Here is a 72,089-nt window from a genome sequence, read left to right on the forward strand (position 1 = left end):
AAAGAGGCTTCCATCCTGATGGAGTGAACCACGGCCGCAACAAGAGAATGTTTAAAAGTGTTAGAAATTCTGTGGGAAAAAGCTCAAAGAAAGGAAAAATGTATCAGCATCGTCCCACATCCAGAGGTTACTTGATAATTTAAAGCAGAGAATATGATACAAGCTTTGAGCTGAATAAACCAGGTTTCTAATGGAACATCATGTTGATATAATTGTGGCACAAACTGGTTCACTTCTCCTTCAATACTTCTCCTGTCTATTGAAGGACAAATGTGGCCATTCATTTTGATAAAGTTTGCCATCCAAATTCAGTCTGGACATCTTGCTTAAGCATTGTCAATATAAATGGCCATGTTGGGGAAAAATTCAGCTTTGTGCACAATGTTGTCAGAATACTGAAGGAGCAACCAAGAAGCAATAACAGTGCCAATCAGAACTGTCTAAGTACTGATAAGAAACAAGGGTGCTGGACAAGATGCAGTCAGTCAGGCTCCTTTTCTATTGGCCTCCAAGGTTATGAACTCCTTGGGCTGCATCAACAGCTGCTTTGTTCAAGCAGTTGGTCTCATTACTGCTCACATCGTATTGCTTCCTGGAACAGCATTAATTCACAACCACACACTGTGTGCCCACATTAGTCAGCAAAATCAACCACATATCCCATGGTCTAGTCTCACAAGTGTAACTTGTGTCTGCTATTGGTTAACTGTCAGTGACGAACTAAGGTGCGTTGGTCTAGCTCTCAATAGGTACAACTTTGGCTTTTCTGCTTGAATGCATCTGTGTGCTGCAGAGTGTTGTGTTGTGGACAGAAGAGGAGAGGCAAAGAGCGCCATCGGTCATTGCGATTGCATGCACTTTACTAATTTGATCACGGCCCGAGTAAGGCAATACTGAGATTATTGCGACTGTCATACAAACATTTTATCAAACTTATCTTAGTTGCATTAAGGTCGTAATCGCACTAAGCACAACTCGATTTACAGAGATGGATTACTCATCGATCTTTCAAGTGGCTCTAGAGTCTAGCTGCAAAGCGAGTGTCTTTGAAAAAGAGAGCTGGGGAAAAATATATCGTGAATTTTGGGAGCAAGAGCAAACACATTTCTAATTGCAACTACCACTGCATGTAACAGAGGTTGAATTTATGTGTATATGAATCTAAACAAAAGCCTTGGTATTTGTGTTGTGGAATTACGTGTAAAAACACTCTTTGGACAACAGAAAGTGTCTTTGGAAGGAATACTCAAATGTAAATCATGCAATTTTCTCCCTTTGGTTGAGTGGCAGAAAAGGAAACCACCTCCAACTTCCTGAAGCAGTCATATCCTGCCTGCTTTCTGAGTTTCTGTTTTCATCCTGAATGGCACCTCTGTCATTCAGATGGCAGCAGCAGGCTAGCAACTAATAAATCACTTCTACTAAGTGAGCTTTTCCTTTCACTGCTTGCAAACAACCGTGCTAATTTATAACCAGAGGAGGCATGAGGGAGAGGCTAAAATTGGCTGTTGAGGTCAGGCAGGTTATCTCTGACGACATGCATTCACCTAGCATACAGAACAACAGATAACTGAGATCATCTATAGACATGCACAACATTCACAAAAACATGACATGCCTCCTAGATTCAAATAATGGAGGCCTTTTGGTGAGAGGATTAACTTAAATACCAACGCACTTAAATGAAAACTCTGTAGCCATTGTCTCTTCAAGCACCTGTTCAATGAATTCAGAACCGTTTTAACTTGGTTTAATTATGGCTCATATATGACTATCAGTTAAAAATTGTACTGAATTAACAAAATACAGAACAGAAAATTCTGATTCTCCAAAAACGTAAAAAAAAAAAAAACATAATTCAAAAATCTCCCTAAAACCTCAAATTTCCCCTGGAGAGACGGATAAAGTATTTGAGCTTGATAAACAATGGTATCCACTAACAGAGATCTTTGGGATGGCAGCTCCTCTGAAATCTGTAGATTCAATTTGTTCTAACTATGGGAGAACATATTTGAAACTTTATGAAAAAGCTCTATGTATATCAACGGGAAAAGGACTGAGCAAGGCAAGTTACGTTTCAACCAAGAATACAACTTTGGAAATGAACTTCACGTCCTCATTAAGAAGCTATGCACTGCTGCTTCATTAGACTGTGACCCATATGCCAAAAATAGAGAACTAGATTGTGCACCAGACACAGTTTATGTGTATTTATAAAAGATGTGCAGATGTGACTAAACTCAAACAAGGCTTCCCAGCATACTTTGGGGTAAATAGACACTCTGCAGAGAGAGCAATAAAATATTCATACAGATACAACTAACTGTCTCAACTTTTTTTTCATGTCTTTAAACTCTTGCTTTTACAGCACCTTTCGCAGGTGGTGGTGGAGGCACTTGTGTTCCCATATTACTAGACATGACTAATGAACGGAGGGAGCCAGGGAGGCACAGAGTGAGGGAAGCGCAGAGGCAGGTTCTGATTTCCCCAAGCAGAAGAGGGAGTGAGGTCAAAACCCCCAAACTGCCAATGAATCATCAAGGTGAGACACATAAATCATAGCTTTCAAGTTCAATCGCTTCCTAAAAGGAGTTCACTCACTAAATCACTCACTCACTCATTCAACTCAGCTTGTTTACCAGATTTACACATTCGTATTTCTTTTGTTTATAAATGTCTCTGCAACAACAAACTTTTTAAATTTTTTTTAAACCTATTTTTATTGATTTTTTAAATGTACAATCATACAAAGTAAGATACAACATCAGCATGAGTAGAAAGAAGGAGGAAACCCTTCCTATTTCCCCTACCACTAATCTACCTCAAGCATGTAAATAACTTTGATTTATTAAAAAAAGTAAAAGAGTATTGTATTTAAGATCTTTGTCAGATTTATTAAAGGACAGGTTTGTTAGGGAATAGACGGATCGATTACTTGGGCACATTGTTTTCTACGGTCAAGTTTTATCTCTGTCAATGATCTTTGTTAAAACTTCTGTGGTTTAAAATGAAATGTGTTTGCAATAATTGCTCATTGCAGACAATGTGTAAAATCAAGAAATGTCAAGGCACAGCTTTAAAAGCTATATTAAAGCCAGTGCTCGAGAAGTATCCATTACATTTAATACATAATGGAGTTATTCAGACCGCCTGAAGTGATGCATAGTTTGCACTGGCAGCAATATCTACAATGACCCGTTTCAAAATGCTACGGAGTGTCTACTAAATCTGGATTCTTTCTTTGAATTTGAAAAATAGGCAAGCAATGCATTTCTCGTATTTGAATATCATTGTATTCCTTTATGGTATAATTTCTGTAAATGTAATAAGTTTACAATATAAAAGTCATTAAAAGTTAATAAGACTGTTTGGTAAGATGTCGAGGGTTTATCAAAACTTTGATGCTCAATGACTCAGAACTGTACTCAAGGCAGACTTTAAAACTCTCGGCTCACCAAAAAAAATTAAACACTGAGCAACTGATCAAAAACATCAGATAAATGAACGGCCTCCACGACAGACACATGTTTCGCTGTGACAATGTCAATGTCAAAAGTTTTCAGAGCCATTGTGCTGCTTGGGCTAAGTGTCGTTCTCTTTGACCCGTACAAATTCCCTTCCCCCAGACGGCCTCCATTCCACCTCCCTCCTTGCTCTACCTTGACCCTCAAAACTTGGTACTAATTCAAATGCACAAAGCCCCTCTGATCACTAGAGCTAAAAAATATACTTATATTTGACAATGAAACATGAACTTGGACACATTGGAGGAAAGTTGTGGCGGGGGGAGGGAGAGACAAGGCTTCATTTTAGAACTACAATGCAAGTCCACAAGAGTAAAACAACTCAAAGTAGATAACCGTTGGCAACATATGAATCAAAGGCAATTAAACAAAACCACTGAGAAATTAGGCTTATGATGCTTCTTTGGGAGTATAGAACTTCCAAAAAGTGCTAAAAGAAAGGAGGAAAAGCACTTACCATATAGATGCCGACATCCGAGCCAAAGAATGACAGATTCCTCCCTTGTCTATCTCTGATCCATTTCTATTTTCCTGAGCTCCCATATGGCACCAAACCCCCCCACCGCACGGCGAGAGAGCCACAGTCAAACACACAGGGAGAGAGAGAGAGAGAGAGAGAGAGAGAGGTGGGGGGATTAGTCCTGGTGTGGAGATGGAGGGGACTGTTGCAGCTGTGCAACCCCGTCAGTATCTCCTCAAATCCAATCCTGTCTCCTCCATGTGTGTCTGCAGCACCGCGGAAAAAGGCAACGGAAACAAAGTGATCCTCTTACACACAGCCCAGAGAGAGAGAGAGAGAGAGACGGACAGAAGGAAAGGCAGGGAAAAAAACAAGTGAGCTAGTTAGAAGGCCGAGGCAGCTGGAGAATAGCAGGTTCAAGTTTTTGAGCATTTCCTTTGCTGCGCCGTAGAACTCTGCAGGCAGAATGGGAGGGAGCAAGCTCGGACCGACTGGGAAGCCAAGGAAACAGTGCATAATACCTTCCAGCTTCTTTCAACCCCCTTCTCCCTCCCTCCCTCTCTCCTTTCTCTCACTCGCTATCACTCTTTCCCTCTCTTTGGTAATAAGCCGGGCTGCAACAACCCCCTCCTATGGGCCCTGGAATGCAAGGCAAGAGTTTCAAGAGGCCCAGTTAGACAAGCCTCAGAGTCACTGCACCTTGACCCCCCCCGGGTCAGCCGCAGTGTGTGTGTGTGTGTGTGTGTGTGTGTGTCTGTGTGTGTGTGGGGGGGGGGGGGGGGGGCTTTAGTTGTGTCTGTGTATGCTTACATTTTGTGGGGCCAACTTTGCCTCACGAGATCACATAACCGTATCATGGGCAGCCACTTGACAAAGATAATACTGTGGGACATTTACGCCGCTGCAGTGAGACACAAGCAATGTAATACTGACCGTTGGTACATGCACACAAACGCTGCATGCACTCCCAGAGAGTAATTGTATTTAGCAGTTTTTTACTTGGAATGGATATGATACTACTGACCCTTAATCTTCCTGTTTTTTAAGTGGTTTCAATCATTTGATATACAACCACAATTCAAAAAAATTTGGGACGTAATGTGAAACGTATATTAAACAGAATGTGATCATTTGTTAAACCTTTTTCAGATACTATCAAGTTGAAAACAATACAAAGGCAATATGTTTTATGTTTTACCCTATCTATTTCATTGTTTTTCGTAAATATATGCTTATTCTGAATTTGATGCCAGCTACACATTTAAAAAAAGTTGGGACAGGGGCATTAAAAGATTTGGAAAGCTGTAGAATGTTAATAAAAATACCTGTTTGGAACATTACTCACATAAAAATGTTAACTGGTAACAGGTGATATTATCATGAATGGATATAAAGGGGCATCCCGTAAAAAAGGTTCAGTCTTCACAAGCAATAATGGGGTGAGGCTCCACCACTTTGGGAAGAATTTAAGAGGAAAACAGTCCAACAGTTTAAAAACAACATTCCTGCAAAGAATTTAAGGATTAAACCATCTACAATCTATATTTAATTAAAATATTTGGAGAATCCGGAGCAATCTCTGCACGTAAGGGGCAAGGTCCAAAATTGACCCCTGGGGTCATGGGCATTACATTTTTTTATTTACATTTTAATTGGCACAGCATTAACAAAATGACATGATTTTATAAAGGATATTACTACATGTGTACTGCATGTTGTGTGCGTGTAACTGCAGCGTCTGCTCGATGGAGATATTTAAGTTACAGGGGCGTTGAACAGATAGAAAGACCTGGAAAGTTAAAGTCGCTAAATCCCACATGGCTGGTGGCAAACGGCCAGTCTATCAACACCTCAGACAGCACAGAGAAAAGTCAGATGATGCATTTGAGAGAAGGGCCACGCAAGTTACAGTACGTTTACAGAAGTGCCACATGCTACTGTCTTTGAACTTTGGAAGAATGCGCTCATTTAAAAAAAAAAAATAATAATAAAATGTTGTCTTTAATTTTGAAAACAGTAGGCTACAAGCTTTATTTTTCATATTTTCAATGATTCTTAATATGTTTATGTTATCAATTGAGATATAAGTGTTACTATACATTTTCTCTTATTTTCCTTGAAAAACCAAGCAGGTAGGACCATAATACCAATTATTCATTATATCGCAATAGCATTGCAAATCGCAATATTGGTCACTACAGTATAATCGCAATCGCACAATTTCTCAAAATCATGCAGCAATAACTTAGACAACTATGAAGGCGTCACCAATGCTGAAAAGTACATGCAGGTTTTGGAGCAACAGACTGCTATCAAGATCTATTTCAGGGACGTCCCTTTTAATTTAAGCAAGACAATACAGAGCCACATTCTGCAGTCCATACCTGTCTCCCATTGAAAAAATGTGGTGCATTATGAAGCACTAAATATCACAATCGCGACCCTGGTTGAGCATCTGAAGTTGTATTTCAGGCAAGAATGGGAAATAATTTTGCTTTCAAAATGTCAACAAATATTGATCTCAGTTCCCAAACGCTTACTCGTGTTGTTAAAAGAAAAGGTTATGGGGGCGCCTTTAGCTCAGTTGGTAAGGCGTCCCCCTCCCGGGCCGGGCCCAGCAGCAGACCCGGGTTCGATTCCCACCGGCGGCCGTTCTCTGCATGTCACTCCCCTCTCTGCCCCATTTCACCTCTGTCTCTCTGCACTATCAAATAAAGCATAAAAATGCCCAAAAAATATCTTAAAAAAAAAAAAAAAAAAAAAGGTTATGTAAAACAGTGGTAAACATGCCCCTGTCTCAACATTTTCGAAGTGTTGCAATTTTAAATTTGGATATTTGAGTATATTTACAAAAAACTATAAAGTGTATCAGTTTAAACAAATACATATGATGTATTGTACTGTTATTTATTGAATACATGTCGAAAAGGATTAGGAAATTATCATATTCTGTTTTATTCACATTTTACATAACATCCCAACTTTTTTCGGAATTGGGGTTGTAAGATGGTAAATGGACTTGTATAGCGCTATATCTCCGTTTATCACAGACTCAAAGCGCTTTACATTGTTTTTGTACACATTCACCCAGTCACACACACATTCATACACCGATAGCAGCAGCTACAACGCAGGGTAGGCTTAGCACTAGGGTACTAAGCTAACTATCGGGAGCAATTCGGGGTTCAGTGTCCTGCCCAGGGACACTTCGACATGTGGCGGGGAGACGGGGGATCGAACCTCCGACCCTGCACACCAGAGGCGAACTCCCTACCCACTTCGCCACTGCCGTCCTAAATAGACGTTTTTAGGGCGGCAAGATGTTCCCTTGACTGAATTTGAAAAAGTTGTCATAAATGGACCACAAATACTAGAGACTAGGGCCCGACCGATATGGATTTTTGAGTGCAGATGCCGATTATTTTCAGTGAAAAATTACGATAACGATTAAATCTGACATTTTCTTTTTATCCCCAAAATATATATTGAAAAAATGTATTTAAAAAATATATAAATACTTGTTACTGTCGATAGGTGTACAGGAACTTTTTATTTATTGAAATATGCATTATCTAAAAAAAATAAAGTGTTACAGAAATATGTCTAAAGTGACATGACGCATTTTTAAACTCAGACATTAACCCTCTGGAACTCCCTCCCTCCAAACATCAGCATCTTAGGCTAAATAAACTCATTCAAAAGTCAACTCAAAACTCACCTCTTTAAGAAAGCATAATTACACCTGACTCCACTCCAAACTTTATCTTTAATTTGTCTGTATTTTGTTTTCTTTTTTCTGTAAGTATGATTTTCTATATGTATGATGTAAAGTGTCTTTGAATGACCTCCAATAAAGCACTATATAACTTCTATCAATTACTATTAACAGTAAAGAGATGACCAATGACTCTGCTATTGGTGTCAGGGGGAACTGTCAAGTGTGAATTAATCCAATGTATTACAACACACCTGCTGCTGCTGTTAATAGGCTATAACTGTAATGCTATGCATGTAGGCTACCTCTGGGGCAGCAATGCATCTAACTCAACATGATTGCTTGAATAAAAAATAAAAAAACGTCTATTTTGCCGATTGCCGATTTTTCGGAGAAGTGCTATAATCGGCCAATTAAAATCGGCCAGACGATATACAGTATTGGTTGGGCCCTAAAGACACCAGACAGTTTGCAGTGTAAATTAATGGAAGTATTCTCAATCATGCTCATTTACTGTAGTGTGCATTCACATTCACGGTGCTGCCTTTTTTTTTACCAACTAAACTTGGTGTTGTTTAGACGTTCTGCTGAAACAAGTTTTGAAATCCCTCCAATCAGGCGGTTCTGCATCATTTAAATGAGAGAAGCGGATGCTGTCTGCCAGACAGGACCCAGTATTGTGGCTGTTCTGCATGTAGAAACCTATTCTTCAAATTCATTCAAGTGTCTGATACGGGTCCCTCCTGCCCTCTCTTTTTATCCCCGTCTCGCTCACACTCTCAAACTCACCCTCATCACTACCAACTTTTCAGCACATGTATTGAATGTGTCAGTTACACAGTTATACTGAGGGAAACACTTACATTGTAAATGTTTTTCTCCTAACAATATTTGAAATATAAAATCAAATAGACATTGAATGTTTTTATGTTACAAATTTGAGTTTGAAATGTAAACACACATAGCATAACATTACGAAAATATCTAATCCATTCCTTAAATGAATACGTCACCCATATGGAACCGGCGTTCTATCATTATAAAATCGCTATTACAATATAATGAATGAGGTTCAGTGTTTCCCCTAGAATTTTTTTTAGGCCCGGTGGTAAGAGCTGATAAAGAGTATGCGCGCCGCGTGCGTACCAAATTTCTAGAAGAAATTGACCAAAACGAACCCCATTTGGGATGAGCCTCTTTTGACAGCCCATTAAAAATGAGGGCATAGGGTTATACTTTCACATTCATCAGTACGTTTGTACATGTGGTGTTTCTCACAGGATTTCCAAAAAGTTTTCCATTGACCTCACGTGGGCCAGTCAGAGACAGCCAGCGGGCCGGATGTGGCCCGCGGGCCACACAATGCCCAGGTCTGGGTTAGACCGTGAGACCATAAAACACTCTTTCTGCCTTTTCTCAGGCTAGGATGAACCGATTTAAAAAAAAATTGCACATTTACACTACATAGGATCTCAGAGTTCAATACACCTTCATATTCCCATCGGTGAAGTTGGCCTTTAATACAAATGCAACAAACCTCAATAGCCTCTCACTTCAACAGCTCAACAATATGACCTTAAAAAGCAAAAGACTGGTAAGACACTTACCAGCTGCAGATTGATATTCTTGTCGCCACACACACCAGGGCAATCCAGACAGCAAGATCCTGACAAAGGAATAATATACATTATGCATCCACCTCCAGGACCCAGCTGTGCTTATAGCATACAGTGAGCTATAATGAGGTTATATACCCCACATAAAAGGCGATACTTTGCCCAATTGGACGATCAAAGGCTTACATAACACCTAGGTCCAATATATTTGCATTTGCATCATACTGCGTGGTGCTACTGTTACAACTAAACTGTATAGACTACAACACTGTGCTGGCTTGCTCTCTCTCTTTCCCTCTCTAGGCTACCTCTCGTAGGCTCTTTTTATGTAAAAGGAGGATCAACAGATTATTTCTCTATGGCGTAAAAAGGAAAAAGTGAGACTGGTGAGCTGAATAGTGTTGCGTCACAGCCATCGCGCCTACTGTATAAAAGGCTGCTCTAATCTGATCCAACTGACCGGCTGGTGTGAACAAATTCAACAAATTGTATCGTCTTTTCGACATTTGACAAGTTTACTCTCAATACCGCTCATAATTCAAACCACATATGAAAACACAACATCAGCACACACGATGTGCGCAAAATTCCCACACTCCGCTGTCTCTCTCTTTCCCTCTCCTCCAAATCCGATTTTAAATGCATCTAAAAGGCAAATAAGCGATTTTTGTACAACTTCAATGGGGTATAAAGACTAAATACACAGATAACAATAAATATTAGACTGACTTGATTCATATATTTTCATAGTGACACACAAGGCGCCGAATCGGCCTGATCCAATTAAATAGGTTGCGGTCCCAATGTGAGGTGTTGGTTCTTGTTCCGGCAGGATCCGGCACAAATTAAGCCCTATGTGTATACTAGATCATTGGGAGTGTCAACATTACATAGTTTGTCCACCAGAGAGGAAGTCAAATTTTAACTGTAAGGGCTGATTTTCTGCCTTCTACTACAGAGGACTCAGCCAGGGGGTGTTTGCTCTGTGTCCCAGATAGTAAGCCAAGACATTGGGATAGTGAGCCAGCATGCACAATAACAGAACAATAAAGCGGAAGAAGCTACATTTAATTCAGATGGAACCATTTTTTTTTTCATTTACACTTGTGTTTTTCTCAAAGTGACATGTCAAAATGTTTCTGTAAAAAAAAAGACTAATGTTTTTTCCAATTTCTATATTTCCCCATATTATATAATATAATAATGAAAAATAGATGTTAACTTAAACATGTTTTTCATATTATATAATATAATAATGAAAAATAGATGTTAACTTAAACATGTTTTTCTCACCATCCTGTCTGTATAAAAAAGTTTTCTTTTTTTTTTTACAAACACCTTTTATACAACATCATTCAAAATGTAACTAACGTATTGTGCATAATACTTTAATGTAAAGAAATCTCTTTAAAGTTGATCTTTTCACTTTCAGACTGTTTTTCACAAGGGCTGGTTCTATAAATCTGTTTACTTTTCTGTTTCAATTGCATTTAGATCAAGACTCATATTCAGCCTATTGCTAAAAAGACTGCAAAGTTGAGCCAGTTTAAGGTTAAGGTTTTCTGCTTTAGCTTTGTAATTGGAAAACTTGTTAATGTTACTGTGTAAGGTATGGCTCTGTAAAGTACATTAGAAATGCAGTGAGCTCATCAGCTTTTATCCATACAAACTGGCTGGTGTTCTCCTTCTCCTTCTTCTTTTAACACTGCATGCAGCCTAGATGCATCTCAAGCCTGCTGCTGCCCTCCACAGGTAATAAACAGACATCCATACTCAGCTCACCAAAAGTCACATAGTGAAAATTCAAAGCTTCAGTGTAACTAGTGTATTTCCCCTTTCTGACCAGTATTTTTACATCTGGTATAAAAACAGCAATACTGTATATAGCTTACTAAATAAATTACTTTAGAGGCTTCATTTAACAACCAGTATGTGTTTTAGCATTGGTAGGACAGTCACTCATGGAACAGTATTGAGTTTCAGCACATTACAAGATAAATGAAGTGCTTGTTGGGGGAAAGGGAGGCACATTTTCTTTGATCATGATTCTTTTTTATTTGGAACATATTTCCCGTGCGAGAAGCGGACAGGAAAGGTCTCACATCATCTGTTTATTTGATGGTGAATGTGTGACGCCAACACTGTTTGATTTCACAGCAGATTAGAGATCTTCAAACCTTTGACAGCGCTCCTCCTCTCTATGGGAAAATAACATGTTGGAGTTCCACATATACACAGCAAGGCTACACAGGAGTTTACCAAGAAGCAACCAAGGAGTCTGGATTCCCTAACCCTTTGGCTTATTCCTAAAATTCAAAACGTGCTTGTTAATTGGATTAATTAATCATTACACCTAATGATATCATAATGTTCTCACTTTTTTTTGTTAACAGATTCAAGAAGTGAAAAAATTGAAACTAGGGCAAAGAAGGGCATGTTGTGCATACATTAGTGTTGATTTCCTGCTCTTCAGTTTATCTACATTGTAATTCATTGGCTGACACTGGTCAATTTGCAGATTGGCAAATTAATATATATATATATATATATATATATATATATATATATATATATATATATATATATATATATATATATATATATACAGTATCTCACAAAAGTGAGTACACCCCTAACATTTCTTCAAATATTTCATTATATCTTTCCATGCGACAACACTGAATAAATGACACTTTGATACAATGTCAAGTAGTCAGTGTACAGCTTGTATAACAGTGTAAATTTACTGTCCCCTCAAAATAACTCGACACACAGCCATTAATGTCTAAACTGTTGGCAACAAAAGTGAGTACACCCCTAAGAAAAAATGTCCAAATTGGGCCCAAAGTGTACATTTTTTGTTTTGCCATCATTATTTTCTAGCGCTGCCTTAACCCTCTTGGGCATGTAGTTCAGTAGAGCTTCCCAGGTTGCAACTGGAACCCTCTTCTACCCATTCATGACGACATCAAGGAGCTGGTGGATATTAGAGTCCTTGCGCTCCTCCATCTCCCGTTTGAGGATGCCCCAAAGATGCTCAATAGGGTTTAAGACTGGTGACATGCTTGGCCAGTCCATAACCTTTACCCTCAGCTTCTTTAGCAAGCCAGTGGTTGTTCGGAGGTGTGTTTGGGGTCGTTATCATGTTGCAGTACTGCCCTGCGGCCCAGTTTATGAAGGGAGGGGATCATGCTCTGCTTCAGTATGTCACAGTACATGTTAGAATTCAATGAACTGTAGATCCCCAGTGCTGGCAGCACTCATGCAGCCCCAGACCATGACACTCCAACCACCATGCTTGACTCTAGGCAAGACACACTTGTCTTTGTACTCCTCACCTGGTTGCCGCTCCACACTCTTAACACCATCTGAACCAAATAAATGTATCTTGGTCTCATCAGACCACAGGACATGGTTGCAGTAATCCATGTCCGTAGTCTGTTTGTCTTCAGCAAACTTTTTGTGGGGTTTCTTGTGCATCATCTTTAGAATAGGCTTCCTTCTGGGATGACAGCCATGCAGACCAGTATGATGCAGAGTGCGGCGTATGGTCTGAGCACTGACAGGTTGACCCCCCACCCCTTCAAGCCCTTCAGCAATGCTGGCAGCACTCATACGTCTATTTTCCAAAGCCAACCTCTGTGTACGACGCTGACCACGTGCACTCAACCTTCGTAAACTGGGCCGCAGGGTGGTATTGCAACATGATAACGACCCCAAACACACCTCCAAGACGACCAGTGGCTTGCTAAAAAAGCTGAGGGTAAAGGTTATGGCTTGGCCAAGCATGTCTCCAGACCTAACCCCTATTGAGCATCTTTGGGGCATCCTCAAACAGAAGGTGGAGGAGCGCAAGGTCTTTAATATCCACCAGCTCTGTGATGCTGTCATAAATGGGTGGAAGAGGGTTCCAGTTGCAACCTGTGAAGCTCTAGTGAACTACATGCCCAAGAGGGTTAAGGCAGTGCTGGAAAATAATGGTGGCCACACAAAATATTTACACTTTGGGCCCAATTTGTAAATTTTTTCTAAGGGGTGTACTCACTTTTGTTGCCAGCAGTTTAGACATTAATGGCTGCGTGTCGAGTTATTTTGAGGGAACAGTAAATTTACACTGTTATACAAGCTGTACACTGACTACTTTACATTGTATCAAAGTGTCATTTCTTCAGTGTTGTCCCATGGAAAGATATAAAGAAAAATGTGAAGAAATGTGAGGGGTGTACTCACTTTTGTGAGATACTGTATATATTTTTTTTTTTTTTTTTTTTTTTTTTAATTGTAAGTATATACAACAATGTTAGCAAAGGTAACATAGCACATCAGATTCAGAACATATTACATTTCACTCAAGGTAAGACAATGGCCAAATGCCAATTCATTGTGGATTCATTACAACCTAAGATTAGTTTAACTCTCCAACCTCCAAACCTTGGAAGTTCCTCCCAGTAAACTGGGACTTTTTCTAAGATTAGCACGATAAGCACTCATCACTCTTTGTCAACAAAATTGTATTGACATAATCTAAATTATCAAATGGATTTCTGTTGTCCAAGAAGAGTATCGAAGTGACATGGAAACGACCAGAGCACCTGCAGCAGCTGGAGAGAGCTCTACCTTTTTGTTCAGTGCTCTCTTAATGGCAAACAACACAATGTGGTTAAACTGGACAAAGGCAGAAAAGAGACAATTAAAACAAATGAAAATATGACTAGCTATTCATTTAGGCGTTAAGCTGTTGCCTACAACAAACAAATCTCAAGTCTCAAGTTCTCTATTCTGCCATTCCATAAATGAAAGAAGCCAATGTCTACCCAAGCCTCGAGAGACATGGAGATAATTACAAAACTGAATTAATACAAGCTAGCCTATTTCATCAGCAGCTTGTTTGATTAACCAAAAACGTTTCTTCCAGTGAGTAGTATGATTGAAACAAAGTTGGAAACGGCAGAAGGAAGGACAGCAGATGAAAGCGAGCTTCAATTGCCAGCGGCTACTTGACTTGGACTCACCCTGTGGTTTCCTGTGCTGGTTGAGCGGGATGTCAGCCCCGAAGGAGGGAGAGGACGGATCCAAAACTCTGCCGGCTGACGCAGCACCTTTCCTGGCAACCTGCGTTTTCTCTGTAATCGTTTCATCCCTGTGGCGACGTCTCAACTTGTTACAATGTTTAAAGTAGCACAATGTGCACCTGAGCTGACAATGTAGATAATAGGCTACATCACTGATATTAACACCATCAACCTACTCAATGTTTTCACACCCCTTTTATACAGTTTCCGTAGGCTATTATTTCAACTGCGGTAATTTAAACTAAATATTCTGACCAATAGGCTAATGTTCCTAGTTGAGCCAGAATGATAAAGCTGGTTGCAGCTACCTGAATGTTAGCTCATTATCCTACTTATTGACAGAACCAAATGAGACAAATTAAATAAATTGTAGGGCTAGTCTTTGCTATATGTCTACATAGCCTAGCCTACATTATTATTAAGGTTTCATGTACCTACAATAGCTAATGCAAACATAAAACAATTCGCCCTTTTTACAATTTCTGGTTGAGCCAGCTAACGATAAAGCTGTAGGCCTAGCTAGCTGACTAAACGTTGCTAATTTCTTAAATATTGACAGAACCAAATTAGACAAATTAAATAAATGGTAGGGCTACATTATAATTCAGTTCTGTGTAAATAGCCAAAGCAAGTATATTAATGACAGGACTGTACTGTAGGCTATTCGTATGCAAGCAAATGAGCAGAAAAGCAGTCAAAAACGGCTATAAAACTTAAGGTGAGAGTTATGGAACCTACCTATTATTGAGTTGCATCGAGGGGGCCGCTCCCCGCTCCTGGAGTAGTGGTAAGAGCGGCCCCTTGGTCAGTCCTCTGCATGTCCTCACCTCTTTGGCCCATTTCAACTCTGTCTATCCAATCTGTCTAATTCAAAAAAAAAAAATGACACACCCAAAAATCTTCTTAAAAAAAAAGAGTTCGAGGTCATACCATGAAGGCATGCCCGGGAACAGCAGACAGCGGCTTTGCTAGGTTAGCTACCACTAGACTAGATGTAGGCTAACTGGAAAGCAGGGCTTTGGGAGGGTCTGGGGGGAGAAATGCTTTAAAGAAAAAACTAATATAGCCTAGGCCTAGTCGTGTTAACCTAGGAGTCATTATTCTGACATTTTGAGTTTCATAAAGTCAGCAAAAAGCTTGACCTTCTGCATGCCCACCAAGCTAGCCTACCTTTTCAAGGTTAAAGCTACAGGCTTTATTTTCATTACAGCGCTTTACCAAGTAGCCTATTCTGGTATTTTTCTTTAATCTGGGTTTTTCCGCAGCTCCATCTCGACGGTTGCCAGTGAGACATTATCTTAGTATTCAGATCCAAGTATGGGAATGTTAAGAATTAGTTTTTTAACAGATGCAGCAAGTTTGGTGGTGATGCAGCGATCCATGGAGACTGGATGGTTTTACTAGGCTACACATTGGCACCATGGCGGCAGGATGTTCTCAACTTTTCCTTGGCTTGCATGGAACTTGGAATGCATGACTGATGTACGATGTACGGCTCCTAGCATACTGAAGCTGGCAAGTATCACTTTGAGTTCCAATTTCAGTTTTAAGTAGGATTTTTTTCGAGTCATCACTGACTTTTACTTAAAGGAAAAATATAACAAAACACAAATTCCACAATACAGCCAACGCTAATTAAGGTATATTTGAAAAGAAGGAACACTATGCAACAAAGACCACCTACTGGATTCAAACCAGGGACTCAGCAGGGATCTGGTATGGGTCCCAGACCACTGATCCAACAAGACACCCCATCCAGCTTTTAAACCTGCTACCATACTATGTGATTCATCTAAATGAATAGGAAATAATATGTTTGTTTTTTAAAACACCTTTTGGATTAACAACCTGGATATCTAGGTAGTTCCCCAAAACTGTTTGAAAGCCACTATAACTAATACATTTTGGTTTGGCAGGTATCACAGCCAACATCAGTCATACGGGCAACTTTGTCATAGACGGTGCCAACATCGACTTTACTGTCACATGCATTAGTCAAACTGTTGATATAAAGGAGGGTTCTTTGAGGACAACCTCATAAATACCTTCAACACCGCTTACGCCCTTCTCCTGCCAAACAGCCGTAGGGCACTAAATAAAACTACATATGCCAAGTGAGCTGGCAGGAGGAACAATATGCTCTCAGTGAGTTCCTCAGTGATCTGGGCCACAGGCTGGGGGGAGGGAGGGCAAATTAAAAAGAAAACTGCGGGCTGAGAGGGCTTAAAGGTAATGATTCACGGCCTTGGGTTTCAGTGAGTGTTTCTTCATATATTAAATGCATCAGTCCTTTTTTCTTCGTTGACTGGAAGCCGAGACAACAGTTTTTGCTGATTGTGAATTCTGCTCAAAAGTGATTCAGCGATTCTGAAAAATACTTGTAGTATATTCAAAATCTCTCTTTGTCAAAATCGGTGTATATATCCTGCCCATACTGTGTGTGTGCAACTCCAACTTTATACAGGGAACTGAATGCTGGAGTGCTTTTCATGGGTTGCTCTTGGTGCGCTCTTTCTTTTTTTGGCTGCTTCTAAATGAGAAGTAATCAATGGCACTTAGGAGTTACCTCATCATCACTAATTAAGAACATAAAACAAAGGTTACCCAGAGGCAGTAATGCGTTTCATTATACCATCATTTGAAGTTGTTCTAAAAGGTAATATCCTGCAAAACCCATTGGTAGAATAACACTTTAGGAAACAGAACAATGAAACATTACAACAATTTAATCTGCACTCAACCACCTTTATACCTTATGATTGGTTATATCAGTATACCCATACCATGACGCTTGTGTCACTCTCATCACACACCTCACTTGCACACAGCTATTTTTAAACAGACCTCCTTTGGTTGGTTAACACACAGCAGTGAACACTTTCCCTCGTCAATGTCAAAGTCTTGCCCTGATAGTGTCACTCTACTTCAGACATACAGAATGTATACGTCTCTGCAATGCTGATACTTTAAACAAATATCACTGTATGTTTATCACTGGTCCTATAGAGAGCCTCCCTCGACAGCTTATATGGTGTCCACTCTATAAACTGCTTCAATCCCATAATCCCTTGCTGCCGCGACCATCTTGTGATGTCAGCGCTCCATCCTGTTGCAGTCTTATCAGGGCAAACACATGTTGGGTCCTTTTTTTCCACGTGTGCTGCTGATTGGATGCAGATCAGGAACACAGTGACACTCATGCTGTGTTTGAAAAAGGAGGCTGGTGGCACTTTATTCTTTTTTTCGGGCCAACACTCCATGAGTCCCAGTGAATGTGATTAGAGAGAGAACAAGGAGTGGTGAGAGGGATGGTGGAGTGAGAGGCATCGACCTCACTGCCCTTTCTCTCCCTTGTTTTCAGTGCTGAGAACAGAACTCTCTCTCTGCTCTCTGCTCTCTCTGCTCTCTCTCTCTCTCTCTCTCTCTCTCTCTCTCTCTCTCTCTCTCTCTCTCTCTCTCTCTCTCTCTCTCTCTCTGATGCTGAGCTCCACTCATGACATTCAACAAGCAGCAGGGACATGCGAACAGGCGAAATGTCAGAAATGTTTGAAGAAATATGCATTTGGCAAAATTTAACAAATTCTACTTCTATAATACTATAGATTTGCATATTTAAAAAAATCCAGGTGTTTGACAAAGCCAGGGGTGAATACGTCATTTTATTTTTATAACATATAAGTCTCCAAAGTTTTCACATAACAGATTGTTGGATAGGAGAAATGGATACACAAAAGGATAAGGTTTAGTCAAAACAATTTCCAAATGTAGGCTACAACTACATGCTGTACCTTATATTTTGTACTAGTATGAAAGAAGACCTGTTATGGAACAAAATAGCCAAGAATCTCAAAATGTACCGTTTTTTTTTAAACATGACAAAAGCCCAAGTGAGCGAAAGTAGTCTGAGTTTTGTGGTAGGGGTTAAAGCAGCCTGTTGCCTAGAGGGAGATTCTTCTTTCCTAGGCAACTGAGCCAACAGCAGCCACACAGCCGGGTCCCATGAGAGAAAGGATTTATGCCTCAACATCACTCATTACCACAAGATGTTGATTAGCGTTGCCCTCGCCGACGGCCTGAAGAAGCCGACCTCAGCAGTTTGCTGGCAGCTGCTTAGTGCTTCCAGTAATGAGGCAGCCTCCTCACCTTTTTGTTTGTCCGCCCGTGGAAGTCTTGTTTGGGCTGACTGCGTCTCCATGGAAGTGGCACCTTGAGAGGGCTTGCCCCCCTCCTCACCTCAAGACCCTGTACTCCCACCAAGTTTTTCTCATCACATCCTAGTGTGAGGCCGTAGCTAGCTGTGTAGTAGCCTAACACCAGCCCTTGGCACAGAGCCCAGATGGCATATTTCTACCAGGGCAACTTTTATCTGGCCGTATAAAACACAGCTCAACAAGGGGGCAGCTAGGTCTCTCAGAAAGCACCGTTAAGTGCTAAGTGAACGCGGGCAGCCAGTTTTACAATAAGCTATTCTCAAACCTGACTAAAGAGGAACTTGCTAATTGACATTGGGTTCTGGGAGGTTTGTGTATGTGGGGGGGTGTAAAGACCCACAGGAACAAAGATGCGAAATATATGTGCAGAATGCCCCCCGCCACTGCTGCTTTTCAACTCATGCGACGGCTGCAAATTGCCAGCAGCGTGAACTTGGAACAGTCTGTGCTCCTATTAGAGGCTTTCGCAAAAAAGGGCCGACCAGCTCTCACCACCACACACTTTATTTTCTGCACTTCTTTAAAGAACCAGTTCTTTGACGAATGCAATGCAAAATGCTGACTCCATCCAAAAGGTGACTCACTTAACTTTTGAGGGCAGAGAAGAGATTGTGTAACATTTCTTAGCTGTGAACGTTGAAACCGTGCACTGTGTCTTCTGCCATCCATCAGCTTCAAATGCTTCACTGGTGTCCTCTCTGCAGCAACACAGCGGGGTGGGGTGTGTGTGTGCGTGATGCAACCTGCCTGGGCTTTTAGCGTGGGAAGCAATGCTGTAAGACAACACGCAACAACAGATCAGCAGAAAAAAAAAACTAAGATATAACATCAAAGACAAGCTTAAAAGTAACATGAAAACCGGGATGGTGAAATAACATGTGTATGAATGCAAACAAGAAATGACCAACTGAGGATGAATCAATACAAGCTATTACAATACAATGCTAATGACTTTTGTCTTTCAGGGAACAATCACCGTATTTCAGGACAGAACGGATCAACTCGAAAGCTATTTGAACGTTTTCTGGCTATTGGTATTATTGGCAATCCAGTCGCAGCCAATCAGCTCTTTGTTAGCATTCTATATGTCGACACATTTTAGCAGCCTAATAAGCAAAAACACGCTCACATCAATACATAGGCCTATGTGCCATTATAAAGTTTAATTAGGCCTATACTGAGAAGGACTTGGCAGATGTGAAAATATTGTACCAGCTGCAGTTCATGAATTGGGTCCGTGGGGTTTAGAATTTGAATGCAGTTGGAAAACCGGTTTAAACTGCAAATTAAGCCTGTTCATCACAGGTATCTAGTAGAAATGGTCACTGCTTCCAATCCATCATAATTGGGAACTTGGCTTCATGCCCCGCTTCAGGTCGATAGAAATAATTAGTCAAATTAAAGGACGCCCCTGCCAATAAGGATAATTAATGCCACATAAACATTTGCAACCCAACATGGTCTGCTTTAGACAGGTCTATCAAAAGGCAAACTCACACACACACACACACACACACACACAAAGGGGTGTAGATGATGGCAAAAAGAGGAACCTCATACAGTCATGCAGTAGATATCCAACTCATATTACCTGTTGGGGGTATTATGACCAGTGATGAGACAGTGTATGGAGTGTAGAGTTGGCCTATGGAGAAAGAAACTACTGCCACATTCTATAAGGCTGAGCCTGTTACAGTAGCACTCCCTGTCCGGCCTTTCAAAGCCATGGGGTTAAAAGAAAAGGTGAATTTCCAGACCAAGAATAAGTACTAAAGAATAAATCCGTTAATAAATCCTCTCCTCATCACTTGATATTGTGGAAAGACTGGAGGCAGTGTAGCCTGGTCCAACCAGACCATCGTACTTCATTTGAAGGGAAAATGAAATTTGTCCGAAAGTAGGCGGGCGGGCGGAGCCAGGCTAGAGGCAGTGGTGGATGATGCCATCTTTAGTAACTAGCTTCTTGTCCTTGAAGGCCACCGTAACTTCAGTAAAAAGGGAAGGGTTAGCAAGGAAGCGTTGACATCTAGAACTTTCCCCACTAGATGAGACCAAAATACTCCTATATTACACATTGCACCTAGGAACTCTTCAGTGCTTTTTAAAGTAGCCTAAAGGATGTAAGGATGAGTTAATTTTTTTCTTGTGAAAAAAACCCCCTGAGTTTTAGAGCGAGTGAAGTGAACCATTTCCTCTACTTGTTTTTTATTTAAAGTATATAGTGGTTCACCCCCCAAAGAACATTCAGCCAATAACATGACAGGCCTGTGGCTAAAAAAGTGGCCCATTGATAAAAATAAAGGAAAAGAAAGAAGGCCATAGAAGGCAGATATAATTGTAGCAGACAAGCTGTCAACTGACAGCCCAACACTGGTACAGAGACGTGAAGGAATGCTCAAGCAATTGTAACTTGTCAATAGAATGTCATCCCCCTGGCAAGTGACACACACAGTGAGTGCTATAACACCACCAGAGACTGTGGAGCAGCTTGTCAGTTTAAACTAAAGCTCATTGAGTTTGGGTTCATATTCTGTGATCCCATGACATGCTGTTCCTCCAAACGTGAGTATGTAACAACCTTCAATCAATAGAAAAACAAGAGATGGACTTCATTTCTATATGAAGGCAGACATCTTGTTTCAACCAAGAGGTCCTGCAGTGTCTTCACAAAGTGCAATGCTAGATGTCTAATCACCTTCAGTCCATATACTCTGTATGCTTTACTGTCAACATTATTTTTTATTTGTACATTACATTGCAGGGTTAATATGTTGATTTCTTATTTCTTAGTGCCTTTTTTTCTGACACATTTTAGATCAGGACTTCAAGCAATTGATCCGGTGGGTGACATCTGCAGATAGTCTTTGCTAAATACTTTCTGCAAGTTCTGAATTAATAAGAGCTACAACGTCTCAAAGAGCTGGTGATGTGTGGACATGCAGTATGCTGGAAACAATACTGGACAAGATCAAAGGGTATTTTCTTCCAAAGTGATTTGGTTTTCATGAGTTCTAGCTCGGAGTAAAGAACATAATGCGGCACCATATTAAAGGATGGATTTCATTACTCGATCCTCACAATGCTGCCAGCCAAAGTTTTGATTAGAGAAAGGCCTCTGTTAAAGTGCTTCCTGCTCAAATCACGTGATTTTTGTAATGAACAGTTCCGTAGAAATGTAGTATTACTCCAGGAAATGAGTCTAATTGGCACCATTTATAAAACAAAAACTTTTGAATCAGCTCAAATAGTGTTTAAAAAAAATGTATTTGAGTTTTTTTATATGTTAAAGAAAGTATTTTTGAAATAGGTTCGATTCCTACAGTGCCTCATTTCAGTGTGATTTTCAGCAGGACACTGAGCCTCTACTCACCATGCTAACTGCCAGTCGCTCTGTCCATCACCTTATGTCTCTAAGTGAATGTTTCCCTTTTGACTATGATGTGTTGTGCTAATGTCAGTTATCGTTGTGCAGGCAATGAACAAAAAAAAATCCACATCAGGCAAAACATGTTGTTTATTTGGCCTAAAAGGGCCATAAATAAAAATGTTATTCTCTCGATTTATTAACAAGCCACAGGAAGTCCCGTGGCCGTCTACCACAGCACTTAAAACATCTCACTCCTGGCGCAGTCCAACAAAGACATGAGACCCAATTTGAGATACTGTGAGCCGCCGATAAATCTTCGAGGCTCTCTTTACTTTTACTTCCTTAGAAAAATAAAACAAAACATTGGTAATACTGTACCAAACTGGAGGCAGAGCAGAGGGGAGATGCTTTTATTTTATTTTATTAGAAAGGGACTGGGAGCGTGGTCTGGGGCAAGCTTGAATCAAAACAGCAACAACAACAATAATAAACTATGAAAAACCTTCAAAGTCTCTCTCTCTCTTTTCTTTTTTTTTTTGTTGCAAAGCTGCAGCAGAATGTGCTTGGCTATTTAAACCACTTCAGGATTGCCACTGTTTTTTTTTCACCCCCCATCAACTTCTCCTCTCATTTCTTTATGCCCTGTCAACAGTCTGTCCACTCTCTTTCTCTCTCTCTTCCTCCATTTGTGTTTTGTTTAAAATAAAAATGAAAATCACGTTTATAATGATAAAAACCTATAGCAGCAAAAAAGAGTAACAGAGGAATAACAGCTAGAAGCGAGTGAGCCCCCCCTGGATTTAGAAGGAAGGCATGGGTTGAAGAGAGGTCCATGGATTTCCAGCCCAGGGTGTTCAGGGCTTGGTGACGTAAGGGGGGAACGATGTCAGGTGGTGTGTCTGTTCCGGAGCTCATCTCCCCTGGGTGGGCGTCCTGCAGAGGGCTGCCACCACGCGGCTGAAGCGCTCACTCAGCTCCAGGGTGGAGTAGCTGGGCAGCTTGGGGGGGTCGTGGAAGCTCTTGATCTCCGTGGAGCAGTCCAATAACTTGGGGAGGAAGTCGGTCAGCTTCTCCTGGAGGTTGGCTGCAAGCGGACAGAAAGAAAAAGATAAGATTCACTGTAGTGGGCCTTACAACGTAGTGAACATTTAGATTTCTAAATGTAGAAATCACAAAGTCAATGTTTTCAATGTGGTATCACAAGTAGTTTGAAAGCGTGTTCCACAATAAAAAAGGAGATTGCTAAACTCCAGTTGATGAGGGGTCTAGGTGATAATACCAAAGATGTTCCTGAAAGGCCAGCAATTGTGAGGACACACTCTCTGTAGACTGAAAGCCGTGTTTCCACTGATGGATGATGTTTCCTTACTTGTACATGGTTCGGTAGGGCACAGGATGCATTTATTTGCATTTCCATTGTTAAAAGTTGGGAAGGGCACCAATTAAGCAAACCGTGCCGTACCGATTTTTGTTACCCTTTCTTTGAAGTACCAAGTGGTCCCAAAAAGGAGGAGCTACAAACTGCAATACACTAATTGGTCGACAGAGTAGTCATTTCCGTATGAGAGATAAAAACCGCTGTGTGTGTAGTCTCCTCGGCAAGAGTGAGAGAAAAATGTCGGCACGCAGTCATTTGTTTTATTGTGTGTTGTTTTTCCTCTTCCTTGAATTAAGCAGCGGGCTACACTGTATCACGCTGCTGTGATGTCACTATAGTTACGTAGCTGCCGTAGCCAGCTGAGTGAAACGGCTCCTACCCATAGACAGTATATACGCCAAAACCCCACCTACCAAATAAGGGTCTGCAGTCTTCTCCAAGAGGATTACTTGTATGTAGATCAGCTGCATATTATTTTATTTTTTCATATTGATTGTCAATGGGTTATTGGGTCTATAAAATGACTGAAAATAGTCAAGTTGTTGTTGCACAAAAGCCCAAGGTGGCGTCTTAACATATTTACACATCACATGTAGATTTCTTAGGACTGGGGTAGAAACACTTGCACAAGCTGGAAGAGTTTGTAATGTGCAGAGTGAAGCAGTGGCCTGATTAGGATGAACTTTTGGCAGTGGGAACAGAGGGGGGGGGGGTGTATTAGTAACCTAAGACTTTCAAACCCCTTCAGAAATATCTTTAGTAGGCCGAGTGTGTTGGGGCTGACCTTCCATCTCCTGGCCCAGGTAGGAGCACCAGCGGTTCCGCATGTCCTCCACAGCCAGCAGGTCTCGCTCCATGTCGTGCAGCAGCAGCAGGGGGATGCAGGGCACCACCAGCTCGTTCATGATGCCCAGGCCCGTGCTCACCTCCGGCTCCTCCGCAGACTCAAACATGGCGGCCGCCTGCTCGTTACATTTCTGTGGGGAATGGGAGAGGGGAGGGAGAGGCACCGGTCAATCTTCAATACGTGAGAATATATGTACGAGTTACAACAACAACAACAACAACAACTGTAGTGCATCCATTCATCAAACATTTCTTACTTGTACATGGGATATATAGCGGGAATATGTTTGCCCCTGCTCAGACAAAAGCAGTACAGCTTGACTGAAGGTAAAACTCTCAGTAAAAACTAAAAAAATGGCTGTGAACAAGAAGAAGACTATTGCCAATCATTAGCTGTGGGCTCGACTATAGAATACTTTAAAAAGTTCTGCAGTTTTGAAGGAGTGACTGTTTTCTATGATTTCTAGGCAGATTTATGGACAGTTATTGGCAGGGATTATTATATACTGGGGAAGTGGAAGTCACACTAAATCCATAAATATGTGCATGGTGTCTATTAGGGCCTTAACTGTCTTTATGAGCTACTACTGAAACTGCTGACTGTGTGGATCAAGCAGCCAAATCAGCAGCCAGACTAACGGCTAACAAAAGCCCTGCGCCCGTTTCTTTTCTTTGCGTGACGTCACTCGCGTCACTCCCCTCTGGTCAGGTGCCTATGGCTTTTTAACAGGCGAATATGTTCTCCAATAAAATGAAGATTACTCATTCGTCATCCGTTTAAAAAAATAACTATGTCGACAAACACTCTCTGTTCCCTGTATGATCGTGTGTCTTTGCTAATTCTGTTTACTCGAAACAATCTTCCAGTGTTTTCATCTTCGCCATGACTTTTTTACTTTAGTTTTCCATTGGTCCTAATAGATAGGTTAGCAGACAGCTAGAGTAGTGAAAAGCAATCCCACAGACATAGTTAATATCACCGAAAAATAAGCGAGCCAGTGGAGCTGACGTGGGCTGTGACGTTCTCCCCATGCTTTTATACAAGCTTCTCTTCAAGTTCTTGGCCCAAAACCACCTTTTGCTGTCACAGACAAACTCGCTGACCTCCTCTCTCTCTCTCTCTGTCTCTCTCTCTCTGAGGAAACAACCTGGCTTTTTTTTCAGATTTGCAAAACATCCAAGTGCACTTACTGTGTCAATGTTAGCCAGTGTTTTAAATTAAAACAAGAGCTGAAGGTAAACAGCTGAGCGGACGCAGCCAGAGGTTTTTCTGGCCAGAGATCTGAGATGAGCTTGAAGGCCTTTTTTTGAGGTTAGCCCAGGACACGCTTGTGTCTCATTGGTAATGTGTTTACACTTGCTGGCCCCTCTTCTCTCCTGCTTCCTATTCCCACTCCAATGATTACATTAGGAGCACAATGCTGGTGTAAGGTTACCGAGTGCAGAGAGAGAGAGAGGGAGGGAGAGAGACCAGTATGAGGCTGAACAGAACCAAAATACCCCTGGCCCTCAAACCAGATAATACCAGAGCCCCTCAGCCAGCTCCAAAGAGGACTGGAATGAAAAGGGGGCTCAACATCACTAAACACTAGAAAGGGATTTTCATCTGTCAGTATCGAGATGAAGGAGCCTTCAGTGGAATCTTTTTGTGGGCTGCTTGCGAGTAAAGCCAAAGCAATATCTCAGCAAAAAAAAAAAAAAAAAAAAAAAGCTATTTGATTATAGTTCAGTATAAGAGAGAAGGGGAAACGTCTGGCCATTGGAAAGTTTAGCGCGCCGAGTCACTTTAGCTTTTAAGATGACACAGAGGGAAGCCAGACAGTGACAAAGAATAGACCCTTAAGGGGGAAGGAACTGCTGGACGGATAGGTGTGAAACAGAACAGACCCTTCTTTGTCACCGCCTTCGACTTAAAATGACGTTATATATGAGCTCACAGGGAATATAAACACATCCACTGATTTGAATGGAGAAATCATGGGGACAAGCTGTTTGAAATCAATGACAGTGTTACGGGGGCTAATGCGTCTCTTTGCCTCACCAGCAAACACTCTCTGCGGTAATGTCCGAGCATCTCATCGTCGTGTCCTCTGTACAGCCCCTTGGACAATAGCTCCTTGTTGTACTGGTAGGCGTAGATCAAGTACATCAGGGCCTCCACATAGCTGGAAAGAGAGACACAGATGTTACACTCTGATTAAAAAATCCTAACCCCAAAAGTTTCACTGACAACCTAAGAGAATAGACAGTGTGTGAGAGAGAAGGGGAATAAACTCGATGAACTCATTGCACAACTAGAAAAAGCCAGCTAGTAGTTGGACAGGCTGTGAGTTGCTGCCCTCTGCAGGCCATTTTTAAACATTCACTGCAACAGTCTGGGAAATGGACTGGGAATGAATGCAATGTGCAACACTTAACTATTGTAATTTAAAGCTTTAACAAGATATTTGGAGAAGGTTAAAGGTGGAGTTAGCGATTCTGGACAATACTTGTTGTCAAAATCACTTTTTTGTCAAAATCAGTCCATGTCTTCTCACCACTACCTGTATGTGTGCTGAAAGGAATCCGGGTGTTGATACACAACCTAGGCTCTGTAAACAGGCATTGTGCTAGCTACAGTTGGCGCCGTTGTCTACATACCCTTTGTTTACATGCCAGTTTACGGAGCCTAGGCTGTGTTTTAACAGATTTTTACAGACAGGTAGCGGGTCATCAGGAGATATAAACTGATTTTGAGAAAAGGTGATTTTAACAACAAGCGTTAATCCCTAATCACTGGCTCCACCTCCTCATCTTTACAATATTAGCTATGATGAAAGGTGTCCGCGTACTTTGTCTTCTGAAAGAGCTCCAAGCCAGTCATCATGAAGATGGTCGTCTCGCGGTAATTCCGGTAGGCCTGATGCCACATCTGTATGGAGATAAACACAAGTTACATATCACCCGGCATCTTAATAATTAAAGGTGCACTATGTGACTTTGGGTGTGTCAGAGAAGTGAACCTTTTCTAAAGTTTATTCTCATAACTGAATAAACAAACTGCCCTCACAGCAAAATGTGATCCCTGGAACATGGTTTGAGGTTAGAAAGCATCCTGTAAAGTTACTGTTTCACTGCGGTTGTTTACAGCAGCAGGGCCCACAGTTTGGTTTACAAACATTTTCTACTCTTTCGTTTGGTTCCAGATGCTTCAAAATTATTTTTACTCATTTGCTGACCTCATATTCGTCGATGTTGACCTCCTCTGGCTTAATGAGGTCCAGTTTGGCACGGGCCACGTTCATTATGCTCTTACATCTGTGTGGGAGAGAGAGAGAGAGAGAGGAAGTGATGTAAAGGTGATGAGATATACTCCAGTCCCTGCCCTGCCCCTAGGCCTTAACATGGTCTCATGAATCACTCTGTAGCGTTGAGAGCACAAGTGAAACGCTCCTCCCGAGGCTCCTATTTGAGGCCACACACACACACAAACACACACACACACACACACACACACACACAAATCTAATTATCCCGCTCAAAATAGAGGAGGGAGATATCAATGTTTCACTGGTGAATATGGTTCGAGGCCAACATTGGTGTAGTTGAAAAGACATGAAGAGATGGTTAAGGGGGCACGACGTAGCTTTATGACATTAGCGTCGTAGAGTTAATAGGGAGGGTCTCTTCATATCTGAAGGCAGTGTTATAAGAAGTCATTAGTGGACATGTGTCTCTGAAGATGTGTGTTTGAACCAAAGGACAGAGGGAATGCCATCAGAGAGGATGTGTCAGGATGAGACTGTCTGTCTGTGTTGTATGTCAGTCAAGCTCTCTGCTGCCCTCTGCTGCTCAGGGGGGAGAAGTTGAGTTGATGTAAATGACTCGATTCTACTACAGTGATTTAGTTTAGCCCCCCTGTTATCCTTAAATGTACAAATATTAATTATCTATTGGAAAAATATAACTTTTTTTGTGTATTATTTTTGTTAATTACAACACAAATATTGATGTTCTATACAGCTCAAACAGCCTGGTTTGACATACGATCATGTTCATTTTAAGTTCACCCGGTTGTCCCCATAAAATTAAGGGAAAGTAATTTAAGATAAAGCAAAAAAAAAAGAAAAGCAGAGTCAAGCATTTATTATAATAGGCCCAATATTATAGGAGGGTTAAGAAAAGCAGAAAAATAAATCAAAATAAACTGAATGCACATTGTCTTTAAAAACCAATCTCATATACAAAGTTGTAGCAGAGAGGAGGAAAAAGGCTCCCCCCCATGGACATATAAAGAAAGCTCCCCCCTAGTACCTCTCATCAAAGGCCAGGTTCCTGTCAGCAAACTGGGTGAGCAGAGTCCTCTCCAGGATCTTCTTGGGCGCCTGGTTCTGGATCAGGTAGACGATGACGTGCTGCAGCCGGTAGTCCTGCTCTGGAGACGTGTCCTCCTGGGCAAACCTCAGCAGACGAGCGTACTCCAGCTTCATGGCCTGGACACACACACACACAGACAGACAGAGAATCAAACCATGACTAAAAGCTGCTATGGACCAGGATATTAGGACGCATTCAGGTCCTTTTTTGTCGACAACTTAAACATAACCTGCAAAGAATTTTACATTGAAGTTAAATACAATTTTCGGACGTGATTTCATTTTTGACACAATGTACTTGCGATTTTAAACTCATACTTACAGCAACACAGCTGTCTTTCAAGAGCTCGGACTGACATAGGAGGACTTAAAATGGGCAAATGCATTATGTACATTTTTGGATAATGCTATCGTCTATGATATGTTGAAAGCAAACACCATGTAACTGCAGTCTCTGAACTGAAATACTTTTACATTTTTCTGTGGAAAGCTATTTCAATACATTATTGGTTCACTCTTAGATTCTAATTTGCATCTTGACCATTTTCCCCCTATTCCTGTAGCTCACTTTTCACTATACCATGTCCTTATTGAGAAAAAAAAAAAAAATATTCCATATTTAATTGCTGGATCCCTTAACAAGGTTTGAGAGGCAAGTGCTCAGAATGCAAGTTAAAGTTCAGTTAAAGGATATGAGCTAAACATGGCTGGAAAAAAACTTAATTCCCTGAAAAGTTTGAAACGAGATGATCTTGGCAACATCAGAGGTGCTGGCAAGAAAGTGAAGCAGTTCAGAGCTGACGACTGTCTGAATACAGATAGCTCTGCCCCTCCAACACTGCCCCATGTCATTTGAAGGTTACTGTCAATAGTTAGAGAATACTGTGTCTTTGTCTCTCTTTCTGCAGTGTAAGAAAGTACAAAGGAGAAGACCATGAAAGAGAAGGTGAATGGAGGTGGAGGTGACAGAGTGAGTGAGGGAATGAGGAAAGGTAAAAAAGGAGAGAGAGAGTTTTGTACCTTAAAAAAGGCTGCCTCAGGCCCATTGGTTTCATAAACGCTGCTGGATTTGCCAATGGCCATAATTATACCCTGCATGTTGGGGGTCAGCATCGCCTGCCCGGGAAGCAGGGAACCACGTTAAAAACATTGAAAAAAAACAATAGCTTCTTGTGACGAAAAAAAAAAAAGAGCAAGGTCAACCAACCAACCAACCAACCAAGCACTCTCTATGTTATCTGCTCTGAGCCACACTTCAGCACACCACATGCCAGACAGCACTCAGCACGTCCATGCATTGGTTAGAGTGAGAGGGACACAATTGTGAGAAGGGAGGGACACAGCCGGTCAACGGTTCGACGGCACAATGCGCAATCCACTCAGGGATATATATGTGTGAAAAACCAAGGCTAGCGGCCACATGACAACTGCGTGTGACAGTGCCAACACAGTGCAGGAGACACGGGCTGGAATACTGACAAACAACAATGCTACACTCAGAACATACTGACCTACAACTACTGCTGAGAGCAAGCCAAGAAACAACTATGCTTTGACAAAAGTCTGTAAAAAATCTATTCTAAACTTTCCCCTCGTAAGTGCATTTAGATTTAAATACAAGCGGAGATTACAGGTGTAGTCAATGATTCTGGAGAATGCTTGTTGTCAAAATCACTTTTTTGTCAAAATCAGTGAATATCTCCTCACAATCTGCTGTCTTTCCGTACTGTGTGTGAGCTGAAGAAAATGCAGTGTTAATACACAGCCTAGGCCCACCGTAGGGGGGCCCACCGTAGCGAGCAACATGCCGTTTAAAGAGCCTAGGCTGTGTATTAACACCAGATTTTTGAGGGCACACACAGTACGGACAGGTGGCGGATTGTGAGAGGAGATATTCAGTTTTTTGACAAAAAGTAGATTTTGACACCAATGCTTTCTCCAGAATCGCTGACTTCACCTTTAAGTATCATTTGGACAACATACAACAGCTTATTCAAATCTCGACACTTAAATAAGTGACTGGTTTGAAGAAGCAGACCTAAAGCCCTCTGCAAAAAAAACCTGTGGTAACTTTGTGTGCCAAGATGCAGAAGAGACTTTTCCCACCCAGGAAGGCCAAACGATATTGCATTTACAACCTCAAGCAGATGCTGAAATCAGTTGTCGTTTTTAGTAAGATTTTCTCAGGTGTGAAAAACCTTATGTAGAGCCATGTGAACTGGCCACAATGCTCTCTCTCCATATATGCGTTATCAAACAGGCACAGGCTTCTCAGCAGCACACAGAGGGAGCTGAGAGAACTACCTCGTCATCGTACCCCCCCTCTTCTGACTCAATGACAAAGGTCCCCACGTTAGGAATGGCCACCTCCACTGTGACCAGCTCAGGAGCAGGGCTGGAGGGGGGGGAGGAGGCAGGGGGGGGAGACTGCAGAGAGAATGGGACAGATGAAACAGAGAAGGAGAAAGTACTGATGGAAAAGGCAGGGCATGTTCATGTAGAGAGGGAAAAATGAAGTGACATTTTTTGCAAAAGTAGCACTCAGATAAACTCCTATTATATCCAGACACTAGAATATTTTAGGAATGGGACCGATACGATCCAATATCAGTATCTGGTCCGATGGCTGCAATCTACTTATCAGATATCAGATCCAAATTCTCAAGTCAAATTTTTACTATGAAAGAAAATGATATTTTAGGACCACAGCTTCATGCTCAAGCACTTGGTAAATATAATGTAATAAATAAAAAGTCTTGTAAATTGTTAAGTAGTTGAAGGTTTGCTCTTTTAATTTAGAATTGCAGCGTTGCTTGAGCCTTTAGAAACGTACACATATTATCACCACCATCAACTAAATCGGATTGGAAATGAAAAATTGGATAGGTTAATTATGTCTTACAACAACACTCATATGCCTTTGTGTCTACTAGAAAGAAATGTTTGGGCTCTGTTGAGGTTCTTCTCTCCAAGCTGGCCATTCAGTGAGAAATTTCCTCTTTGTGTTACTTTCAAAATCGGCAATAAAATCTCTGTACAGTTTAAAAGGAAAAAAGTTAACCCATCTATTTGACCTGTGTCAATATTTGGCCACTCTGGGGCATTGGGTAAGGTTTAAAGGGATCAAGAATTGGATGCCGCCCAACCCTAATAGTATTACCATATTAAAAATGTTTTGTTGCCAAAATGACTTTGCATTTAAAAGTAATAAAATAGGAGGCCTGAGCAAACAATCAGTTCTAGAAAATGATGAAGATGACAGCGGCTGAAATAAAATGACAAAATAAATATGCAAAAGGGAACACTTTAATGATTAACAGGAAGAAACAGACCTGTACAAAAGACATGAAGTGTGTGTATGTGTGAGTGTTTTACATACAGCGTTTAACAAGCCTTCTGGGCTCCTGTCCTCCTGCTCAGCCACAGCCCTGGAGATGGCCCTCTCTGTGTCCTCCTGTAGGTGTTTGGAGTCGTTGGTGGGCGACGGCTGCTCCATGTACTCTGGCTCCTGCATGGGGACTGCATGCAGGACACACAGTCACACACGCGCATGCTTATTTACCTTAGAAAAGTCACGTGCTATATATATTCTATTATACACACTAACATGTAAAGGCAGTTCAAGTCTTAAGGCTTCAGGCCAATATATTCCAAGGTCACTTCTTCATCCTTTTTATAACTCTCCAGGGAAAATAATATCTTTTCTATGTTATCTACCCAGTATTGATTATCAATGTAAAGTATTCTCAAGTGTAATGTGAACTTGGCGAGCCTAACCTGCATTGTCTGGAGTGCTGGACTCGATGCTCATTGGCTGAGGGGAGGAGGATGATTCGCTGGTTGCAGTAGCTGCAGCAGCAGCAGCAGCAGCAGCGGCTGCCGCGGTGGCCAGAGCCAGCTTCTCCTGCTGGGCCTTGCGGAGCTGCAGGGCGTCCCACTCCAACATCTCCTTGTCAAACATCTCGTTGTCCCCCTTCACATACTGCTTCAGGTCTGGGGGCAGCTTGTCCATGCCACTCAGGATCTGGCCTGTCTCTTTATCAAACTCCTCTGTACAGACAACATAGAGACAATGAGCGTCATTTGGTCTGGTAAAATAACAACAACAGAAAAGCATACCGTGTTTTGTAGTAACTTTAGACAGAAAAGCCTCGTTTCCACTGAGCGGTACGGCTCGGCACACATCTATTTTTCATTTCCATTGTCAAAACATGGCACACGTGCCACACCTATGTTTGTCACCATTTCATTGGGGTCCCAAAAGGGCAGTGCCGCACAACTGCAGTCCGTTGATTGGTCAATGTCGGCATGCAGCTCTTTGTTTATTGTGTGGTGTTTTTCCTCTTCATTGAATCAATCAGCGGGCTACACTGTGTCCCACTGCTATGATGTCACCATAGTAATGTAGCTGCCGCGGCTATCGCCTTTCAACAGCTCTGACCCATCTAGTCTTTAGTCGTTATACTCTGACCGTCCAGCATAAACCCCGCCTACCAAGTAAAGGTCCTGCCGGCAGTGGAAACACAAGCCAGATCTAGGGTTATGGTGCCCTGCTGAACCGAACTGTGCTGCTCAGTGGGAACGAGGTGATGAGATGTTATGAAAGGAAAGAAATGACTGAATCAGTCCTTCGCTAGGAAAAAGAATATCACATGTCATCTTTTGGACTGTAATTGTAAAAGTCCAATAAGTTTTGAAAATAATGTCTCAGCTCATTAAAGTCTTACATAATTCCTACAATAGTTCATTAAAGCTACTTATGAAGCTTTTTCCTGGCTAAACCTTGGTCCATGTGTACCTTCTATGAGAAAGGGCTTCTTGTCGTTGATATACATGAGACAGTAGGCGCTGGCGTTGCGGTAGCCTCCAAACGAGTCCCTGACCAGCTCCTCCCAGGAAGACTTGGTGACTGAGATGTCGTTGTACTTCATCCAGCAGCGCTGGTGTGGGTCGTAGATGTAAGCCCAGTAGTGGCCTGCGTTAGCCTGGCCCTCGTGGACCAGCACCGCATGGAGCCGGTATGGAACCTGGAGCCACACACAGGAGGATTTAAAATGATAGTTGACAAATTGAGCGGGTCATTTAAATTTTTTATCTCACAGATATGAATGAATGAAGAGTGCTGCTCACCTGCATCATTGATTTGTCAGAGTACATTAGGTCAATGGTTCTGTGGATTCTGGATATACTTCCCTGCAGATCTGGGCAGAACAACATCACATACAACCTATTAGTAACAGCCAATCTAAAGCTTACTTTTACTAACAATACAGTGAAAGCAGAAGACAGATATATCATGCAGACATTCTGTACATGCAAGGTGTCCTTGAATTTTGTGAAAGATGAACATAAGTAAAATGTATTAAATTAATGTTTTGAAGGAGCCACAACAGAGACTAGCATCAAGGGCTGTAAACGTTATGCAGCTAGACGTACCGCGGGTGTCATTTTCCACTTCGCTCCTCCAGCGGTGCAGGCAGCCTTCCAGCGTCCTCAGCTCTTCGTCAGTGATGTGTCGTGGGGCCGGGTGCATGGGCAGGTCTGGAGGGAGTCTGGACTGGGTGAAGGGCTTATGGATGGGAACTCTCTGCTGCTGGGCTGCAGAGGGGCCCGAGGCAGAGGCTGAACCCTCTAGGGGGGGCAGGGAGTCAGGCTCTGCTGTGCTGCAGGGGGAGGGAGGTAGAGTATAGGAAATCACAACAATATTCAAGTACACATATAAAAGGGTCTGGTCTAATATTCTAAAACCAGCTTTTTGCAGCCTTAAAGGAGTACACGGTGTCAAGAGAATGCTTGTGGATATTTTGAACTACTTTAACTGTGTCCTTAATTGACGCTCAGAGCGAGTGTTCCAGCCTTTCAGAACTTCAGCGGTTTGATCTTAACCAAGCAACTGTGTGGCTACTATCATCGAGCCACTGCGTTAACATAGACACTTTTGGAGCCTCGGGTGTGTATAAACACTAGACTTTTTTCCAGCGCACACACACACACTAAGGACCGGTAGCGCATGGTGAAAAGATAGTGGCTAATTGACAAAAAGTGTTTTAGATTACAATGACTAAGTATGCCTTTAGGTAATGAGAAACCAAATCCTGCCTGACTAACCCACACTGCCATCCCTAAAGACATTCCGCTGGCATGGAAATACAATATATTATTTGAAATGGGTCCTCCCTTTGTACACCCCCTACATATTCACCTGCCCCTTAGGGCATAGAGAATTGTGAAAAAGAGGAAAAGCAGGGGCAGCAAACAGCAGGCTCTCTCTGTTATGAAACCCACCTTTGTGTGGGCTGCTGCTGCTGCTGCTGCTGCTGCTGCTGCTGCTGCTGCTGCTGTAGTCCTGTGGTGCCCCCGGGGGGCGCTGACGAGTCTATGTCCTCCACTGGGGACGTGCAGACCGGCTTGCTGGAGGCAAACTCCATGGCGTACTGGAGGACATCTGCCAGAGGGAACCTCTTGGGGCCAGAGCCATAACTCAGATACCTGGGGAGAGGAGAGGAGAGGGGAGGAAGAGTGAGTGAGAGGACAGCATGACAGCAGCATAGGACACCTTCACAGTGAGGGATGGCTCTCCAGGGTCTGTCTGTTGACCTTGGGCTAAATGAAGCGCTCTGAGTGGATGAGTGGTAGTAGTAGGCCTACCTCTCCAGTCGCTGTTGGAGCAGCGTCAGATGCTCTTTCAGCCTCCTGATCTCCTCCCTCTTGATCCGGGTTACGTCCCTGTTCCTGTCCATGTACCTGAAGACACACCAAAGACCACAGGATTAATAGTTATCTAATGCACAGACAAATACCGTAGATTCTATAATAGACGCGATTGCTAATATTTCCACTACCTGTCCATGTAGAGCATAGAAGGGAACTCCAGTTTGTTGTGGATCTTCTCGGGCCGGCCCAGTGCTTGGTTGAACTCAAATCTTGACAGCTCAAAGGTCAGCACAGGAGGGAGTTCTGTGAACCAGTGCTGAAAGACACATGGAAGTTCATCTTGAGATACATGCTCTGTTCAGATTAGAATAAAAAGTTTGGTAAAGAACATTTCTCCCTTCAGGACAGAGCTCAAAGGTCCCACCAACGAAAGTGTATATATTTTTGGCTGCGTATTTAGATTTGACCTTCCATTTTTCAACATAGTGAAAATCTATATGGCGATGACATCTAAATAATTTATCATACATTACTTCATCTAGGACAGGGGTCGGCAACCTTTTCTACTCAAAGAGCTATTTGGGACTGCCTCCCAATAAAAAGAAAGCACTCGGAGCCACAACCCATTTTGACATCATATATATGTGTATATATATATACATATAACCTGTATGCTATGTACAAAAAACTATACTATGTTGCATTTAACCTATGGTTTTCTCGCCTGCGCATCGACCCAGTGCGCCAACGGTGGTGCAAAGTGTCCATTCCCCCATAGGGCGATCCCCTAACCCTCACGAGAGGGGTGCCGCTGGGCAGAGCAGCCGCTGGGCAGAGCAACGTCACACATCTCAGTGTTCACGGATGCATCTCTGTCGGGCTGGGGAGGAACCTGCGAGTCTCACGTAGTGGGCGGCGCTTGGCCTGCCCCCGTGATCATGCATATAAACGCATTGGAGTTTCTCACTGTGTGGAAAGTAATCCAACACTTTGCCCCAATGTTAACAAATCAACATGTAATGATTCGCACGGACAACAAGGCGACAGCAGCATACATCAATCGCCAAGGGGGCGTGCGCTCAGCGCAGCAGCTGAGCATAGCGAGACGTTATGCTGGACGCACACACACTTGCTCTCCATCAGAGCAGTGTACATCCCCGGTGTCCTAAACAGAGGGGCAGACATAATGTCGAGTGGGGGGCCACGAGACTGGACTCTGCACCACGATCTGATCAATCAGATATGGAGCGAGTTTGGGAAGGTGGAAGTCGACCTATTCTCCACACGGGAGAACACACAGTGCGCGCTGTGGTTCTCTCTCAGCGCGAAGGACAATCCCCCGCTCGGGGTGGATGCGTTCGCTCACAGACCGTGGCCGAACACACTCCTGTACGCTTTCCCACCCGTCCCTCTGAAGTCTTGGACCGAGTCCAAGAGGAGCGGCTCTTGGACTCGGTCTCAAGCACCGCAACGCACGAGTGCGCCGTGGTTCCCCTGTCTCCAGCGACTGCTCTCGGGGCCGCGATAAAAATATTAAAAACTTTTTATTTAAATGTTACAAGTTTACCAAAATATTCAAATTCAGAATTATATTTTAAAATGAACAAAGTCACAGGGAGCCACAACAGAAGGATGAAAGAGCCACGGGTTGCCGACCCCTGATCTAGGAAAATAAATTACTTTTTCCCCACACCTGCATTTGAATTGGCGTTTGGAAAATACTTCAGGTGCAAACTCACCACATAATTCACACCACAATACAAAAGCTAGAAAGGCATACAATTGCAGAACGGTGAAAGTACAGTGGTGGTAGGAAATGCTTTAAAAGAAATGAAAGCTTCTGACGAGCTGCAACATGGTACAAAGTCGCTGCAGCCGCACAATACGTAAGGTCACAGTGAACTTTGACCTCCAAAATCCCTCAAAGTGCTCTTGACATATTGCGTTCACAATACCCGAGGTCACAGCGACCTTAACCTTTCAAATCTATTCAATTCATCTTTTAGTCAGAGGCGACATTCGTGCAAAGTTTGAAGAATGAGTTACTGGGTTCATGAGGAATGAGGTTGAAGTTATGTTGACCTTTGACCCCCAAAATCTATTGAGTTCATCTTTGAGTCACAGTGGACATCTGTACAAACGTTAAGGTAAATCCATCAATGCGTTCTTGAGATATTGTGCTCACAAGAAGGGCTTGGCACAGAGGGAAGAAAGTGAGTGTCATGCTTATAATGTTGGACTTTCTCTGTTCCCCCTCATCTCAACCTGAGACCAAACGTCTCCAAAACAGTCTTTTTTCATTAGTTTCATTTCACATCACGTTAGTAATGGAATTAACACAGCTGATTAGATCCATAGGCGTTATTTCTAGAGCAGCACAACCAAATCACCTACATATAATCTCCATGGAAACAAATATGAAGTTTAAAATGAATATAGAACAGAGTAATCAGTCACTGGACTCACTGCCTGCCATGGAGGAGGAAGGAGAGGCGCATAATTTAAGTTAATTACATACCACATACTGTACGTATTTGGCAAAACACATGCAGTTGTGTTATTTCAAGTGTTATTATTGTTTGTGTGTGTGTGTGTGTGTGTGTGTGTGTGTGTGTGACACAGAGAGAGGAGTTGCTGCTTGAATGACATAATATATATATTATATATTTAGAGCAGGTTCAAATTCAAAACCATGGTTTGGAGGGCATCATCTTGGATAAGAAAAAAGCCTAATTAACATATAAACGGTTGGCCTTAAGTGTTCTTCATAACGTCTAGCGTTTAAACATTTAGAAGTCACACTCCTGCCCTGTAACATTAATCTGAAATCAAATAAGCAGATTGTCATTACCCTACGCATTTTGTGATTTCACACTTTCCACCTGTGCTAACCATTTTCTTAAGGGGAAAAGCATGTATTGGTCTACATATGGACGGTGTGTCTCCACTGCTCCCTCGGTAGTGCTGGTGGCTGGGTGCCATGCTCATGTGTGAACTGGCCTGGTTAATTAGCTGCTCCCAGCTGCTGTGGGACAACGTAGGCGAGGCTACATCTGATCAGAGGTCAGACCCTAAATAGCATAGGTGTCACATTAGGGCTAGGAGGCCAACATCTAAGAGTGGCGATCAAGAACATAACCCTGTATTATTGAGGTGGATTATTTTAAAGGGGTAGTTCCATTTTTTTTAAAGTGGGGTTGTATATTAGGCATAGTTTTTTTTTTTAGGTAAGCATTTATTTATGGAGAAAACCCATTTTTCATCAGGCCCCCTCTGCCACAGTACAATGCCGACTTCTACTACAGGGATGTCTCTCCCAAAACTCCTGAAAATGACTGCACTGAGCGCCATCTCCATAACAAGCTAAGTAAGTACCTTAGTAACTATGCATCAGTACCTCATACAACCACACTTCAAAATGACTGAACTATCCCTTTAAGCGGGAGCCCGTGGAGCCTGCTTTGGCACTGACCTCCTGTCCAGAGCGGGCAGAGTTCTCTGCAGAGTGCAGGGACTCGATCTCTCCCTCGATCATGGCGGCCTCCAGACACTCGTGGAGATCCTTGAAGCCGTTGACCTGCAGCGGGTACTGCCCAAACATCTCCGTGTTCTCAAATTTCTTACCTGTGGAATCAATCACACACAAACAGATGAAAACTGATACTAGAAAAAGACCTACCGTAATATGGGTTTTACTTATTTTCTGATCTATAAATGTGGTGGCAATGTGGGATAGTGGTTTTAAATGATGCCAAAGCATCAAATAAGGAGGTATGTGCATTTGGACGTGAGCCCTGCAAGCTGTTTTGTTTGGCTCTGCACCACTATGAACACCAGGTTCTAGGAGGGTTTTTTTCTAATTCGGGCACACACTGAGATCAGTTACGCAGGAGTCTCTTTATGTTTTTGTTTATGTCACTTCACACAGGACTGATTCCCTAACTAGGGCCAGTATGAAGCTGGATTAAATGCTGCTAGAGGAAGGAACAGTTTTTCTTTTTCAAGCTTTATTTACAAAGACATGGCTATGTCTATCTAGTTGCCTTATAGTCCAACATAAAAAACAAAGATCTGCAAATGATTTGAATATGTCCTCTTTAAGAATTAATAAAATGTTGTGATGGCTGACCTGAGTTCAGCTTAACTACCTAAGATGTAGTTGTGTGCCCATTTGTTAACATCAACTACTTTGAGCTGTGTCATCACTATGTGAGAGTGGAGGGGAGTCAACCATATCCATCCTGTCACATACAGTACGTAGGTCAAAGGTGTGCATGGCGTGACCGAGGAGTTGGAAAGGCACAGGGTGTGAAATCAAAAAGGCAATAGCAGTGCCATTTCACAGCCGTTTGCATCCAGGCTGATTTTCACTTGTTCAGCATTCACTCACTCACTCATCATTAACACACACACACACACACACACACACACACACACACACACACACACACACACACACACACACACACACACACACACACACACACCAAATCAGAGGAGGAGAGGAGTTGCTGGCGGACATGCAGATGAGGCATTAAGGTCATTTTATGAGCAGCAGAGTCCAGCCAGCTTTCCCCGTGGCTCTGGGCCAGTAGTGTCATGCATAATAAGCGCAATGTCAATCAAGCCATCAAGGTCTGCCACGATCAATGCAACCACACTCCTCTTTTTACATGGACCACCATCTCATTAAGACAAGGTCACCTTTCATTACTCGGGGCAAGGGCTTTGCTTGCTTTCCTGGCTGCTTGCAATCAGACAATGCTAATGCTCTGTCTCTCTTTCTCTCTCTGTGATTCGCTAGCTACACCTCACTTGCTCTCTCTATTGGTTTTTAATCCAACACCCATCTCACCTTCCAGGACACCCACAGCGAGGAAGCGGCCGTAGAAAAGTTCCACCATTGGGTTCTTCGGCTTCTCACCCTCCCTGGAAGCAAAATAAGAAGGTACGGTTAAAAAAGACATGCCAGTTGTTTACAGGAGGTAGCCCAATTCAGTGATCTCTGGATCTGATGGCGCTTTTCCATTACTTGCTACCGGCTCTACTCTACACACCTTTGGTATCAGGTACTTTTCTGGAGGTGGGTTTATAAGATAGTACCCATTATAGCACCGCCCTCTGTGTAACTGGTCGTCATAGCCATGTTAGCGGCTAACGTGTTTCTACTCAGGTCCTTCAATCAGGCCGCTTATTGTCATGTTTTTGAGGGGAGGAAATAACTTTAGGTATTTTACCAGTCAGAGAAAAGTGCTGTGTTATATTGTATTTTTAACATGTTTCGTTAACCAACATGTTAAGGTGCAACGGCGTATCTTCATTTATTGACGCTCCTGAAACTGCGACTGCTACAGTAGCTTGGCTGCTTGTTGTGCAGGATAGGGCCCCGACCACTGAAGACCCTCTCACCAGCAGTGGTCTGCAAGTGTCTCATGTCAACATTTAGTACCTGGCCCCTGGGACCAATAAAGTAGGTACTGGATACTTTTTCACAGTGGAAAAAAACTAAAAATGCCAGACGAGTAGTAGAGTAGAGCCAGTAACCATGTAGTGGAACAGCACAGTCACAGAGCTATGGTTACCTGTCTTCCTCCGCCTTCATCTGGAAGGCGTCCTCCAGCCAGTCCAGCAGCTTGTGGGTGAACTCACTCACATCCTGCTGTGGAGCAAAGCACAGAGACGTACATACAAATTGAGCAATCACAGAAGAACTGCCTCTGGGTACACAGAGGGGTCACAGAGTCAAACGACAAGACTTAACTGCACCTACAAGCAAGAAAGAAGTCCAATCAGTCAAATCAATGCCAGTGCCTGTCATCCAGCTGATATGCACTGGCGCTTTGGATCAAAGATGACTTGTGGTCTTAGCGGACAAGTTCATGCTCTGCTGAACTTCAAAGGGGGGGGAAACCTGCATGCCAAGAGGGGGAGATGCTCTCTCATAGACATCAGTGGCATGCCGCTAATTCAGGTCAATGCCTTTCTAACCTGACTAACACACGGAGCAGTGACATGACTGATGAGCACAGGGCCAGAAGGGCTGACCTCAGTTCACCTTAACGCTCAGACACTGGCTCAGTGCGAATGCTTATGTAAGGAGAACAAAACAAACGGTTCAGGACATTTGACACGTGGACGTGACATTATGTGGATATATACATAAACAGCTCATTCCTGGTCAATATTAGCTTTAGCATAAGATCAAAGGGGCATGGTGTGGGTTTGAGGATTAATAGTTATAGATAAGAGAGGTTAAGTGGCTGGGACTCAGTATAGCTGAGTCAGTGGAAGGACATTGAACAGTCGAGCTCTCGGTTTAGCAAGCCGCTAGATTTAGCCACTTAGCACAGATTCACTGGAATCATCATTTGGACTACGGTGGTAGCAGATCAAGATGGGATAACTCCGCCCACTAGCATATAATGTCAATTCAACCTTATTTGTAGTAGAATTAATTTTTTATTTTATTTTTCCAGACATATCAAAAACAATACAAAACAAAATGAAAAGCACAAAAATACAATAAACAAAATGTATGTTTAAATGACTTTATCTTTACTAAAAAAAATTATCTGTATTGATGTGATATGCCTGAAAAGGAGCAGGAAGAAGTATACACTTATTCCTCTACTGAGGAGTGAAATTCAAAGTGCTTTATGACAAACTGATAATTATGCAGTAGAGATGTATAACAACAAACAAATGAAATATAGAAATGGCCTACTGCTTCCCTCAGTCTATACTACTTAAAATAATTTGGTGATTAACTACCAATAGCAGTTTAAAACGTCAGCTATTCTGGAGAATGATTGTTATCAAAATTACTTTTTGTCCAAATCAGTGGATATCTCCTCACGATCCGCTACCTGTATATAACTGCATGTGGCTGGAGAAAAAAAATTCATTGGTAATGCACAGCCTAGGCTCTGTAAACACTTTTTTTTTCCCCCAACGATGATATTTTGACAACAGGCCTTCTCCAGAATCACTGCCTCCACCTTTAATATCGTCAGCTACTGAAGAGGCTTACCTGCTGAGACTCGCTGGACTTGAAGGCGTCTTTGAGGATCTCCACAGCGCGTGAGGGATCCACATATTTCCTCTTGGAGCCCACCATGAGGGAGAAGAGGCTCCTCAGCTCCTGCATGAAGGGCAGGTTCCTGTGCTCCTGTCAAGAGGAACCCAACACAACTATTTAGTTTCAATGTTTGCTACAGTACTACAGGAGTGATCCCAAAACAATACACGTTTCTGAAAGCATATATTTGTGACAAGATTGCCTTATCATTTATTATATCAAAGTTGTCTTGACAAGTCATTCCATTTGTTTGGAATGTTTATTACTTCAACTGGGCAAGAAGGAAAATGTACCATAGTGTTTTATTGATTTAAGTTCCCAATCAAATTTTTGTTCTTCCAAAATGCTTTCCAACCATATTTTAAAAAGATAAGCTATAGTAACAGTACTTAACTTGACCTGGTATGGCATAATACCAGCCCTCTCTGTACTAGTTATGAGTGAGGGATGCTGGTGTGTATTAGATCTTAAGCTCCAGCAGTCTGCTACTGCTAAAGTTAAAGGTCAGTGATGAGGACCAAGAGAACTGATGTGACGATGACACACTGCACAACCCACACTCCTACAGCGGAGGCTTAGAGCAGATTAGCGCCAGGCTGCTGACCCTGTGGTGAGAACTCGCATGGAAAAATATGGACAAACAAAAAATCCCACTGAGAGATATTCTACAAATGTAGTAGTGGCAATCCTGTTTCCACTGAGCAGCACGGTTTGGCTCGGCACGGCAGGGCTGGGTAACTAGATCTGGCTTGCGTTTCCACTGCTGACAGCACCCTTACTTGGTAGGTGGGGTATATGCAGGTAGGTGATGATAGCCGCAATAGCTACGTTACTATGGTGACATCGTAGTAGCAGGACAGTGTAGACCACTGATTAATTCAATGAAAAGGAAAAACACCACACAATAAACACAGACAAATTCTATAAACCAATTACGGACTGCAGTGTGTAGCTCCACCCTTTTGGGACCATTTGGGACGGCTTTGTACCCAACGGAAGAGTGACAAAAATAAGTACTGCATGGTTTGCTTATTTTGGTACCCTTCCCAAACTTTGATAGTGGAAATGCAAATAAATGCGTACAGAGCCGCACGGCTCAGTGAAACTAGGCTTTAATGTATGAACTTTACCAGTTGAGCTACTTGAAGCCCCTGCATGTTCATTTCTGTGTGTGCACTGCTCATAGCTTGCAGTGAGTTACATGAACTGTCAGGGACAAAACACTAAGCCGCTGTGACTCTAGGTCAAGATCAAGCAGCTGCTGAACGGTGGCTCACAGCTACAAGAGGGTCAGAACCTTAGAGCTAAACGCTGGTAGCTGTGAAAGGCTTTAGAAGGGCCGCTGCTATGACATAAATGGAGCACACACACACACAGCAGAACGAAAAAGCACAAATACATAAAGGTTTGATTTCAAATGAAACCTTAAAACACATCTCTTTAAAAAAGCATTTTGCTGTCTTTGAGGTTCTCATTTTAATTGTTTTAAATATTTTAATTCTCATTGATGTGTTTCTTTTCTTCTTTTTTTTTTTTTACTTCTCTGTAGCACTTTGAGATTCTAGAAATATAAAGTGCATTACAAATCAAATGCATTATCATTGTTATAATAAAAAGGTATGGGTTTCAACCTTCAAGTTGCGAGGCAGGTCTTGGTGCCTGGCTGGTGGGGAGTAGTGGAGCACCAGCCTCTGGAACTCCAGCAGGTTGAACAGAGACTGGAGGTGGAAGAGAGACAATGTTAGAAACATCCATTGAGCGCCTTAGCACACATTCTATGTTTTATGTCAGAACAAACACGATGAACTGAAGGGTGAAACCCTATGGCAGTTATTGCTTAACTTTTGTATTATACAATTACTCACACAACTTAGTACACATCCCATGCACGCTATATGGCCAACACTGTTTCTCAGCCACTTTGTTTATTTTCAACATTTTACTCATTATAAACTATTTTGATCAAAGCTCATGTTTTTGCATAGCAGAGCTAGCTTACACACAAATATGCATTACCCTGGTTCCTTTCCTTACTTCTTGGAATGTTGATAGTAGTAACTAGTGTGATAAGAGTGCATCAACCTAGTGACTGCTGTCAACATATGATTCCAAATGTATCACGTTTGCAGGAAAGCCAAAGTAATTATTGAATGTTTTACATAACAAGCAGACTTTTGCAAACAAAAACTGGCCCAGGATTATTTGCTTGTCCGACAGGTGACACCTATTATAATCACCATTTAATCCGTTTGATTTTTTAGAGTATTGATGCATAGTTATTAGTTTTCATTTTGTTATTAAAATTAAAATTAAAAGTTGTGGAGATTTGGATATGTTATTAGGAAAAGAGAAAGTTGTTTACTCCTGTTGTGTAAGGTTAAGGCAGGCTGGGGCGAGGGAGGGGGGGTTGCATTACACACAGGAGCCAGCCACCATGTGATGGTGTATCCAGTGTTTATATGGCAGATTTCACTGACTCATGGTTTAAAAGAAGCCAAGTCTTTGTGACAGCCAAAGTAAAAGTAAGGCCCTGTGCCTTCATAATGTTTCCTATTTTAGAAAGGAACTAGCCCTGCGTTCCAATACTTCCCTGCTATTAAAGATTTAGGATGTCACAATACATGTGTTCAGTTGCAGCATGCTTTAATATACCCTGATGCCCTTTTACATCTGGTAGGGATTTGTTGTTTGGAAACCAGCAGCTTTTTGGGCCTCCGAGTGAAAACAACCAGAAATTAAACGGATATATAAGCAAGCGGAAAGTTCAAGGTGCAATGTTATGATAAAATAAATAAGTAAAAGTACGTCCCAATTGTATGCCTACTGCATGCTAACTGCACATTCAGCTGTAGTACAGTATATGTAGAATAGTAAAAAAGAGAGAGTATGGGATTTGGAACACAGGGTAGATGTTAAAGCTACAAGAACAAGAAGAAATTGCAAAAAGCAAAGTTGATAAACGAGGGATTTTAGAGTTCACCAATTAGATCTTAAGAACAGGGTTTTATTTTATTTTATTACATTTTCAAACAATGCCTCTTTCCATTGGCTTGGTCCATCAGTGAGTGTGTGTTTGAACCCACCTGTATGACAGCACTGAACCAGCACGTGTTGCCCACATTTTTCAGGCCCACGGGACAGGTGTCTATCCTCTTCCTGTCGTGCGGGTTGGGAGAGTCGCTCCATACCTCGGTGTGGGTACGCTTCAGACTGGCCTTGTTCTCTGCAATGCTGGCCTCCAAAACTCTAAAGGAAGAGAGGATGGAAGAACAAGATAACAAATGACATTAAAAGGGCAGCCATTTTTTTTTAATCCAAATCAAAAGACTTATCTCTCCACTACATATAGCTTAAAACTAATATTAATGTGACCTAAGTCTCTCCACCTGATACCAAGTTGCATACTTCTTTAGAAATACACAGATGAATGAGCAATTACAGAGATTATCTCAATGATGCATCAGTGTGTGCGTCAAATTAAGCAGGCAGACTGTGGCTCCTTCGCATTGAGCTACGGCCGGTTCCTGTTGTACCTGATTGGCTTGTGATTGAGAATGTCGTGTTCACAAGGCTTTCATTCTTCCTTATCGGGACATAATGAATTAATCATGTATTACAAGATAGGTGACAATTAGCAGTGCCCTGGCTGGTGGATGTAAAGAGAGTACGGCTATTATGAAGATGATTCAGTGCCCTTCGCTCAAATGACTTACAACGCTCAAACCAAGTCTGGAAATGTACAACATATTCAAGACCTTTAGAAAGGTTATTTAAAGTTTTCTTATCTCATTGACAGAATTGATATCTTGTAGTATGCAACTTTTATGTGGCAATTGCTTATGATATGATCCAAACTTGTTATATTTAATACAACAAGGGATGTTACAATCAAGGCCCTGAGTCTGAGCCTTGTCCTTCAATATTTTGGACCTGCCATTCTCAATCCGATACTTCACATTTACCTAAATGTTTGATGGAGATTGTTTGTGTGTCTGACACAATGAAATACCAGCTGTAGCTACTAGATGTAACACACCTTATTTATCACAAGCTACTTTATCCAAATGCTCACGGTCCTTATATAAAACTGCACTATTTTACAAAGGTTTAGAAGCTTTATTATTGATATAATAAAATAATTATATAATATACGATTGGGATGAAAGTGTAACTGAGGACTTCTGTCCACTGGTGGCTGTTGGTATTACAGAGAATGAATGTTCAGTAGTGACAGCTAATATAGTTTGTAATTTTAACATTACAGATCAACAATTCAGCTATATGCACTAGCTATATATCCATCCCATCCTGGGCAGAGCTAGCCCACCCACCTGCTGATGGCCTGCTCCTCATCGGTGATGCCCGTCTCCCTGAAGGCGCGGCTGGATTCCTCCAGGCTGAGGGCGATGGCTCTCTGCAGGTCATCCTTATCATCTCCAGTCAGGTCGATCACATCTGGATGAGGAAAAACGAACACACAGTCATTTGGTTTGAATGGACTTGAATTTGACCTTCATGGTTTTATAATAGGGCCCGGTCGATTTTTCGTTTCCTGTTTAGTGAAATGCATTGCTGCCCTGAAGGTAGCCTAAATGAAAAGCATTAAGGCTATAGCCTATTTACAGCACCATCAGCAGCAGGTGTGTTGTAATACATTGGATTTATTTACATTACATTGACAGTTCCCCCTGTGTGCTCTGTACCGTGGCATGGTACATTTGCTTAGCCCTGTCAGGGTCTGAAGAGGTGTGCTTGGGCACGGTACCGATGCAAATAGGCGAGCATGCAGGTCCTGACTTCAGTTCATATGAGACTTTTCCCCGCAACTCACAATATCCATGCGCGCAACGGACATTTAAAAATTAAGAAAGGCGAAATTTACAAAATACCAAGCCCACATATGTGGGGACGTATTGCCATGAGACAATGGTGCCTAGGCCCGGATCTTTAGGAGCAGTGTGAGTGCAGGCTGGGCCTGGCCAGTGAGGGAGGAGGGAGAGGGGGACAATCACATGTAAGCACGGAACAGATCCACTTGGCCAAGTGTGAGTGTGCCCTTAATCGTGGCTGTGGTGTAAGATCTGTAGAAGTTGTGTGTTAGTATAGTTGAGTTGTGGTAGGCGTCTCACTTGTATCTGCCTGGCTGCCCACGCTGATGTATCTGTCACTGGCCACCTGGGACGTCTGGTAGTACGCTGTCTCATCCTGCTGGGGAACCTTAGCGTTCTTCTCTGTCAGGAAGGCCACTGCCTCAGCCAGGTCTCCATTACTCACCTGAACAGACAATGTGTTATAGTTATGTCATGTTGGCCATCAACACAGGGAAATAGTTCATACACTCCACTGGAACTTCAAGCCTGTTTAATTTAAGGCTTGCAATGCATACTGCATATTTTTTCATTGATATGTCACAAAGACTCTAGCTGTTTTTTATATCACTTTTCAAAGACCCACATGTTGTTCTACTTGTCTCATTCACATGGTAATACTAGGTTTAACTAAGACAGACAGACAGACAGACAGACAGACAGACAGACACACACACACACTATTTGTACGAGGGTTCACCTGCAGGGCCTGCTGAAGCAACTGAACGTCTGTGGTGCCCGTCACCTCCCTCAACTGGTTTAGTAGTGTCTGCTGGTGCTGTCCAATAGGAAAGAAGAAAGGAGAAGAAATTGACGGTAAGATCACCATTTTTTTTTTTTTACAAAGACATTTTCAAAATAAGACATTTGAGACGGCCAGCCCACGTCTTTCTACTTGAAAAGTATACAAACTTTTTTCTGCTGCATCACAGGCTTTGAGCATGGTTACTGGTATTACACAGTGCAGTTGACCATTCTGTGGAGATTTGGCTACTCTAAAGAGATACAGTATGTGTGTATTAACCAACATTTTGGGAAAGCACAAATAATGTTGCGACAACATTGTCAGTTTATATATTGTCGATTGATTTTAAGTCTTACTAGCTGGACAGTGGTCGACCATTAATACCCAGTCAGTCATCATGACTCATGATATTCACAATAGAACCAACATTTGACTGCAACTGTAAAAGCTAAAGGTGCTGCTTTAAATAATCATTACATCATAAAACAATCCGCATGTCAAATCATAATGTTATCAATTCTAATGTGAACATGTCTAATCCAAACCGATACAGTGCCTAAGCAGACCCGTCAAGTCTCCTCCCTATTAATGAATGGGTTCACTACTTTAGGCTGGTGACATGATGTCAAACCCAGCTGGACTGCATGGCCTTAGCACACACGCACGTATGCACGCACGCCATCTGCAAAAGCAAATGCACTATAAATAATGGGCGAGTGCACTTACTGTCAGCATCCATGTCTTGAGTAAGAGGCAGACATATTTTTTCTCTGACTGCTTTAACAGGTGCAGCAGGCAACAGATAAGAGTGCCAGTTCTAAAGACTCTTCATTGGTGTACGACTCATTACTCTGGGTTGTGTTGGTGCACCATGGACTGATTGCACAATAAACACACATCCATTGCAGTGCTGTATATATTCACCATCTAGCTACTACCTCACAGACATTAGTCAACACTTTTTGGAGCTGCTACAGTTACTTTGCAAAAGAAGACAACGAAAGCCATTCATGCTGGGGACAGAGAGCATGACATATTATAAAGCAGCAGTACCATGAAACAAATAGCACAGTCTCATCCAACATTTATAAATATTATAGAATTGTATCATTTATATGGTGCACTTTAATATTTTATTTTGAATGTGCTTTAAGCTGTGCTCTTGTGCAGTGTTTGGCTCTGTGCAATACACAATGTAAAATCATGTTGGTGAACACATCTGGACTGAAATAAGATATCGCAAAAGTGGTGAACTCTCACAAACATAGCCTCAGATATGAGGGAAACAAAAGTCTCTCCAATCTGCCAAACTGTGAACATAGCCTGATAGCACACTGCCATATACACAAATGTTTGTTTACAATGTGTCAAATGTCAAATGAATCCCCCTTAATCCCCCCCCCCCCCTCCACCCCAACCACGTTCTGCACAGTACTTGCTGTCAGGGTTACTCATTTTTCACTCTTTGTTTAGCCAATAAAATGCCGGCTGGCTGCCACAGGGGGGAAGTTAGCAGTTACAGCTGCTGCACAATACCGTAAGTTATGATAGCAAGTGTTTTTTTGATTTTGATTTAAAAGCAGGAGTCAAAAATAACTTGGCAAGGCAAAAACCCTGTGCACAATTACATCACACGAGCAATCTACAAAGTATTATATAACTGAATTTCAGGCAAATACAAATGTGTTTGAAGACTGTTTATCTCTTAGTGTTAGCCTTTTGCCTGGCACGCCCTGAACAATCTATCTGAATCACTAAAGGTTAAACCAATTTAAACAGAGCTATCAGTTGTGCACCTAAAACATGTATGACACATGTATGGAAATATGTCAAACAAACTAAGTATTGTTCACAGCAACAGACTGGTAAATCATTTGATGCTGTGTTGTACTATATCACTATACCAGGGAGTGCTATCATCTCGTATCTAATATCAATTCATAGGTGTGAAATATTAAAGTGAAAGCCAGACCAAGTTCACAAAAAGGCATCGTAAAAAATAAAATGTAGAATAATATTTGGGAATATGCTACAGAGCCACATTTACACTATTATTTCAAGTCTCAAAATAGTTTATTATATTTTTTTTTGTATCAACACATTAACACAGAAGAACAAAAGGCTGTTATAACACCATGCCGGTGTAGTTTTGATGGCGGCCTGTGTTTGCAGTGTGGAGATCGTAAGGCGCTCCATCACTAACACATTCATTAGAACTGGGACTCATGTGACTCATAAGAGCTCAAACATTTCACCATGTTTCACCCGCTAGAGAGAGAGAGACAAGTCAACGTGAAGATGACTGTGCGTTGGCCTCTGTCAGTCTGACTGGCACAGAGGGAGGATTGGTCAGTCAAGTCAAGTGTGAGGGACTTACACCTGGGACAGATTTGGGCCAAGTCAACCACAAGGGCAGTTACTCACACACACACACACACACACACACACACACACACACACACACACACACACACACACACACACACACACACACACACACACACACACACACAGAAACAGACACAAACACACACACACAAACACACACACAGAAATGCACGCACACACACAGAGACACACACACACACACACACACCTCATCTCCATGTGACATGTCTGGCATGGCTGCTTGTCACACTGGTCATCAGCTTGTGAATAGCACCACATCATTCTCTGCTCTGCACTTTCCGGACAGACAGGGGGCATTCCCTCCCAGTGGACCTACTATCAGGTTCTAATGGCTGCGTTGAAGGAGATGCAAACAAAAACAAATTGCAAATGCATTATAACTGCCTTCCAATGTATAACTGAGTTGGGGACTTATGACTTTGTAGTACTGAGTTCAGACCTGTGTGTGTTCCAGTGCATTCTGATCTAGTGTCCAAGCCGGCCAGCTGAGAACATGTTTAAGGTTGAAAAGCCTGAATTGTCATTATTATCAACGCTAAGAGAATGTATTTCTATTTAAGAACAAATTGAACTTGTTCATGTAGGCCTGTAGCAAACGAAAGAATGATCAAAAACACTTTGACTATTTTTAGCCTCCATTGTTAGTCATCATCATCGTGGTTTCATTTCAGCCTCTGAAAAGGCCCAGGCTGCATTAAAGGGTTTGTGTTACACTGGCACTCTGCTAACTTCTCACTTTGAGTCATCAGCTGAAGGCTAAGTATATATTTGAGCATATTATATGTTGTTGACTTCAGACTGTCATCTTCCCTTCACACTGTTAGCTCGTGTTGTCTATGTAAACTATGTCAGATTGGTTCAACAACACCGTAGGCCTCTGCTGCAGAACCAGAATACTGCATTGTGGTAAAAACATGGCTGTCATTACATAATAACTCTTGAGCAAAAAGGTGTATTTATTTTCACTTGGACTAGCAGAGCTAACATCTTAACCTACGTTTTAGCAACATCGGCCAAGTGGTGTTACATAACGAACAGGAGCTATGCGATGCTGGGTTATATGGTGGTCGATCACACAGTAAATCCCATTACGAGGAGCCTGGGCAATACTGTCGCCCCTTCTCCATGCCCTTTCGTAAACTGAGAGAGTGTGATCATATGTAATGTAATAACCAGTCTTCTTGGTTATGAACCATCACACAGTTGGCTCGCTATCTGCTTACTCAACCCGCGCCAAGGCGGTGTCACCCTACCTTCGCCGCTGGCCACACTTTGTAAACAAAGCTATCAAGATATGTAATGAGTCTCCTAGGTGAACACTGCACACACCCCAAAACGCAGAATTCATCTACCACCAAATCATTTTATCTTGTAACAAACATCATGAAATACCCTCGTCAAAGCGCCCTGTTCAGATAAAGCAAAACCACTGACTCCACACTATCAAGTTGGTCGTGATAATAACGTTAGCGTAAAATGACAAATCTGTCACCGTCACTTGGCCCTGTTTATTTAAACTGTTGACAATGATAGCCCGGGACGGTAGCGCAATCAAGGGAAACACCATCTGAACTGCTAACTAATGTCAGCGTTGCACCACAATGTACACAAACAACGCTCAGGTTTCACTTTACTTTCCCTGGGACCGTTAGCTAGCGCTGGCTAACAGCTAGCAAAATATTGGATAACGCTCTGCGCTGGGATAACGGTAGGCCTAGCTTAAATACGTTATTTGCAATCTACAAACGGTCTGTGCCCAATGTATGGTCCATACCCCTGATAAAACGACGATACAATGTTTAACTAACTAACCAGGATTCAGGCTAACCTTACTCTGCATGTAGTTTGAGCCCTCAAACTATGCAGCTACACAGTTATGCTAACATTAGCTAGCCACTAAGTTAGCTTGGTCAAGCTTACCTTCTGAGAATGCTGCTGGAGGACATTCTGCTCCACGGTCATGGCGGGATCCGAAATAAATGTGATTAAATTCAAAGCAGGGGTAGCAAAACGCACGGGAAAGATGTCACCAAAGCGAATAAAAACACGATGTTATGATGTCCCCTCCTTAATCAGCGACATCACGGGCGCCATGGCAGAGTGACTGTAGCGCAGCTCGATGAAAACATTGCTCTGCCTGGCCCGAGATCCGGGATCGATTACTCACGTCTGTCTGAACCGCAATTACGTCTCGGGACAGATTTGTTTTTTTATTAACACATAAAAATAACATGTTTTGCTCGGTTTTGCTTGATATTTATGATCGACATAATAATTTCTGGATTGCATTGTGTTGTTGGATCTTTGGGACCGTACCGTGACCATAGACTATAGACTAGCTAGCCTCTATCCATCTGTAATTGTGTTAGTTAAGCAATGTTCTGCTTCACCGATTTGATCCGAATGTTTTAATAGTTTTTGTCTCCCTCAATTGAAACATTACGAGAATAAATAAAGGTTAAATGAAAAACAATGATGGTCAATGTGCTTGATCCATCCAATACAATTATGAACATATATTATATATAAAGAATGAAAACAAATTCTCGTTGTGCCTGCTTTGTGAGGCGAAGATGGACTCAATGACTCAACATCATGATATGATAAAAAGACACCATAAAGACAGAGTTATGACCCAATAGTTGGGAGTATTACTGGACATTAACTGCAACTGATTCTTGCTTTATTTTAATCAAATGTATAACATTATTTGAAAGTTTGATTTCATATACGATTCTCTTCGATTCTAAATATTCTCAGCCATGATCAAGACAGCAGCAAGTTAAAAAAGCGAGGAGGTGGTGCTGTATTTATGTGTGTTATCTCATCTCTTATGCGTTGTTTGACCCTTATGATTTTCCATGAGCCAGATAATGGTCTCCACAACTCTAGCATGGGCCCCTACAATGTACCTAACACAATACACCACTGATCACTTTTGGCTGCTATTAAACAGTGGTGGAATGAAACTCAGTACTCAAGTACTATATTAATATACAGTTTTGCAGCACAACTTAACTTAAGCATTTAAAAAAAAACAGTTTTAAATGTTCATTTCGGTCCAAAACAGATTGGAACTATTAGTGTTGCAGATTTTAAAACCTATTTTAAGAAAGAAACACAATGTGGTCATCATATACAATTGAAAATATCAGCACCGCCTTGATCAGCTAACATTTAAACGCTGTAAATACATGCATACATGATCAGAACAAATTCAATATAGCTATGTGTATGTTATGTTAAACATTCGAATAAGGGTCCTTCTGCATAATGAGTAGTTGTACCTGTGATAATTTGAATTACATTTTGCTGTTAATAACACTTTTATTTGAGGCTAAATGTATATGCAGGAGTATTACTTGCATTATTTTCACAAGGTGGAAGGAAGATTTGTACACTTCCTCCACCATTGCTGCCGGAGTTTCGACAGGGTTCACTGGTTAAACAACACAGGTTTGGTCATTTGTGAATAACGGGGGCCGAATGGGGTTGCCCACTCTCTGGCCTAATTATTCAGACATATAAAATAACACCAACAACAACATCGCAACACGGGGCCATTCAAATCCGTCAGCTGTGATTAATTCAGTGCAAGTTGGAAGAGAACAGTCCTCTCTCACACAGAAGTGGGTCATCCTTTAGATGTTCAGGAATAGCATTGTCGTAATGGTTCTAACTGAAGCAGTCTGCATGCTTTGTTAACATGAACTGTGTCATCTAACTAGTGCATATAAATATTAATAGGAACAGTAAGAACTTTTTATGTGTTTTGGGGGAAGGGGGAGGGTTTGGCAAAAACAATTGGGACGTAATATGAAGGATGATTCCATCAGGATTTATTTTACAATTTGACAACACAACTGATGGTTATTGAATCATGCTGAGTCGCATTGGATTGTATTTCCATCATATCTACATGTGTAATATACTGTATATCAATACATTATTTTACCATAGCCATAGTGGTTTAATCAGCACACACACTAGCTTTTCAACATTACATTATGATACCATTTTTGTCCAGCAGATGGCCACCTCCTCCTTCGGAGAGCCTGCTTCCTTTATAACAGGCCCCCATGGAGCAGTAGCAGGAATTTGCAAAAGGAAATGAATCATGGAGATGATTCAGCTTGATAAATCAAGTAGCATTATAAATCACAGAGTCTCTTTCCAATTTTCAGCACTGCGCCGTGATCAATATTTTATACGTGTACGTGCGGCGTGCTGAAATATTGACTGACCACCAGAGTGTGTGTGAAGGTTACCTTAAGCACCCAGGGCGCCTCTTTAAAAACAGCCTTCTTGTCTGAGCAGACACACATCACACAGTTGACCTCAAGGCAGGAGGTAGAGAGCTATCCGTCAGAGGATCTGGGAGGCTGTCAGGGAACCAATCAGAAAATAAAGTTGATGAATCAATTGGCAAAGTCAAACTGGTAGTGGCTGCCACGGTCTGAATAGATGTGTGGCTGACAAGCTGATATATAAAGAGCTCCAACTTGTTTGTGGAAGATCAAAACGTATCCAAAGAGTTGAGCCTCGGGGCTTTGTGATAAAAGCTGCACTCACACCAGGACGTTTTTAAACCTTCCTGCTCTCTGTCTGATTCACTAATCCACCACAAGCACAATGTATCAGTGGATAACAACAGTAAGTTAATGTCCATTAGTAAGATCAGGGATAATAGAAACCATCAAATAAATATATTTGTAGCAAAAAATACTGTTATTGAGCATTTATTTCATGCAGTGTCTTGAACAAGGGAGAACAATGGCAGTACTCATAACCAAGATGAATTGTACAGATTTGATTCTGTTGTATAAATAGATAGATAAACTTAATCCATCCCTAAAGGCAATATTATGTGTATCAGTGCAGTAACAAAATAATAATATATTCAAAAATCAAATGTTCATAAAAAAAGTAAACAAATGTGCTTACTCTATTTCCATGGAGTAGAGGAGTCCAGTTATCAGTTTCCATAAAGGATGAATTTAAAAGTCAAACTGACATACAGTTCCGTGTTTGAAACTTGAGATTTATAATGTTAAAATTCCAATTCATCTTCACAGTGTATGTGTACCTTCAGAGTCCTTAATGATGGTGCCACAGGAGCAACTGGTGGATATGTCTTTAGCCTTTAATCTAAACATTGAATGACAGAGAAATACTACAGTATATTGTGATTTAGCTTCGTTAAAATTATTATTATCAATTGTCTGTTGCTTAAAATAAGACCCTTTTTAGACAGACTATGTTTCCCATGCAGACACTATTGTCGTACACAATATATTGCAACAATGTTTTGGAATTTCTCTTTGAAATGCATCCATGGTCATTTCCTCTGTGCTGCCCTCTTGAGTCTGTTTGTGCGGTTGCCAGGTTTTTACTGGACTGTCCATGTTTTTTTTTTTACTCAGGGGTTTAAGAGACAGGCTGGGATCAGCCTGCAGATGGATACTGTAGAGTTATTGTGACTGAAGCATTTTTTTTCTTCCTTTTTTATTAACTAAGGGCTTGCGGCAATTACATGTCTCTGAATATGGCTGACAAAGCATCATCCTTTATCATCCAGCCCCGCTCTAGAAGAGACCATTGTGTCGGTCACTATAAGAAATTGAGTTGTTATAATTTTATGAGTGTAGTCGATCACATAATGGCTCAAAGTCCAAATGAGTTGGCACAGTCACTATACATTTGATGTAATTGTGAGGATCTCTTCTTAAAGCCGGCCTTTCTTCTTAAATAGTTCAGTTTCTCATTATCTTACACCATTTATAAAGGCACCGAGAGTGCAAGTACTCCATTGCTGAATCTCAATACTGGTTACCCCATCACACATAATGTCAATGTCATACTCTCTCCAACATGGCGGGCGTTTATACTATTATATTGGCACACATGCTTTATAAGCATTGTATATCTAGAAGTTGATTTTGTGGAGAACGTTGCCAGTCAATCAATACATCAATCAAATTCAGCCTATTGCCTGCAGCGAGATCTCAGAAGTTATTTTCAAGCTCTGCTGACTTATAGTTTCCTAACATTATCCATCATAAAACATAACGCCATAAAAAAGTGATGTGTCATCTGAAAGCAATTTTTCTTCAGACCAAAGCATGGGGACCACATATGAAGGCCTCGGTCTTTATATAGGCAAGATAAGCCTCGGTGCGTTTTGCGGTCAGGGGAAATTACAGCGCCACATAGAGATTTTAGTAGCTGATCCTTATATTTTATATCAAACACAGACACGGGCGTCCGTCATAGATGTTAATATGTGATAGAGGAACGGTGAAGCCAGCGTGTACCTGAGAGGCATCACAGCACAGCCAGGATTAGAGCCAGTCGACATCATTTGTTGGAAAACAGCCGTGGAAGTAATAATACATAGCATATTTCATTACAAACAACATTGTGTCCTTTCCCATCGCTGTTTCTCCCCCCCCCCTTCAGAGTGCAATATGAGCATTGATTTTATGACGGCATAAAGAATGAAGTAGTTAAACCCTAGGGCAGCCTGACGAGATCTCTGTTTATGAGCATTTCAGCTGATTTTCTAGGTTTCTAATTCCTAATATGATAAGACATTTACCACATCCACTTGTCAGTCCCCTTCAGTAATAAACTATACTTTATATTAATTTAATGCATTTTGAAGCCAAGTTAATGACCCTTACCAGAATCTGTCCATATGAATTTAATGATATATATGAGACACTTTTCTGTTTGTTTTTGTATCATGATTAGCATGTCAACGGACAATATATACTGTACCTTTTCTATTCCTTTATTACAAAACTTGTTTCCACTCATTTCCTATAATAGTATAGTATAGTGTTGTGTACTATTTTACAGTATAGTATAATAGTTATCTCGTAATCCAGGATGACCAGCTTTGTCATCTCAAGATTACCAGATAACGTAACTGAAAACTATGCATAAAACATAACGTAACATTCAAAATGTTTAAAATTCCTTTTGAGATGTACTAAATCCCTTCTCTATACCAGATGCAGCTTTCTCATTATTATTTTCTGTCTGTATGACTTCCCATTGAGTGGAACAGAGGTAAATTTGGCATGGATTTGTCCTAAATGGCCCTTTTAGCCCCCGCAGCACAAAGTTCAAAAACCCAAGCTGGTTCTTAGCCAGACTGGGTTGACACTGACCTGCCCTTTTCTCATTCTACCGGGGGATTTTGAGAGATGTTTACTTGGGGAAGTTCATGACCCCTGCAAATCTACAACCGCAAGCAACATGGTTTGAGATGAAACATAGCGGAAGTTAGTGGTAAATAGGTTTTCCTCAAGATGATATTTTTCACATGAAAGAGAGAGAATTTGATGAGAGGGCTGTTCACATTTGCTTTTCTCTTGATCTAAACTAAAGCTTTGGGCCGGTCAAAGTAAGGTCATGGATGATGAATCTTCTTAAAAAAAAACGCATCATTGCCCAAGATAGTATGTGTGTCTAAATTCAATAAATCAGAATCTTCAGATGTAAGAGAGCAAGGCCTTGTGTGAAAAGACTTATTAAAGAGGCACTATGCAGCTTTGGGTGTGTCAGATAAGTGAACATTTTCTAAGATATATTCTCATAACTGAATAAAAAACCTTTCCTCCCAGGATAACTGGTTCCCTGTTTGAAGTTAGAAAGCTACCTTAAAAGTTATGCTTTCACTGATGTTGTTTACAGCATAGCAGAGTCCACAGTTTGGTTTAAAAAAAAAATCTAGTCTTACGTTTGGTTCCAGGAGCCTCCAAAAAAATATTTGAATTTATTATGATAGAGTTATGACATACTAAGAATGACATATAGCATATAATGCAGGCTCTGCCAATGTAAACAATTCCCACTACATATAAACTGCACAGTGCACCAAGAGAAGGTTTTTTCACTTGTGAGGAGATCAGTGGAGGTAGAAGACATGGGCAGACAGGAGATTGACATGGCTGGTTCTCCCTAGCCAGTTTGTAAACCATTTACCCTTGTGCTGATCCGACAGGGCAAATATACATCCATGTTCTTTCAGTGTCAGCCAAGATCCCTCAAGCTGACAGGCTGAACAGTGGACCACAGGGACTGACTCTCATCATGAATATTACATTGGCTCTGTTTACATGGCTGCACGTTGCCACCAATAAGGAAGCGCTGCAAAATAGCTAGCATTGACCTTATTGCTACTATTTTTTTGAAACAGTAAACTACTGTACTTTACTCTTATACTTGCACCATTCACCCTGTTCATAATGTCATCTTACTCATTCATCATGTTGATGCATTTTTAATATTGTATTGTTGTTGCATATTTGAAATAAATCATTCATTCATTCATTCATTCATTCACAATATTCACATTAATCTGCTTATATTTAGTCTATATCACACTATTACATTCATTGGCCTACTATTATATTAATTTATTCTTATTCATATACAATCATATGAAAAAGTTTGGGAACCCCTCTCAGCCGGCATTATAATTGACTCTGCTTTCACAAAAAAAATATAAAAGTGGTATGTCTTTAATTTACCAGGAACAGCTAAGTACTGGGATGTTTTCCAAACAAAGATTTTTTGAAAAGCAGTATTTGGTTGTATGAAATAAAATAAAATGTGAAAAACTGGCTGTGCAAAAATATGGGTACCCTTGTGGTTTTGTTGATTGTAATGCCTGTAACAGCATGTAAAACTGATGACTTTAAACGCAAAGTTGGTTGGATTATGTTGTTAAGCCTTGAACCTCATATAATTGTCTGTTTAATCATGAGAAAATGTATTTTAGGTGCCTAAATGCAAGTTGCACTTCTCTTTGACTCTCTGCTGAAGTGAGACAGAATGGGATCATCAAAACAGCTCCCAAAAGATCTTAAAAACAAAGATTATTCATTGTCATGGTTTAGGGGAAGGCTACAAGAAGCTTTCCCAAAGGTTTCAATTGTCAATTTCTACTGTAAGGAACGTTGTCAGGGAATGGAAGGACACGGATTGTGAGAATGGTTGCACACAACCCAAAGATCACCTCCAAAGACCTGCAAGAACATCTGGCTGCAGATTGTGTATCTGTACATGGTTCTACAATTCAGTGCAATTTGCACCAAAACATCTGTATGGCCGGGTGATGAGAAGGAAGCCCTTTCTGCACCCACGCCACAGATACAGTTGCATGGAGTATGCAAAAGCTCATTTAGACAAGCCAGCTTCATATTGGAAGAAAATGCTTTGGACTGATGAGACAAAAATTCAGTTATTTGGTCTTTATAAAAAACAGATGTTTTGGTGCAAATTGCGCTGAATTGTTGAACGATGTACAGATACACAATCTGCAGCCAGATGTTCTTGCAGGTCTTTGGAGGTGATCTGTGGGTGGTGTGCAACCATTCTCACAATCCTCCACCTATGCCGCTGCTGTTTTTTTCTTGGTCTGCCATGCCTGGGTTTAACTGCCACTATGCCTGTGTCCTTCCATTTCCTGACAACGTTCCCTACAGTCGAAATTGACAATTGAAACCTTTGGGAAAGCTTCTTGTAGCCTTCGCCTAAACCATGACAATGAACAATCTTTGTTTTTCAGATCTTTTGGGAGCTGTTTTGATGATCCCATTCTGTTTCACTTCAGCAGAGAGTCAAAGAGAAGTGCAACTTGCATTTAGGCACCTAAAATACATTATCTCATGATTAAACAGACAATTATATGAGGTTCAAGGCTTAACAACATAATCCAACCAACTGTGTGTTTAAAGTCATCAGTTTTACATGCTGTTACAGGCATTAAAATCAACAAAACCACAAGGGTACCCATATTTTTGCACAGCCAGTTTTTCACATTTTATTTTATTTCATACAACCAAATACTGCTTTTCAAAAAATCTTTGTTTGGAAAACATCCCAGTACTTAGCTGTTCCTGGTAAATTAAAGACATACCACTTTTATCTTTTTTTTGTGAAAGCAGAGTCAATTATAATGCCGGCTGAGAGGGGTTCCCAAACTTTTTCATATGACTGTATATATATATATACATATTGATAGATCCACTCATACTCTGCAATTTATTCAGTTTTCTACTACCATGTTTAGCACATCATGAACTTTACTTAGTAACCTACTGGAAATGATTACTCATACATACTTTTTATTTTTCAACTCTAATGCACTTAATTTCATTTTAATACATGTACTGTATATATATATATATATATATATATATATATGGTAGTGGGTGGGTGAGTGTGTGTTGGAGAGCAACAAAGTAAGATGTCATTGTATGGTACAGTGCAACTGCTTGTTAAATGATTATACATATGACATTACATATCTTGGAACTTGTACCTTACCAACAGGCAAATTGGCAAAACAAGTAGTCTTTTCACTTTGACTTATTGTTAACCACTCCTGCTGCAGACTCTCTGCACATCAAGCTTGTTAGTCATTTATGACTAATTGCCAGTTCATGTACGTGGACTAAGAGGGCCGTGGGAAGCAGCAAGGGTCAAGAGGCTATCGGGGCCATGAAAGGAAAAGAAAGGACTTAAGCCACGCTGCCACTTGTCATATTTACACAATATGTTTGAAGAATGGGCCTGGATGTAAAGCTATGGGGAGGGGGGCAGGAAGGTGGTAGGTGCTGCTGCTGGTGTGAGTGTGTATTTGAGGAGAGGGAGAGAAAAAAAGTGTGTGTGTGTGTGTGTGTGTGTGTGTGTGAGTGTGTATGTGTGTGTGTGTGTGTGTGATGTGTGATGTGTGTGTGTGTGATGTGTGTGTGTGGGGTGGGGGGGTCGCCACAGCTGCAGGCCAACAGTTGATCCTGTCCCCGGGAAACAGGATCAGCCAGGTCAGGGCGAGGAGGGGGGCTAAAGGTCAGGACCTCCGGGGGGTGGGGGTGGGGGGGGGGGGGGGGGGGGAACAGACTTCACAAGGAGGTTCATCTTCAAACGTCCCACTGGGGGGAACCGCTATAAGGTTGAGAGAATAAACCACTTTGACCTCCTTTTTCTCTCAGTGCATGCATGGAAGTTATCCCCAGGTGTTTGCTTCAACCTCTTTATTGTTGTCTGACTCGGGGCCGCATGCGCACTCTCACATATGTGCTTACACTCATCCAGACACTGCAGTAGGCATTACCTCCAGGCAGAGTGCAGTACAGTCGGGTTTAAAGTGATATCTTTTGACAAGCGAAAGTTTGGTATTTTAAAATTGTATTCATACGTTCTGACTCTATCACACTCCAAACCGTAAAATGCTAATCACCTTGTGTGTGTGTGTGTGTGTTTGTCTGTGTGTGTGTGTTTGTCTGTGTTTACATAACATGTGAGGTCACACCATGGGAGCAAAGTTCAAAGACTCGTCTGAGTAAAGGAGGTTGATGGAAACATCTGTGAGCATATTTGTCACACCTATCACTATGACTGGTTACAAGTGTTGGCTCGGTATGGCCTCCATGTGAACAAACAAAGCACCTAACGAGAAAAAAGTCACGGAGTAACTCCCATGTAGGTGAAACCCCTTGGCCGAGCACGTCAACGGCTGTCATTAATAAGCTTGTTTGTCAGAGAATAACCCTGCGTTTTAAATAGCATACCCTTTCTTTTTTCTATTATACATACTACAAATGATCATAAAAAGACTCTAGTTAGCATGCAGTAAGCACACAATTGGGACATACTTTTACTTATTTATTTCATCATAACATTGCGCCTTGAACTTGCCTTTTGCTAATACAGTATACCCGTATCATCCTAGTTGTTTTCATACAAAGGCACCATCGATGTGATGTCACTTGCCAAAATAGCATGCTGATTTCAAGACTAAAAATCTCCACCGAATGTGGAAGGGCATCCGGGTATTTTTAAGCATACTAAATCTGACCACATTAATTGGGACATCCTAAATCTTTTTTCTACTATACTAAAATAGCAGAAAGTATTGGAACGCAGGGTAGCATCTGTAACGCCAGGAAATAATTTTTTTTTGCAGGCCTCCTTAGTCCAAACTATGAAATGTCTGTTGTGGGAGTCCTTGGCCCCTTATACAGTTGAGTCATTGGTGTGTGCCTCAGTGTTCAAGCGCTCACATCCTTTTGGCCCTCATGCTGAGGTCAGGAAATCAAAGAGAGAAGGCACAGACAAACGGGCGATTGTCAAGTTTTACACCTTGACCTCGGCTTAAACTTGTGACTCCACCACCCCCCCCCCCCCCCCTCCTTTATGTTCGCCGCCGCCCGCTCCGGCAATCGGGAGGAAATCAAGAGGTTACTGGAGGTTCAAGCCTTGATAAGAATCTCTCCAAATGAAGAAGTTCACCGAGGGGAAAAGGTTAGCGAGAGTTTAAAGAGAGTGCAGTCAGTCATGGGGAGTATTAAATAGAAAAAGGGAAGTTTAGTGGCTGAGGAACTGCGCGCTGCGATTTCAAAAGTGCACTGCAGACAAAAAGCCGTCTGTTCAAGCCCCACACTGGACTTCATATTCAAACCCGTGGAAGAGGGAAGTTTAGCTTGAACTTAGCTTCACCTTTTTTAGTAAGTATCACGCTAAGGGCAATTTTTTTCCCTCCTTTTAAGAGAATGATCACCAAATGGACTATACTTTCTGGGCCGAATATGAATGAAGGTTTAATATGGACCTTACAATATGGTCTAATAAGGGTTGCAAATGAAGGATATGTGTTCCATTTGGTAAAACACATCCTTGGGGCATTGGTTGTACCGTACATCTGGTGACCTCCGTGTGCCCCCCCCTCTCAGTGTCTTTCCTGCCTTTGTTAAAGACTTGGTTAAACACTGAAGTGAACAGCGGACCAGTTCAGAAGCAGAGGTTTATAGAGCAAATACAGAACATCCTCTTAACTCTACTTCATAGAGCAGAGTCTTTGGTTACACAAAGTGCATGTTTGACTTTGATGTTCCTTTTGATTAATAATATTCTACATTAAGAGACAAGACTTTCACATCTTTTTGTGAATTAATAATAGGCTGCATATAAGTGTTGAAAAAGTGGTTAGAATTAAACACAATGTATAAAATAAAATAAATCACTTTAAATACACATTTTTAATGGTTGCAAATCAGATAAGAGCCTTTCTCAGATAACATTGTATTATATCTGATATACTTGCACACATCCCATATTTATTGACAATAAAAGCAAGCCTCTGGATGGAAAACTAGAAAAGAGGAACACATTCATACTAGGTCATGCATTTTAGTACTTTATTTCAGAGATATCAGTGCAAATGAACACCAAAAATGAAAACATAAAAAATGAAATAATGTTCAGGTCTTCACATTGAAAAAAATGAAACACCTTCTTTTTTTTATATATATTTGCTGCTACAAATGTATTTCTTTCGATGCACAATGCAGATCTATGATTGTACGTCAATCCCCCACTATAGCCCCCAAGCTCTTTCACAGAGCTTTGTTAACCAGTAACAGAAAAGAAAATCACAAAAATATTCAATGCACGTTTATTTCACACATTTTTAATCAACTTGCTCAACAGTCTGTTAGGTTATTTAGGGACTGTTCATATTCTAAACGGACCTCTCTCTGTGATAAAAAAAGACCTATTTTAAGACTTGACATTTTCCCCCATCACCAGTAGGGATACACAGGTAGTTCCCATGCGTCTGCATGCAACAGGCAGCAGTGAGGAGAGTCTGACATTACACAACACAGCGCAGGATAGATTATCATTTACCACATAGACACATGCAAAGAACAAACCAACCAAAAAAAAAAGATGGGCATAGCATCCTCTGCCTTTGTATGTACACTTGTACGCATATAATTCATATTTACATGTCAGGGCATTAAAAACTAGGGTAATATCTTTTTCTTAAACATTACAAAATAGTCATCTTTCATACTGAAAGTACTATTTACACAAATATATTTAACCATTGTGAAAATGTATTAATAATCGAAGAGACGTACTTCATAGGTATTATGTATTAAAAAGATCACAAGACAAAATGGATAGAGCGGTGTGTAAAGTGAACTGAAAAGAATACAGTACAATCAAAATTAGGAGCTAGATACCAGATATCCCACAAGACACCAACATGTCTTGGTGATTATTCAGGGGGCAGGTACACATATCCAGCTGTTTTAAAAAATCAAAGATGTACCTGTGGCCTTCTCTCAATTTTCATGCAATTCTTTTGACATTTTATGAGTTAAGAGACTGCCACAAAAGAAACTAAATGTCCATAAACCACAACAGTTAAGAAATGATGGAAAAAATAATCACCAACTGTCAAATCCTCGACAGATAACAATACTGACATTTCTTTATTACATGCCATTAAAATATCCTGGAAAAAGACACTGGGGGACTCAGCTTCGATAGTGCAAACTCTGGGTGCTCATTTACAAAAAATGGAGAGAAAAAAGCCAATTGCTTCTGGCTCAAAATGTTTTTGTTTGCATGAAGAAAAGTGGTGCGGGTTTACCCTATGATGGTAAGATACCTTTCTCAGTCACTGCAGCCTTTTCGACTGTTGCTCTAGAAACCTGCTTACATACAGTTGCTCAACTGTAAGCACCACACATGCTCAGGTTGACCCATCTGCTAAAAAAACTGCACAATCTGCAAACACACCAACCCTGAATTTGCACTGTCGAAAAGGTCCCTCCAAATTTCAATTGAAAAGAAAAGCATAATTCAATGATTTGTGACCATTCAAAACTTCCATTGACGTACTCTTACTCCATTGGTAATTATTATCACACCATGAATCTTGAGGAAAAGCCAGACACAGCATCCATCATGGTAGAAAATCCTCACTACAGTGGGAATGTTGTTTTCAAGGTTCTCCTTCGGATGAATTTGTCATCTATATTGTTTTAATAGACCACTGTGTCTGCCCTAGAAATGACTTTATTTGGAATCTTATCTAAAATTGATGGTACTTTGTCTATCTGAAAATGTTCTGATGGGAGAAAATAAATAAGTGTCCACTGAACTGAGTGCTAGCATTTTTGGAGTCATCAATAATAAATGTTGCCTGAAATGTTCTTTCTAAATGTTTTATGGCGGTCAACAAAGAGGAATAAGATAGTGATATGTGTATCATTTTCGAAAAATAACAAATGTTAAACAAGACCCAATTGTAAAGGAGGACTTCATACCGGACAAAATGAACTATGTTCTGCATGATAATCATTGATGGGAAAGGTCAAATTTGTGACAGTTGTGTAGTTTTGTTTGAATCTAGTAGACATTTTGCTAACACAGACCTGTTTTGGACCGTTCCATGACCTCACTTTTTAAAATTGAGGGGGAAAAATGCAAGTATTCCATTCTTTGTTATTTGTCTCATCAAACCAATTTGGCAAGTCATTAAAAAAAAAAAAAAAAAAGGAAAAAAAGTGTCTATGAATTCGATTCCATTTTTTCTGTAGTTGATACAACTTCTATTCAGATGACTGGCTCAGCCCCTGGCTCTCATGGCTGTGCTTGTCATTATGGGTTGGTGATTGTGGGTCGGAGCTCAGACTGTGTTCATAGGCATGCATGTCACTGATTGGCTCTTCTTTAACTCTGACCAGAGAGTGAGTTCCCTCTGCCTGCTCCCTCACCTCCTTCCTCAGCTGAATGCTGCCCTTTTGCAACATGTAATAGAGGATGGGGTTAGAGCGCGAGAGCCTTGGAGAGTCCAGGTTTGAGTCACAGCCCTCTTCCTCCTCATTCTCCTGACCACTCCACCTCACAGGGCTCTCGGGCTCCTGTTTGACTAGAGTAGGGGGGTCCCGTTTTTGAGTGATTTGCCATGGAGCTGGGTGGTGGCTCCATGGGGTGCGGATAGGACCGTCAGTTGTAGGTGGGGTGGGCAGTGGTCTGATATTGCTCAGTAGCCCTGAGTTGAGGGAACCATGGGGGTGCCAGCTGGGCATGTGGAGGAAGCTGTGATTAGGGGAAGGCTGACTGAGAACACTGCCATTGGCCTTACCATTGGCCTGCAGGACAGAAGGACTGGGCGTCCCCCGGGGCTGCTGGGACAGCTCCTTCAGGCAGTTGTCAGAGAGCAGCAGCTGTTTGAGCACATTGAAGCCCCGACTCTCTCTGGTGAGGGGTTCAATTGGTGGGCTCCTGGGTGGAGCCTCCTCTTCCTTCGGACTCCTCTGCTGCTCTGGCTCTTCCCGAACAGCGGAAGAGGCATAAAAGTTCATGTCGCCACTGTCCCCTGCTCGTAGAGAGCCAGTATTGTTCAAACTATCAGTCCGATCAGAGCAGAGGCGTCTCTTCTTAGGACTGGGGCTTAGATAATCCCTCTGTTCCTCTTTAACCTGCATGGGCTGTGACTCAGTCTGCATAGCAGCACTGGTATAGTAGGTAGCAGTCTGTTGTTTAAGCAACTGGCTAAGGAGGCCATATTTTGCTATGACCTCTGCAGGCCGTGGTTCCGTTTTAAAGTCCTGCTGACAGTCTGAGTGGGGGCTATTCTTCTCATAGCCCCTATGTCTCTTTCTGCCACTGAAGTCCTCAGAGATGGCCGGTGATGGTCCCACCTCCTCTGTGATCTCTGTTTTGACCTTTATGTCCAAAGGGGACCCATTGGAGCTGTCGCAGATGGTGGACGCAGCAGGGCTCTTCTCGAAGCAAGCCGCCGCCATCTCAACACTCCTCCTGCCACTACAACTGGGCCTGTCTTTGCGGCTGACTGTAGCAGTGGTTGAGCCTGTTCCTAGGAGGAGCTGGAGCACGGTGCGACGCTCTAGAAGGTTCTCAATCTGAGATGGAGGAGAAGCTTCCTTCTGACTGAACGGTGTGCCACTGCCTGAGGGTCTGTCGGAGAGTGGAGTGGTGGTGGTCCTGTGGATTGGAGCATTGAGCCTTTCCAATAGGGCAAGAGGCCTGCTGTCATCCAGCTCCTGACCTTTGCTGGAGGGGATGGGTGGGGAGGAAGAAGCTGTGCCACACTGCGCCAGATTCTGTAACAGTTTACTGGCACTAAAGGCAGGCTCTGAAGCCTTCTCAGCAGGGAAGGCTTTAGATTTACACAAATCCAGTGGGCTGGACTGGACATGGGGGGAGGGGGAGGAATAGGGGGATATTGCGCCGCTTGGGTCACGACTAAGGGGGTACTTAGGCTGTGTTGGGGCTACAGGCCTATCTATGGGGCTTTTTATCCTGGTCTCTTCCCAGGGTGCCAGTCCCTTTTGGTGGCTTCGAGACATGGTGACCATAGATATATCAAGAGGAGAATCCAGTCTACCTGCACTTTTATTAATCATCTCATTATTTCGGCGCTCAAGCAGAAGCTGCATGAGGGTGAGCTTGGGGTGGGATTTTAGGTCTGTGCTCATTTCGGGCTCCTTTTTCATGGGCACCTTTGATCCTGATGGCTCTGGCTTCCACTTGTTGATAAGGGATTCCGTTAGTTTGTCCAGGGAGGATGTAGAGATAGAGGAGGAGGAAGAAGGAATAGCAGTGGAAACAGAGGAGACAACAGTAGATGGTGGTGAGAAGGTTCTGGCAGAGGGTTGAGCAGAAGCTTGGGGAGAGAATGGGACTGGGGTGGAAGAAAATACTGTAGTAAAAGAAGAAGTTGGAGAAGAGAAGGAGGAAGAGGGCGTGGTGGTTTTGTGCCCTGTGTCTTGTGTATTGGCCCGGCCTCTCATGGAGAGGTCAATTGGAGAGCAACTTGAATGGTAACTCTCTGCATCACTGCTGTCCTTGGGCAGACTCCTGTCCTGGGTGGAGCATTCGCTGTCCGATGTGACCGTGGAAGAGCCACTTGGCGGCAGAATGCCACAGCTCTCTTCCAGGTGCCCATTCTTGGTCAGCTGTTTCTGGTTGTTGTGGTTGTTAAGTAGCAGCAGGAGCAAGCTGCTGCATGTCTGGGGGGGCCGGGTTGGACGTGAGTCAAAGCCTCGTTTCTCCTTTGGTGGTTGGCTAACAGTGTGGTTTAGAGCATGTGAGGGAGTGGGCGGGGAATGGGAGCTTTGGCTGTGGCCGCGCAGCATGGAGGGGCTCTGCGGACTGGACAGGGCCATTCGAGGGAGTGTAGTTGTTATTGTCGTTGTTGTCATTCCATTTTGGGTTGTTAAGGAGCTTAGCGTGTCTGGGCTCCCAGGCAGAGTCCCTTCGACACTAGGTGGCCTTTTAATATCCGGGCCATACTGCTGGTTTGCCATGGCGGCTAGTCTCTCACTGGCAGACCTTCCTGAGAGCTGGGCTTTGAGCGCATGCTCTCTGGAGTACTGCTGGAGATGGGCTTCACTGGAGAGCAGCAGGGCCAGTTGACTGCAGGCCACACTGGGCTTGGGTGAGGGGGCTGGACTGGAACGGATTTTCACCATGTTAGCTACTGCTTTCAGACGCTCCGCACAGGACACCGATTCTGAAGCTGCAGTGGGAGCAGAGGGAGGTGTGGCGCTGTGTGCCGAGCGAGGCGATTCCGGGGGTCTGTCCTGACTCTGTCCACGGCGACTGTAAGGTGTGTTGCTGTGATTCTGAAGTTTGCTCTTCCTCATTAGTCCCTTCAAGCGACTGGAGGCCGTCCCATATACAGGAAGTGGCTCCTTGTCTGCAGGCGGTGCCTTGGAGGGAGAGGAACACTCACTGGGGGGTTTAGTAGAGTGCTGAGACATTGCCACACTCTGAAGCCGCGAGCTGAATGACTGAAGCAGGGAAGCCAACAGGGTGCTTTCTCCAGCATGAGGGGATCCCTCTAGTGCTCCGTTTTGTAGGCCTCCCCCTTGGCCATTCAGCTCCATTGGGGGTGAACTCATCCGCTGGTTCACTGGATCATTCCAGGTCCCGGAGCGTAACAGGCGGGCCTTCTTAAGGTGCTGCGAGGAACCTAGTGTGGGCCCATTGTTTCCAGCCTTGGGAGCTGTTGGGCCATGGTTGGGCAATTGAAAGGGCCCACCAACCTTGTCGCCCTGCTCCTGGTTGCTGTGGGCAGCCTCAGACCTCCCGCTTGCCGTGGCCCCAGGCCCGGCTACCACTGGATGCATCAGTAAACCTTCTAGATAAGTTAGAACAGCTGAATCCTTGTGTGTCTCAGGGCCAGGCTCCTCCCCATGAGTCATGTTCAATACTAGGATCCCCTCGTATGGTCCACCACTGCTACTGGGAAACAAATGTCCACTAGGTCATCTGGTTGATGGTGGCATGTACTACCCAAATACCAAAAAGAGGGCAGGCAATTGCCTGCAGGGAACAGAAGGATGCACCGTCCCTCTCTGTAGTGGGTCACAGTCAGCACTGTGGTGAAACGACAACCATGGTTGGAGGCAGTCTGGGGCAGGTGGTCCTCCTAGGCATTGTTATATGCCTTTAAACACCGTGGGATACCAGAAGGCCCAGCTCCAGGCTTATGTGAGTAGAAAGCGAGGAGTCAGCGGGATTTTGCCACACAGATGTTGACACATTCCATGGCTGTGGATGTTCGGGATGTGAATCCTGAAGCCTGGCTGGGGTTCCGTCTGTGGCGGCTTTCAGCTTTGCAGATCTCACATGGGGGACCTATGGTAGTAAATGATGGAAAAAAGAGGGAGGGAGGGAGGGAGGGAGGGAGAGAGAGATGGTAGGGGAGAAGAAGAGGAGAGAAATGGAGAAACTGTGTGAGAATCAGGGATTTGCACAGCACCATATCACATTCATTTCACCACCTCATCTGCCATCTCTGTTACTTAGCAACATTTCAGATTGACTGCACACGGCTCCTTCCCCTTTCTGCACTCTCCCCCTCGCAGCCACCGAACAGACGACAAATGCAGATTAGGCCTGATTGGATACAAATTGAAAATTCAAGCCCACTACCTTGAAAACATTCAGGTCGTGAGCTGTAAACCCCTCACAGCGATGTCTTTCAAAAGTGAAGAGCCTTATGAGAGCTGTGAATAATTTCATATGCAGTTTGTCATTTCAGTGGATTAGCCCCCCCCCCCACCCCCCTCCCAGACACACTTCCTCCTCTTTATGCACTTGAGCAGCGACTCGCACAATGTAACCCTTGGTCTGCCATAGAGAAGGATCTAACCCCAAAATGCCCACAAGTTAGTATTCAAGCATTCATTCCCACAAACATGAAATGTCTATTGACATGTTTACACTCAAACATACACAGAGTGAGTGAAAATCGTTCTGGTGGCTACTCAGTCTCATCACTCTTTAATAACACCTGGCTTGCGTTGAATCTGTCTCCAAGCTTAGCTCATCTTAGCCTGAATTGTTTTCAAATCAAAAGAGAGGAGAAAAACATGAACTGACTTGATGTGATGTAAGTCGTGTTTATGGGGTACTGTACAAAGGCGGTGGAAAATCCAACCAAGAATACAGCTAACAGACAAGCTGCATTTGACTGTCAACTCTGTGTGTTTTTTTGTTTTTGTTGGGGTGTGTATTGAGGGGTGGGGGCCGGGTGGCTTCAGAATCAGGTGTACCTGTCACACCAAACCACTGTCATGAGGGCAGCGCCGGTGACACTGGGGGTGAGCATTGTGCCAGTTGCCATGACAGTGTCAGCGGTGCTGCCCTGGGAGACCTCTGCTCTGAACCCTGTCAGCGTGGTTTCCGTGGATACAGGACACCTCCGACAGTCCTGGCCGCATCCCATAAAGGTTAATTAATACAGAGTTTCCACCTCGCCTCAGCTGCTGTCCGTGTCCTTTCCCCCGATGCCGTCCTCACCTTTAGTGTCCGCTGAGTGGACCGACATAGCAGGTCACACAACAGGACAGCAGCCCTTGATTATGACCAAAAGGCCATGGCAACCCCACAACAGCCACTGGTCTAAATACTTCACGGAGAGCAGTAGCAACTGGGCCAAAAACAACAAGGCAGCAGGCCGCCAATCAGGCTGAAATCCATCCCGATGGCCAAGGTCCACAGGTTGTCATGACAGTGAGGCTAACAAGGTGGCCACTTTAAAGCAACCTTGAAAATGAACTGGGATTAGAAGCTGGATTTAAGTTGATCAGTGAACGATTAAGTCTGAGTGGCAGTAGGAAAACAATCAGCTTGATCATTTAGAATAAAAAACAAAGTTCCAGGGGGGTTGATAAAATGCTGTTTGGCATTGTACAAAATAGAATAACTTCACTGAGATTGGCCCCTCAGCGTCAATTACAGTTCAAGGTCATTTCTAAGCTGTTGGCCTACATCTGACAACAATAAAAGCCAACCTGGTCCTACTAGGCCATCTGACGTCTGTTGTCATGCTAATCTTAGATGCTCTGGATTAGTGCTATTTTCCCGCCAGTAAGCTTAACACAATCATAATAGACTGCTCTGTTACACCACACTTGAACAGCAGAGTAAACATGTGAATATGTTTACCTTCAGAGCAACATGGCAAAGTACCACCCACCCCAGGTAATGAAAAATATATAAATGGAAAAGTTACACTGACACACTTTCAACATGGGAAATTCTGCTAATCTCCCCGCTGCTGGCAGTGAACCTTTGGAATTACATCTGAACTTGTCAACTTGTTTTTGCCCAAAGTAACTTCCATACAGAGCGGACGAGGCAGTGCAGGGACGTGACACTGCACTAATAGTTTCTTTACGGCAGGACTACCGCATTCACTATCTCCGTCGAGTACGAATAACTCTTCAAAACAAAGTGGGGACCTTCAGGCTCTTGAGAGACATGTAATGACAGAGCTGGTGTCAAAAAGGCCCTACTACAGCAAGGGCAAGAAAAAATATGTTCCCCTCAGTGACAGAGCTCTGTTAACAAACAAATGACCTTAATATAGGGAAAAGCTGTCCTCTATACCGAGAGCCCCCCTAAAGCACACAGCCCTCCTCCTCCCTTCCTCTCGCTCAGAA

The 72,089-nt window shown here is 42.3% G+C and overlaps 2 protein-coding genes across 3 annotated transcripts; both read right to left on the reverse strand.

Annotated features, from left to right (window-relative positions):
* Positions 1-22,094: 22,094 nt before the first annotated feature.
* usp25 (ubiquitin specific peptidase 25) lies at positions 22,095-52,385 on the reverse strand. 2 transcript variants are annotated; one of them, XM_080040610.1, is made up of 24 exons: positions 52,219-52,385; positions 47,845-47,922; positions 47,406-47,550; positions 46,608-46,731; positions 45,360-45,522; positions 43,908-43,994; positions 42,229-42,366; positions 40,781-40,854; positions 40,054-40,127; positions 38,671-38,822; positions 35,387-35,514; positions 35,193-35,288; positions 34,830-35,033; positions 33,981-34,207; positions 33,675-33,745; positions 33,343-33,571; positions 32,322-32,594; positions 31,924-32,063; positions 28,483-28,661; positions 27,408-27,486; positions 27,021-27,100; positions 26,231-26,354; positions 24,128-24,320; positions 22,095-23,049 (listed from the first exon to the last, which is right to left on the reverse strand). In XM_080040610.1, exons 1-24 carry the CDS (start codon positions 52,258-52,260, stop codon positions 22,877-22,879), a joined length of 3,273 nt encoding a protein of 1,090 aa, XP_079896736.1. In that variant the 5' UTR covers positions 52,261-52,385; the 3' UTR covers positions 22,095-22,876. The 2 variants fall into 2 exon arrangements, with proteins under 2 accessions (XP_079896736.1, XP_079896735.1); XM_080040609.1 differs by having other exon boundaries at positions 40,781-40,857.
* Positions 52,386-65,120: 12,735 nt separating this feature from the next.
* On the reverse strand, positions 65,121-69,341 carry nrip1b (nuclear receptor interacting protein 1b; the record flags this gene model as incomplete). Its single annotated transcript, XM_080040549.1, has 1 exon — positions 65,121-69,341. One exon carries the CDS (start codon positions 69,339-69,341, stop codon positions 65,718-65,720), a length of 3,624 nt encoding a protein of 1,207 aa, XP_079896675.1. The 3' UTR covers positions 65,121-65,717.
* Between the last annotated feature and the right edge of the window lie 2,748 nt (positions 69,342-72,089).

Source organism: Ammodytes marinus, assembly GCF_949987685.1.
Source record: "Ammodytes marinus genome assembly, chromosome: 14".
NCBI lineage: Eukaryota > Metazoa > Chordata > Actinopteri > Uranoscopiformes > Ammodytidae > Ammodytes > Ammodytes marinus.

What these genes read in the sequence shown, in the direction of transcription:
- usp25 (XM_080040609.1), bottom strand. Translation starts at nt 52,260, where the DNA reads ATGACCGTGGAGCAGAATGTCCTCCAGCAGCATTCTCAGAAG. An exon ending in CTGCCCGCTCTGGACAGGAG is followed by an intron (nt 35,515 to 38,670) that starts GTCAGTGCCAAA and finishes TGTGTCTTTCAG; the next exon opens with CACTGGTTCACAGAACTCCC. An exon ending in CTGACAAATCAATGATGCAG is followed by an intron (nt 33,572 to 33,674) that starts GTGAGCAGCACT and finishes GTGTGGCTCCAG; the next exon opens with GTTCCATACCGGCTCCATGC.